The 72,089-nt window shown below is 41.3% G+C and overlaps 2 protein-coding genes across 2 annotated transcripts in view; one reads left to right on the top strand and one right to left on the bottom strand.

Moving 5' to 3' along the window:
* ACE2 (angiotensin converting enzyme 2) overlaps positions 1–21,137 on the top strand; it is a 26,651-nt gene extending 5,514 nt beyond the window's left edge. The window contains exons 5-18 of the mRNA XM_005151459.2: positions 648–760; positions 1,290–1,398; positions 2,130–2,227; positions 3,739–3,908; positions 4,918–5,144; positions 5,992–6,136; positions 11,342–11,440; positions 12,079–12,201; positions 12,556–12,728; positions 13,672–13,730; positions 17,804–17,904; positions 18,829–18,945; positions 20,184–20,378; positions 21,017–21,137. Coding sequence (XP_005151516.2) covers positions 648–760; positions 1,290–1,398; positions 2,130–2,227; positions 3,739–3,908; positions 4,918–5,144; positions 5,992–6,136; positions 11,342–11,440; positions 12,079–12,201; positions 12,556–12,728; positions 13,672–13,730; positions 17,804–17,904; positions 18,829–18,945; positions 20,184–20,378; positions 21,017–21,137 — 1,850 coding nt within the window. The remainder of the gene's footprint in view (positions 1–647; positions 761–1,289; positions 1,399–2,129; positions 2,228–3,738; positions 3,909–4,917; positions 5,145–5,991; positions 6,137–11,341; positions 11,441–12,078; positions 12,202–12,555; positions 12,729–13,671; positions 13,731–17,803; positions 17,905–18,828; positions 18,946–20,183; positions 20,379–21,016) is intronic.
* Positions 21,138–24,558: 3,421 nt separating this feature from the next.
* On the bottom strand, positions 24,559–50,302 carry BMX (BMX non-receptor tyrosine kinase; the record flags this gene model as incomplete). Its single annotated transcript, XM_031051120.2, is given in 21 exon segments — positions 24,559–24,594; positions 24,597–24,636; positions 25,632–25,770; positions 25,773–25,787; positions 27,940–28,058; positions 31,522–31,577; positions 31,859–31,984; positions 33,002–33,163; positions 33,317–33,435; positions 33,928–33,981; positions 34,576–34,623; positions 34,626–34,699; positions 35,060–35,139; positions 37,102–37,153; positions 37,914–37,934; positions 37,936–37,971; positions 38,915–38,979; positions 40,932–41,108; positions 46,627–46,688; positions 49,060–49,190; positions 50,172–50,302. Coding segments are annotated over 21 exon segments (1,743 nt in total), but the record flags the coding sequence as incomplete, so codon positions are not given.
* Between the last annotated feature and the right edge of the window lie 21,787 nt (positions 50,303–72,089).

Raw genomic sequence — 72,089 nt, 5'->3', positions numbered from 1 at the left:
ACCAAACTGCACCTATGTCACCTGCTTTCCTATATCCTTGTTTTGTGAAAATTGTCAAGCTGGAGCTAGACACAAGGAATAAGAAATTCTAGTCTGAATAGTTAGACATGAAAAAATCAAATATTAAGAAATGATCACAGAGAACTTTCTCCATATCACTAAGGAAGAGGCCTCAGCTATGAGACATTTCTGCTCCAGGCTTAATGGAGCCCAGTGGACTGGAAGAGCTGATGGAACTGGGAGCTGAATTCCAGTCCTGGTATCTACACCTGCCCTGGTGGTTTTGTTGCTAGAAGGGGGGGCCCATATTCAGTGTCCATCACCTTATATCTTCAGTGAGAACCCCTTAGTACACAGCCTGACAGAGGCTGCCCTCCCTCATAGCCACAGGAGCTCCAGTCAGGAGTGACAATTCACTTTGACCTCCAACTGGAATTACCTTAATTAGCCGATAACTGTGACTGCAATAACTGCATTTCTTGGAACACTATCATACCTGCATATTCATGGAACAGAGCCGTGGAGGAGCACCCTCCTTCTGCCTAGACCCATTGCAGGTCTGTTTGTGATCAGCAGGGAGCAGCACTTCTGCAGACCCACGTGGTTCCATGAGTGGTATCGTGATTTGATTCATCTGTGCTTTACAGGTTATTCTGACTATGGAGATTACTGGAGAGCAAATTATGAAGCAGACTATCCAGAAGAATACAAATACAGCCGTGACCAACTGGTCAGAGATGTGGAGAAGACATTTGAGCAGGTAGAGGCAGGAAAAAGCTCTCATCTGAGCCACAGGGCTGTGTTTTGTGATGGAGGTCTCATGTGTCGATGCTGCTAAGGAAGATAAGACCTGCTTTAAAATGGCTAATCCTAGTCTGCATGGGGTTAACAGATGTTGGGAAACATACACTTTTTAACCTCTGCAGACATTCTAAGACCAGCCAAAGGGCTGCACTGTGCCAAAGGCTGGGAAAGAATGGGCTCTGAAGAGCAGAGATGTCTCTCCTCCAGGAAGGGCCCATGGGGGAAAGTATGTTTCCCATGGGTAGATGGCATCTGTGATACGCCTCATGTAGCAATGCTCCCTCCCTCATACCTGAGCAGGACTTCTGGGGCTAGGACCTGGACTCAGCACTTGAGCCCTGAGGCAAAGCTTGGCTGCAGGTTTGGGGTACATTTACCTGCCAGGAGAACTTTGTCAGACACCTTTGAGGCTCTCTGTTTAAGAGGGATGAGTGGTGTAGAGCAAAGAGAAAATAATTTGTTTCCTTCTTCTCCTCTGCCTCCAGATAAAACCTCTGTACCAGCAGCTGCATGCTTATGTGAGGCACCAGCTGGAGCAGGTCTACGGCCCCGAGCTCATCAGCTCCACGGGATGCCTGCCTGCTCACTTGCTGGGTACGTCAATGCAGCCGTGTCACTCAAGCCTGACTTTGTACAAAAGGCAGACCCCTTCAAGGCATAAGGGAAGAGAGTAATCTGCCTATTTAATCAGGATATTATCAAACAGGTTACAGATAAGAGAAAGGGAGAAGAGAAAGGGAGTAAAGTCCCTGGCAGAGATGACCCAGGTGCTTAGCAGCAGTGGCAGGTAGGGAAGGCAGGTGTCCTTATCCTTGCTGGAGCTGGTAACTCTCAGCTCAAAACTCCTGCACTGATCTGGGACATTTCCCTCTCCTCTGCAGTGCTTGTCTTCCTTAGAAATGAGAGTTTCAGAGAGACCCATTTTCCCTTTTAAATCGTATTTTAAGGACCCACATTTCCACAACTTTGCTTCCAAAGCACAAAGCATCAAGTTTCTGTAACTGCAATGTACCTGAACACGACATCAATAATCATGTGGACTAACAACATGAAGTTCAGCTGTGATCAGACCTTTAGGAGGGTGACCTGTCCTGAAACTATATTTTAAAAGAATAGCTGATCTTGTGGACTAAAAGGATCTTTGATCTGACTTTGACCTATGCATGACTTCCTAGAACTTCTGCCTTCCACAGCTGGATCAGACCTGTTTAGATGTGTAGGACACCTATTTATGACACTGCACAATCTCTAGAACTGTCTGACACTTTTGAACAATATATAATCAATCATTTAAATTATTTCTATGTTTCTTTCTTATTTTGAAGGTGATATGTGGGGTAGATTTTGGACAAATCTGTATGCCTTGACAGTTCCCTACCCAGCCAAACCCAACATTGATGTAACTTCTACAATGGTTCAAAAGGTAAGGCAAGCTTTTATTCAATATGAATTATGCAAGAAATCTAGATGGAATAACAAATATACAGCAGATCTCAGCTGCTTTTTTAGAAAGCCATAGCTCCCCTAAGGCAAAACATTGCTTTCAGCATCCTTTTTTGTTTGCTCTTCACCTTAATGTGTTCATGCACTGTACCTTTTCCCTTAGCTGTTCTCCTCTTTCTTCTCCACTCTCTTTGATCGGCTTAATCTTGGCTCCACATCTATTTTCCTCAGAGACCTCCATCCATTAAGAGATGTATTTTGTACACATAAATATTTCAGAACTCATGGAGTTGGCTGGCATCAAATATGACCTTTGCCAGCCATTACCATAATCAAATAGTTTGTGTATTGCAGTTTGGGTTCTTATTTGGTTTTTGTTTTTTTTTTTTCCAGTCTTGTTTATTTGAATACAGCTAGGAAACTGCAGTGCTGCCTGTTGTCTCTTGGCAGCTGCATAGTACCATAAGGTCTGTGTTTGAGATCTGTAGTGCTAACAGCTGTGATGGCACCTTTACCAGAACGGGAACATGGATGAAGATAAATCTCTGTAGTCTTGACTAAGATTCACTCCTTTTACAAGATAAAAGAAGTGAAGCTCTGGTGGAATTCGATTTCTAAAAAGTTATTATTCACCTGAAATCTACCTCCCTTTCAATAGCAGCACTCCATGCAAAAGTTATGCTGGCAAGAGAAGGAATGGAGAAATTTGATTCATAAGCAGTTTGACGAAGTCTGCATCAATCTCACCTCTATTTTACAGTACTGGCCCCCTTGTAGTCATAAATTTATGTATATTACAGTACCACTGTGAGGAGGAAAGTATTATTTACAGAGCCTTGAGGCAAAGGCTGAACTCATCCTTGTTAGTGGATGTACCCAATTTAGGATTCTTATCCAAATGATCTGTCTGCCACCTAAATCACTCTGAAAACTCAGCCCAGTACATGCAGAGGTCCTGCTATGTAGAATAATAAAACTGCTGAATGACAAAAATGTTTTATATATTACCATGCAGTTATAATCTGATAAACAAGTCTTCTAGATGCATTTGCCAGGTTTTATGGTTCTGGCTGAGATCTCCTCTAATGCTCATCTTCTGGGAGTGCTGCTTCGCTCTCTCAAATCAGTAGTTCTCAGTTGAAATGGCCAAAGGGTTACATCCCAGATCTGACATGTTATTGAGAAGAGTGCCTTTGTTATGTGCACTGCCTTATCTTTGGCTGAGGGCTTCTCTGGTCTGGGTCAGGTGCTATTTTCTGAACCTCTGAATGAAGAAACCTGTTTTGTTTGTGGAGAAAACACTTAATTCCAGTTACCAGCAGGATTTACAGAAATACCAAAGGCAAACACTACCACCTTACTCCCAGAAAATGAGGTGCTGATCTGAAGTTCATGGGAGATAAATATGAAGTCAGCTGTCCTGTGTTAAGCCAACCGCAGGGAACAGGCTCTGTGGGAAGCAATGATTAATGGTGGCATTGTCTCCCTCAGCAGTGGGATGCGATGAGAATATTTAAAGCTGCTGAGGCTTTCTTCACTTCCATTGGCCTCAACGCAATGACTGAAGGCTTCTGGAATAACTCTATGCTCACAGAGCCAGCAGACAACAGGAAGGTTGTCTGCCATCCTACAGCGTGGGATCTGGGGAAAAATGACTACAGGTACTGCAATTACTATAATCCCTTTTTATACCATCTCATAAGACATTAATATTTTCACTAATGGTATACCGTACTGGTATAAGTTATATTTTTGCATTATTAATAATTTTCTTCTAGCTGATAAGATGGGAAAGGAAGACAAAAGAGCAGGCATTCCTGTGGGACTGTAAACCTTTCTGTGTAACTTTTTCTATGAAGATCTAATGGCTATTCTCAAATTTATATAAATTACAGAAATGGCTATGTTCTAGAGCTTAAGGAATAAGCATAAATACTGGTGTTTTGTGGATACCAGATCTGGGGACTCTTGCCCACTCAGCAACAATGGGACAGGGTTCCTAAACAGCAAGTGAAAACCTGAAAGCCCACCATCTTCTTTAGCAGATATATCCAGTTTTGTGAAAATCCAACAATCTCTTCCATATTTGGGAAAGGAGAGGGACAGCAAATTCCCACACAGAGAAGTCTCCTGGGGCAAATTCTGTACCCTCTTGCAGTCCCCACAGTTACCTGGGGAAAGGGGTTGGTACCCATCAGAGCCTTAGTGAAAGCTGCCAGCCTCACACCTCACCAGTTGAGGAAACTGAAAGGAAACATTATTTGGAAGAAATTCCATTATTAAATAGTGCTAATGGGAGACTAAAGTAGCCAGAATCAGTGCCACACAGGTTTTTTTACACTACTCTCTTCCTAAGCTTGATGGTGGGTACTTGCTCTAACACAATGAGTTTATCACCAAGATTCAGAGTGCATCTGCTTCTCACAAAACAACAATTTTCTCTTACCCCCAGCACAATTTCAAGGTGGGTGAAAGTGTTCTGCTGAATTCCCCATCCAAATATAGCTCTTGCAGGAGAAACTGCATCCCATGCTAAGATGTGTCTGCCCGGGCTTTGCAAGGGGAAAAGGGTGTTTGCAAGCTCTGGAGGCTGCTTTGTAGACAGGGCTTGGGCAGCAGCTGGCTGGACCACTGTCTCTCTAATCACAAACATGTTGCTCTGGTGCGCAGGATCAAGATGTGCACCAAAGTGACCATGGACGACTTTTTGACCGCGCACCATGAGATGGGCCACATTGAGTATGACATGGCGTACTCTGTGCAGCCCTACCTGCTAAGAGATGGTGCCAATGAGGGCTTCCACGAAGCAGTGGGTGAAATTATGTCACTTTCTGCAGCCACCCCTCAGCACTTGAAATCTCTTGACCTCCTAGAGCAAACTTTCCAAGAGGATGAAGGTAAACATGTACATAAATATTATATATTTATGTGAAAACACTTGCAGGTCTTATTTTATATTTTTATATATATTTTTATATATATTTTATAGCAGAAGATTGTTTCTGCAAACTGAGTGAGCAGCTGAGAGCCTTCTGAAAGTCTTACACCACTAACTTATCAGAAATACCTTATTTTTTTCCCCCAGTTCACATCATGAAGCAAGGGTCACTACTTTATAATGCTGCTACATAATTTATAAACGAATAGCTAGCACTTCATTATCTTCAGTACTGAACAACTTATTCCCAAATCTTCATTGTTCATTTAGATGAAACTCCAATAGTCTTTTCAATTTCTGTTGCATGAATCTGTACATATTTCTACCAAGTATGTATTTAGCAGTTCAAATGAAACTGAAACCTTGAGATTTCCATCTCCTACTTAAGTGAATATTGAGCGGACAATGTAGGTAAGCCTTCATTACAATGCATTTTGTCTGGCATCTCTGAGTATTACCTTATAAAGATTGAGATGTACATTCTGAGATGTACATTCTGAGATGTCTTCAACTTCATATTCCCCAGAGCCTGGGAAAATTTCCAGTGGCATATAATGAAATGTAAATGCCAAAGTACTAGGTTCTTTAATGGCGGGGGGGGGGGGGGAAGAAGGAGACAAAACTGTATACAATACCTAAGTGATCTTTTCTAATGTTGCTTTTTTCAGTAGTATTCACTTTTTCTTTAGTGAAAATTTGTAATTCAAACCAGATGTAAGCATTAGCTGTAAAAGGAAGCAACTTTAGCTGTCTAATCAGATACTAATTGCTACCATAACCATTACCGTAACTACTTCTCTCTTCAGAAACTGAAATCAACTTTCTGCTCAAACAAGCACTAACAATTGTTGGAACAATGCCTTTTACTTACATGCTGGAGAAGTGGAGGTGGATGGTGTTTAGTGGTGAGATTACAAAGCAGGAATGGACGAAGCGGTGGTGGGAGATGAAGTAAGTTTGAGAAACAAAAGTGATTTTTTGCAAATTAACCTGCAAAACTAGCCCTTCATACTTAGTGCAGTGAAGTGCCTGTGCCCCGATAGGGCAGGATCTGTCTCTCAGGCTGTTTCTACATTGCCGGGTAGAATACCAGCTACAAATGCTCAGTGTGGTACAGACCACATCTCACAAGCAATGTGTCCACATTAGCACTGTGTATAGCCCCCAGCAGTGTACCCTGCCTCTCAACAGATTTTCCCCTCATTTCTAATGTCAGCTCCTCTGATAAAGACAGCCCTTGGCCTTCACACAAGATATTCCAGATCCCAGGATTGACCCTGATATTTCTGTGACACACATCCCAAGACATTTTCATCACTTAGGTATAGCCCTCCCCTAAGTCTCATCAGCCATAAACTCTGATTTGCTTCCCACTGCCTTAAGGACAAGTGGAAAGTGAAGTTCATCATGCTTGCCAGCCTGAGAAGCATAGGGACCTCAGTTTACCAAATATCTGTGCACTCTTATCTCCCCCTTCTCATGTGGTTTTGGAGGCAAATTGTCTGAAAGACTGCAGACTGATCCTTTACTTTCCTATTGACATACCACTTTTCTCAATCAAGGAAATACAGCTCCATTGGCAAGTAGTGTCCAGAGGTGTCTTTTCAGATAATGCCCACGAGCCAACCTATTTTCAGCACCCTGGAGCTCAAGATTGAAAAGCAGTTTGATTCAAAATGGAGACTGAATTTCCTAGGTTTAACATGGGGGCAGAAAAATGGGAAGAAACCTAACAAGCTCACACTGAAAATGGAGTCTGAACTTTTAACATGACCACAAACAAAAATAATCCATCAGCAGACAAAATCTATAACAAAATTTGATATAAGCAAACCTCCTGACCCACTGTAAAAATCAATAAGCTTCAATTTATTCAAAAGTAGTAGAGATGTCAGAAAACTGACAAATTGTTCAAAAGCTTATGACATTTGTTGTAGCAGCTGCAAAGCTCTCTGCTGCAGCAAGACCTTGAAGTGCAGGTTTATGGAAAATATTTCCATGGGAGCTTATTCCCATTTTCAGAATTTAGGGAATGGGCTTGTTTCCATAAATCACACTCTCAGGAGAGGAAAATAAAGAGAAATTTCATCTCCAGCCCAGTGGTACAACAGAACATACAGCACAAAAAGCGCAAGTGTTAGTCTTCAAACTGGGGATGGCCCAGGGCTTGAGGTGTACACATGAAGCTTATGTCTTGTAGATTATTTCATTCCACCAATTACTCCCTTCACACTCTGCTGTCACACAAATCCCTTCCTTGCACTATCAGTTTCAAAGCAGCTTCCTCTCTGTGGTCTCCAGCTGAGGAGCAGTACTCATCTGGAGTTACTGCAAGCTGTATGGACTTAGAATCATAGAATAGTTAGGGCTGGAAAGGACCTTAAGATCATCTACTTCCAACCCCCTTGCCATGGGCAGGGACACCTCACACTAAACCATGTCACCCAAGGCTCTATCCAACCTGGGCTTGAACAATGCCAGGGATGGAGCATTCATAGCTTCCTTGGAAAACACACTCCAGTACCTCATCACTCTCACAGTAAAGAACTTCCTCCTTATATCTAAACTAAACTTCCCCTGTTTAAGTTTTAACCTATTACCCCTTGTCCTATCACTACAGTCCCTAATGAATAGTCCATCCGCAGCATCCCTATAGGCCTTTCAGATACTGGAAGGCTGCAATGAGGTCTCCATGCAGCCTTCTCTTCTCCAGGCTGAACAGCCACAACTTTCTCAGCCTATCTTCATACAGGAGGTGCTCCAGCCAACTGATCATCCTTGTGGCCCTCCTCTGGACTTGTTCCAACCGTTCCATGTCCTTTATATGTTGAGGACACCAGAACTGTACACAATACCTCAAGTGAGGTCTCACAAGAGCAGAGGACCACCTCCTTCAACCTGCTGGTCATGTTCCTTTTGATGCAGCCCAGGATACAGTTGGCTTTCTGGGCTGTGAGTGCACACTGGAGCTGGCTCATGTCATCGACCAAAACCCCCAAGTCCTCCTCTGCAGGGCTGCTCTGAATCTCTTCTCTGCCCAAACTGTAGCTATGCCTGGGATTGATCCGACCTAGGTGCAGGACCTTGCACTTGGCATGGTTAAACTTCATGAGGCTGGCATCAGCCCACCTTAGAAGCTTGTCGAGATCCCTCTGGATGGAATTCCTTCCCTCCAGCATTATCAACTGAACCACACAGCTTGGTGTCATCAGCAAACTTGCTGAGGGCGCACTCAATCCCACTGTCCATGTCAATGACAAAGATGTTGAACAAGACCGGTCCCAACACCGATCCCGGAGGTACATCACTCATTACCAACCTCCAACTGGACATTGAGCCATTGACCACAACTCTTTGAGTGCAACCATCCAGCCAGTTCTTTATCCACCGAGTGGTCCATCCATCAAATTGATGTCTCTCCAATTTAGAGACAAGGATGTCATGTGGGACATTGTCGAACGTTTTGCACAAGTCCAGGTAGATGACGTCAACTGCTCTGCCCCTGTCCTTTAGTTCCGTAGCCCCATCATAGAAGGCCACCAAATTGATGAGGCATGATTTCCCCTTAGTGAAGCCATGCTGGATGTCACCAAGCACCTTGTTGTTTTTCATGTGCCCTAGCATGCCTTCCAGGAGCACCTGTTCCCAGGTTTTGCCAGGCACAGAGGTGAGAGTGACTGGTCTGTAATTCTCTGTGTCATCCATTTTCCCCTTCTTGAAAATGGGGGTTATATTTCCCTTTTTCCAGTTGTTGGGAGCTTCACCTGACTGCCATGATTTTTCAAACATGATGGCCACTGGCTTAGCAACTTCATTTGCCTCAACCTCCAGGACCCACAGATGGATTTCATCAGGTCCCATGGATTTGTGCACATTCAGGTTCTTAAGATGGTCTTGAACGAGATCCTCTCCTACAGTGGGCCTAAGGTCTTCATTCTCACAGTCCCCGTGTCTGCTTTCCAAGACTTGGGTAGTGTGGTCAGAGCCTTTGCCAGTGAAGACTGAGGCAAAGAAGTCATTAAGAACCTCAGCCTTCTCCATATCCAGGGTAGCCAGTTCTCCTGATAGCTTCCAGAGGGGACCTGTGTTGTCCTTATTCTGTCTTTTATTCACAATGTACCTATAGAATCCCTTCCTGTTATCCTTAGCATCCCTAGCCAAGTCTAATTCTAACTGGGCCTTAGCTTTCCTAACCTGGTCCCTAGCTTCCCAGACAACATCCCTGTATTCTTCCCAGGCTGCCCATCTTTGCTTCCACCTTTTATAAGCCTCTTTTTTCCCCCTAAGTTTCCTCAGCAGCTCCTTATCCATCCAAGGAGGTCTCCTGGCCTCCCTGCTGCACTTCCTTCTAGATGGGATTCAACACTCCTGAGGTTGTAGCAGGTGATCCTTGAATATCACCCAAGAGTCTTGGGCTCCCCTGCCCTCTAGGGCTGTATCCCATGGAACCTTACTCAGCAGGTTCCTGAAGAGGCCAAAGTCTGCTCTCTTGAAGTCCAGGGCAGTGAGCTGACTGCACACTCTTCTCACTGTCCTGAGGATCTCAAACTCAACCATCTCATGATCACTGCAACCAAGGCTGCCCTGGAGCATCACATTTCCAATGAGCCCTTCCCTCTTGGTGAGCACAAGGCCAAGCCTGGCACCTCTCCTTGTTGGCTCCTCTATTACTTGCAGAAGGAAGCTGTCTTCCACACCACAGAGGAACCTCCTGGATTGCTTATGCCTGGCTGTTACTGTCCCTCCAACAGATACCCGGATGGTTGAAGTCCCCCATGAGAGCAAGGTCCTGTGAGCGTGAGGCTGTTCCTATCTGTCTGTAGAGTGCTTCATCCACACATTCCTCTTGATCAGGCTGTCTGTAACAGATCCCCACAATAATGTTCCCCATCACTGTTCTTTCTTTAACCCTGACCCACAAGCTCTCTTTTGACTGCTCACCTGCCCCCAGACAGAGTTCCATACTCTCCAGCCTATCCCTAACATAAACAGCAACTCCCCCTCCCCGTCTGCCTGGCCTGTCTTTTCTAAAGAGCCTGTAACCTGCCATTCCAACACTCCAGTCATAGGAGCCATCCCACCATGTTTCTTTGATGCCTATTATATCATACTCCCCTAGGTGTGCACACATCCCTAGTTCCTCTTGTTTGTTCCCCATGCTATGGGCACTTGTATAGAGGCATCTGAGCCAAGCTCCAAATGAAGCTGGCTCATTGGCTGGAGCAGCTGGAATAGCTCTGCATTGCTGTGAGCATTCATTATAAGTGCTGGCAAATGACTCTGTGTGTTGGGATGGAACGACATCCCCCTCCCCCAGCATATCTAGTTTAAATCTTTCTTGACCAGCCTGGCAAGCCTCCTACCAAAACCACTCTCCCCATTTGTTGTCAGACCAGCTCCACCAGCCTACAGTAGACTTGGCATCTCAAATCAAGTCCCATGTTCTAAATACCCAAACCCCTGACTATGGCACCACTGTTCTAACCATTTATTAACCTGCCAAATCCGCCTACCCTTCTTAATGTCCTCCCATTTGACCTGGAGGATTGAGGGAAAACCTATCTGATCCCCAGAGCCCTTAACCACCTTTCCCAGGGCTCTGTAGTCCTTAATGTTCTCTGGGCTAGTGCTATCTATATCACTAGCACTAACATGGATGACTAGAAGTGGGTAATAGTCAGTGGGACTTACTGGAGCAGGCAGCCTCTCTGCAACACCCCTGATCCAAGCCCCCGGTAGGCAACACACATCCTTTGAGACTGGATCAGGCTGACAGATGGGTGCTTCTGTGCCTGTCCAAAGCAGAGTCCCCTACTACTATGACCCACGGCTTTTTCTGGGTGGCACCAGTAGTGATTCTCTTTACTGGTGCATCAGCTGGTTGCTCATGTCATGGATTCTCTTTACTGGTGCATCAGCTGGTTGTTCATGTGGTGAGGTGTGCGTTTCATCGTTAGCCCCCTGCAGAACTGTGAAGCAGTTCTGGGTGGGGACATAATTGTTCTCTTCCTCTTTTTTTGTTGGCTTTTTTTGACTTCTGTTTGGAAGTGAAAGAGGTGCCCATATGTATCAGAAAATACAGAGGAAGAGCAGAGTCAGGTTCCCCCCTCCCTTATTATCTACTAACAGGAATTCTGTGTTTTTTCTTCATCCCAGGAGAGAAATAGTTGGTGTTGTTGAACCAGTCCCTCATGATGAAACCTATTGTGACCCTGCAGTGCTGTTTCATGTGGCTAACGATTACTCATTCATAAGGTAGCTCAGTGTTTAATTTATGCCTTACATTTTGGGTACAGAACATCTGGTAGGGAGAACATCTGACTAGCTGAAACATCTGGTGGGGAGTCTCAGGACACAATATTACTTGGTTTAAAGTCCTGATCAGGTCACTGATTTCAGTGGTAGTTTTTCCGTGAACACCAGGGGCTGCTGCATAGCAATGTCTAGCAGTGAGGAGGCTGCTGAGCTTCTTGTGGAGCAGAGAAGCTTTGTGCTGTCATCAAACCATTGGGAGCACATCTGTAGGAGGTGCATGCCTTCTGAGGAAACGGCATGCCCTGTACCACTGTCACTTGGGTTATGCACATGCAGCCCTGCTAACTCTGGATGTCCCTCTATGCCCCAGCCATTTCATTTCAGAATGCTCAGCTGGAGCAGAGAGTTGGGCCTTAAAAACTTTACTTGCTCCTGATTTATGTGGGAACAAACAGATCTGTGACTCTTCTGCTGCATCTGATCTTGGCATTTTGTTAAATCTGAGTTAGCATGGCCTATAAATATCAGCAGGAGCACCAGCAGACACAGCACAGCTCTCCAAAGGCAAAGGGCTTATAGGTTTTCTTGACAGATGACTAACAAAAACTGTGCTTTCCTTATCCTTTCCCTTCCTTTAGGTATTACACCCGGACCATCTATCAGTTCCAGTTTCAGGAGGCACTTTGCAAAGCAGCTAACCATACTGGCCCTCTTCACACATGTGACATTACCAACTCCAGAGCAGCTGGTCAGAAGCTGAGGTAACAAAACAAATTTCTTGCACATAATAAATCAGAATATAACGAAGCCTGATTCATCCTTGAAAGCTTCTGGAGTCAATGAACCTAGAATGAACCTAGCTTAAAAATTTAGCATTTATCTACTCAGTTTATTTTGATAAGTTGACTAAGTTTTTATCCACTGAGGATCTAAACATCAAAGGTTTAATTGCCCATTAATGGGAAAATAATTTATTTTTATTAATAGGAGTGACGGGACGAAAGGGGGAATTCAGAAGCAAAAAGAAAATTTTGATACTGCTTGCAGATTGTTTTGCTAGATGTCTAGATGGAACATAGCAATAACGTATACTACCTTTCCTTCCATGTACACAGACAATTGCTTGAATTAGGCAGATCCAAGCCCTGGACTCAGGCACTGGAAAGCGTAACAGGAGAGAAATACATGAATGCATCACCTTTGCTCCAGTACTTTGAACCTTTATATAATTGGCTGAAAAAAACCAACGCTGGCAGATACATTGGTTGGAAAACAGACTGGGCTCCATGTATGTATGGCTTGTGGGTGGATTTAGGGCCACGCAGTAGTCCTCACAACTCTTGATCAGCAAATTCCCTCTCTCTCAGCTATTGAAGGCTCTTCTTCCTAGGGAAGCAGGGTTTTAGGAAATACACACTGAGCAGTAGGTTTCACTCATGGGAAGGCAATCCAGCTTCCTCATGGCCAAAGCTGAGAAACTGGCGTACATGAGGTTTGTCACAGCTTCATCAGTTTTCAGAAATAGTTTATGTTATTCAATAGTGGTAGCACTAAGAATATGGAATGGCTGTGCAGAGGGAAGAAAGACCAGAGGCTTGAACTTGTTTGATGCTTTCCTGGGAGTAGTGTGGCTGTTCTGCAGGTCTGGGAGCCACCAGTCCTGGGAAACAGAGACCCTGAGCTGGGGGCACAAGGGAAAAACAGTGCAAAAATATTACCACTATTTTTTTTATTTGCTGTTACGTGCTAGTCAAAGAAGAGAGTTGAAGGGGAAGAATTGCATATTTCAGCCTATTGTGATGACACTGAGCATTGAAGCACTCAGGTTATATATGTGTAACCACTGTCAGTACTGGAGCATACCATAGCACAGTGATGTATTTAATGGTGGGATTTGTCTAACCAGACAAACAGAAACTGATATTTGCATCTGAGCTGCTCATTCCATTGGTGGGAAAGAGGCACTTCCTTTGGGAGATGTTTAAAGAAGACCAGAGGACTGCACTCTAGATGTGCTCGCTTTGTCTACTACAAAGCCAAACTTGGGTGACTGACTGCTCAGATGTGGATGTTGCAGTAAAAGTGGCTGAAGGGAAACAAGATCAATCCCATCAAGCTGGCCATTTAGAGCAGGAGAACCTATAAGGAAACTCTAGTCCCCCCAGCATTTCCCAGGGACAGACTTTCTGTCACTACAGCTGTGACACAGCTCTTGTTTCTCTTTAAACCAGATTCCGACAATGCCATCAAAGTACGCATCAGCCTGAAGTCAGCACTGGGAGACCGGGCAGTAAGTGTATTTGTGCTGTGGCACTCTTTGCATTGTCTGGGCAACGGAGATGTGCTGATGGTTCTCAGAAAATAAAGCAGGGTATAGCTGGTCTTTGCATCTGAAGAGTGGCATCAGCTCAGGTGAAGGGTTATCACATAAAAGATGTCTTCTGAGTTTGTGCTCAAGACTCCCACTACAGTCAGTGGAGACACCTCTACAGGGAGTGATCTTACCCATTTTAGACAAACATCTCAGCTAGATGAGTTGAGTTATTCTGTGGAAATACTGATCCCCTTTTACCTGTTACAGGACATGCCTGGAGGGTAGTGTAGGGGAAGCTATGTACCTGAAAATTACTATATTTTTCCGAGCTATGCTGGTCTAAACAACAAAGTCTCTATCTAATTTCCTCTAATTTCCTTTATGAATGCTACAGTGGCTGTCTTCAGAAATCGCTATCAGAGCAGCTACTTCACATTTGAATGTGGGGCTTAACGCAGAGGAATTGAATTCCACTAGCTAATCTCAAATGCTCTTGATTTCATGCTGAAACCCTTCTGTCAGCATTCCTTTGTAGATTTTTATTTGCCTGTTTGCTGTAATCTTTCCAGATCCTGATATATTTATATTTGGCTGCCTCCCTGCCCTCCAACTCTTATGCAGAGACAGCTTTATTATTAAGATTGTGGGGGGCAGCACAGCTGCTTCTGTTTCAGACAAGAAGGGCTTTCATTCCCAAGAGCTTGTCTGCTTTCCCTGATTATACCAGCTGGTCTAATAAAATGTATTACAGCAACTGGAAAAACTCATCAAAGCCAAAGATGGCTTTTATGATTTTAAACAGAGCATTGTCTTAGCCCAGCTGCTAAACCCAGGCTGAAAATTTGCTCCCTACTCTAGTTGTGCCTCTTTATGTTAATCTCACAAAGGCGACATAGAAGGCTTAAGTGCAGACACTTCACTCCTGTCAATAGCCATTTTCACCTTGCAGAACATTAGTGATTTTCCAGGAATGAGTATGTCATCAGGCAGGTCATTTAGACTGGCATGTTGGAACCTATTGGACTAGCAAGGACACAATACCATGGACTAATTTTTCATATGAATGGATGCTCTTGCTTCTATTGCTGTCTCACATGCAAACCCCACTGGAGTTTTATTGCTTCCTAGACCACTGAGTCAAGTTAGGTACAATTCAAAACTGATATCAGGAGCATGAAAAGGTTCCATATTACAACACATTTATTAGTCATTACGGTTAATGTTTAGCTTAATACCATTTTTATGCTTGCTTTTTGCCATCATGGTCTTTTGTTATACAATTGAGCGGCTGTAAAATAATCTCATACAGATTACTCAATTTGAATTATTGTATGGACAGTAGGTTCCTAAGCTCCAAAGAGCAAGCCATGCATTTTCCTCTTAAAACCAGTCCACATTACCAACTTTCAAGAAACCTTTTTTGTACAGCAGCTTTCTGCCTCCCCACAAATTTCTCTTATGCTGAGCTCCCAGGCACATCACTCTGTATATCTATATGCCAGCAGTGGGTAATGGTACACACAAGAACTGGCATAGGGAAAAGGCAGGGAGAACCTCAGGCAGGAATCTCAGCCCAGCTACACAAAGCAATATGTTTTGACTGCTTTATGCACCTCAGAGCATACAGAAGCCGAGAACCTGATGCAACTGTTTTTTAAGATGTATTTCGAGCTGCTTTGCACCATTATGACAGCAGAAAATAGTCTGAGTATGCCACCAAATCTTTCAATATTTCTGCGGTTTAGCACTGAGTTGAGCAGAAAGGGAAAGATCCCCCCTCCCAGCAGAGGGAGAGCTACACTGGGGCGGCTGCAGCTCATGCAGGCAGTCCTGCACCCCGCAACTACATACCCTGGCTGTTACCAGCAGAGATGTTTCAGTAGACGAGAGTTCTGCAAATTAAGCTCCCAGATTGATGGATGGGTTTACACCAGCTGTACCAGAGTGTGTCCTACTGCAATTACCCTGCTAATTGTTTTCAGGTTGATGGGATTAAAGCTGCAGCGTAGCCTTGCTGCATCATCAGTGAGGCTGAAATACCTACAGCTTTTGCTTCAGCTGGGGCTTTATGAAAAGTGCCCTCCCACGGGAAACTGCTACAAGACCCCTGCTGAATCACATGGGGTCTGTCTTATTTAAATTAAAGGGCTCCAGAGTGTCAGTCCTCTGAGCACAACTTGAAAACAGAACCCCTCTTCAAACATTGATTCAAGATTCCCCACTGGGTCAATATCATACGTCTGATTACACTGTAAAAAGCTGTCACACAAGATAGCGTTAGGGAATGGGGAGCTGTCAGCCTGTGGGCATTTGGACATATTTTACAACCAAAAATGCTTTTTGAATCAGAGGCCAGGCTTACACTGTCTTTCAAGTCACACATGGGATCTTGGAGGGAACATGCTATAATAGAGGCACTTAGCAAAGTTCATTTTGTTCTGAAAGCAAAGCAGCCTCTGTAGCATATAGCAAGCACCAAGGTAGGTTTCTGAGATGCCTAGGGAAGGTGTGTGGATAGTCATTACTCAAACACAGATCAGAAGCCAGCCAGGTACTTCCCATCCACAAAACCAGTAATGGTATTTATAAAGGCACTTGAGAGGCATAGTGGCAATTAAAATACATTAGAGTAAAAAAAAAAAAACAACAAAATATATATTATGGAAATGAATACATAATAAAAAAGCTAAAATGCTAAGTACAGAAAGCAGCAAGAAAGCAGCAGTAGAGGAATCAAGCTCAATTAGTCCCTGGTTTGAAAAAAAAAAAATAAAAATGCACTGCAGAGTCTAAAGCTGTTGGGGATAAATGAAAAACTGAGAAACTCCCACAGCAGCATCCTAGGCTGTGATGGTGAACACTGCCAGCTGCTGGAGATAACCGGTAACAAGAAGAAGCGCTTCAGCACAGGGATTTGCCTGCCCCTCAGCAAACAAAAGAAAGCCACAGACATTAGCCAAGGCGATTCACAGCTTCAGCCCTTGCTGATGAGAACATCCACAGCTGGCACAGCCAATCTCTAATGAGGCTGCTCTGCTAGCAGTGGCTTTGAGACACCGGTGTATTCCCGGGGCCTGATCCTGCACAAATTAACAACAGCAGGCTCTTTCTGTTTTTTCCTCCCTTGTATGTCTCCGTCTTCATTTTATATCATTGTCAAGAGGAGGACAAGGTTGAAATATGTGTTTTATAAAACCTGTTACAACAGAGCTGCCTTCAACCACACCTTCCAGAATGATAATTGAGAAAGTCAGGAGCTGTGTAAAATTATCGCTGACAACATTTATAGGCATTCCTGCTCAGGTACCATAAACACAATCAACTCTAGGCAAATCTAGGGGGATAAAAAAATGCTACAGAGTTCAGACAGGAATTTTCCCTTTGTGCACACAGTGTTGCACAAAAGAGCAGTTTGCATTATCAGCTCCTGTGATGGTTTTTGTCCTGTGTACAGCTCTCAGTTCCTGGCCCTGAGAAGCTGTTTTTGACTGCCACTGCAAATAACTTTGGACTCATAAGGCAGGTCAGGATGAGTCTACACAGGCAGTGCATTTTTTTATATTCCCTCTCTATTCTTCAGGGAAAACTAGCAATTACATGCCTGTTTCAGAAATACTGATGAAAAGAGCTTTTATTGAAATAAACCAAATCCCAAACAAAAATCCCAGCTCATCAGGCAAATAAATAAGCCACCTTCACATAACAATCCCACCCCAAAGTTTCCCCCTCAAAAGACTAGATCTGCAAATAAAATGATCAGCTGGGACTGCAGCACCTTCAGCAACCTCATGTGAGGGTACCAGAAATCGCAGCAGGACAGCCTGATGCAATATTTGGCAGCAGGGCTGCCTGCATGTTTATTCTCCTGCAAAGCACTCAAATTAACGGAGCTAAAAGGTTTGAGTAGGTTCCTGAAGTGCTATCATGGTGCAAATAAATAATACTGAAGTGCATACCAAGCATTACAATTGCCATTTCTTTTTAGAATGATCTCTTGGTGTCAGGTAACTTGCCATCTCTGATGAATTTTGCTTGTGCTGTTTCTGCAGTATGAATGGGATGAAAGCGAGCTCTTCCTGTTCAAGTCATCCATTGCCTATGCCATGAGAAAATACTTTGCAGAGGTGAAGCAACAGGAAGTTAACTTCCAGTGAGTGACTTTCTTAATTGTGCCACCTATGTCTATATTGCTTCTGGTTCACTAGCAGCATGAATTGGTGGAATTAATTGTGCCTTCTGTCAAATGTAAGGTGATAACAAACAGTGTTAAACATCAGCTGGTTTCAAAAGGTAAAATGCCAGTTTGGTTACATGCTGTCTTTTCACTCAAGAGTCTGAAGTTTAGGAATGATGTGTGAAGGTTAGGTCATTTCAGCAGATACAGAAGGCTTTGCCTCCCACAGGTTGAAGCGAGCCTTGAGAATTTGACACCTATGTGGGAATATCAGGGAAGATGCAATTTTGAAAATGTATGTGTATGATACTGAATATACAAGAGGTTTTGGGCCAAGGAAAAATTTGTTGATTACAAAACACTAGAATTCTGTGCAGACTTCCTACTTTTATCTAGGTTCACTTACACATAAAATCTATCATCTGAAATTGATTCTGGCAGGAAAACAACCCTTTTTATTAGGTCTCTCAAAAATTTTTTGGGCTATCTACTTAAGCTGTTTGATGCTACTTTATAGAATATCAGCCATGTAATGTCTATGACCTATGTCCAGCAGGATATAAGGAAAATTGGTTAGGTACTCCATACATCACCTCATTCACAAGACTTGCCTTGAACACTTTTTCTTCTGCAGCTGATTATGTGCTTTGGAAAAGGTACGGGTAGAATTTCTCCACCTGAGTAAAGAAATAGCACATAGAAAAAGAAGTTCTGTGAGGAAATTTATTTCAGTTCTCAGTTGAGGTCACTAGGAAGCATTCACTTAAATAACTGAAATTCACCTAAATAAAATAACCCCCTGCCATTGCCCATCACATCTGTTCACTTGCCCAAATTTAAAGCTAATTTTGTCTCAGAAATTAAAAAAAAAAACAACTTTTTCTTCTGTTTCTTATTCAGAACTACAGACATTCATGTTGGGGAACAGACACAAAGGATCTCCTTCTACCTTACTGTCAGCATGCCAGCCAATATCAGCAATATTGTGCCCAAAGCTGATGTGGAAAATGCCATCAGGTGAGATTTTGCTCTCTGGAGAAATAAAAAAAACTCATCAGCCAAACAACCAGGTGAAAGGGTGGAAAGGAAAGCAATGCTCAAGCCAGCTGAGGCAGAAGGGATGATAAGAAAGTCAGTTATGCAGTTAGCATAAATAGTGGGATGTGAGAAACTGTTATGACAGAAAGAAAACAGTCCATCTATCTGATGGTGTCTTGGACAACAGCCAATGTAAAATGCTTCAGCATGCTTGTAAAACTGCTGTAGCACACCTAATTGCATCATACTTTGCCAGAAAATACAATTGCTTGAACTTTAACAAGATCTTATATTGTGAAATACAGAGCACAGTAACTGTGTGTGAAGGCACGTGTGTTTTCTCCTCTCATAAGTGAAAATTCAGTGAAAGATTTATTGTCAGTAAGGACTCCAGAACAATGATGTGTTAGAAAGATAGCCATGTGTAATCAATTACACAGAAAAGAAGAGGTCAGAACAGGAGATTGTTCTTACTTATGGATCAATGAAGAGCTCCTTATAGCACAGTATGACACTACTGTAAGTCACTGCTGTAAAAACGATAAGTAAAACTGCAATTCCGCAGTTGGTCACAGATAACGTACAGTGGGAAATGAAAAGGGCACAAATCTAAAAGCAGCAGCAGTATGAGATGGGGTTAAAAAAGTGGTGAGATAAGTTGGTGAACCAAGGGAGAAGAGTATGGCTATGATAGTCACTGTATGGTTAGCACACAATAGCAGAAGTTCAGGGAGAAACAAAGCACAGAAAAGGGTTTTCAGGGCTGTGAAAAAACACAGGAATAAAAACTATGGAACACTGTAGGAGGGAACCAGGTCTTCTGTGGTTTTCTTCAAAGCTGTGGTTTTCTATCACACATTGAAGAAACTTATGGATAGCTAAGACACTTAAGGTAAAGAGAATCATGGAAGAAATGCAAATAGAGAGGGAGATTAGAAGGTTGTTTGCCTCATTTTTATAAATGTTAAGACTGAGGTTAAGAGTTCATTCAGTGTCTGAACATGCCAGTTAAGCTGCAACACATTAAGAGCTTGTTACTGTGGTTGTCACTCACTGCACCATGCCAGAAGTAACATGGGCTTAGCAGTACCTCTGTTGCAGCCTTTCCAACTGAGCAGTCCAGGGGAAGCTGACACTGAAGATCTTAAAACAATTGAAAACTGTTTGTATGCTTCCAATAAACATGCAGAACTCTTTGAATTTGCTCTCAATGGCAGGATGTCTCGGGGACGAATCAATGAGGCTTTCAGACTGGATGATAACACGCTGGAGTTTGTGGGCATACTTCCAACCTTGGCCACGCCTTATGAACCACCAGTCACCATCTGGTTAATAATATTTGGGGTGGTCATTAGCCTGGTTGTCATTGGAGTTATTGTCTTGATAATCACTGGTCAGAGAGATCGCAAAAAGTGAGTAATATTTTTGATACTACGATCATGACCACTGGAAGATGTCCTGATGACTGAATCGCCAGGGTGCTCACAAATAGGCTGCCAAATATAACTGAAGCAAGTTAAGGAATTAATGCTTATAATTCGCCTCCCACCAACAGTGATAGCTAAATATTCAGCTCACTGCTTTTCAGTGCACAGCAGATTTGGCAGCTTAGTACAATTTCCCCATCATCATCACAGCTGGACGCTGTGGCTGCAGGGAGCTGTGAGGGGCTAGGTTTCTGCCAGCCTCACTGCAAGATTGATGGAGTGGCCTGCTGGGAACACAGTGCCTTCTCCAGCAGCAGAGTTGCCCATATTCATCAGCACCAGCAGTTTTCAGTAATCTTGTTGGAGGCTGTCCAGTAATGTAATGTTCCTTAAATATTACTGCATTAACAGCAATTTGGCTGGGTTGCTTTTCTATGTGTCTCCATTAATGGTGTTTCTAAGAATGTAGTAGGTTTGCTACAGTTCCCTTAAAACCAACACAATTCCTTTTATATAAAGATTCCTTTTTAAACACAGTATTATTTACAGTAGGGGATTCTGGGGATCCAGAAGGACTTGAACATAACAGAGGCTTCTAATAAAAAAATGCATTTTCATCACAGGAAGGAGAGAGAAAGGAGAGGTGAAGCAGCAACAAACTGTCAAGAGGTGAACCCTTATGCTGAAGAAGGAAAAAGCAACATGGGTTTTGAGCCATCTGAAGAGACACAAACGTCATTCTAGAAGATGTGGGTACACTAAGGATTTGTGGGATTTTTCATCTCAGTTTTAACAGTAGTGCCTAACAAGGACCAAAACACTATGGATGTCATAGTGTTTTGTATAGTATCTTCTGGTTGACCATTAACTTACTGGTTCATAGACAACATCAGCTACATCTGTTGTTTATGTGGTAACTAGAAAACATGCAAAAATTGAAAAGATATATTCCTGTGGCTTTTCTATGAATTATGTGCATAATATTATACACTGCTGCTTTCCATAAGTGTGCTGTATCCAACTTCTTTTTGCTTCTTCTATAATGAGATGCAAAAACTTGGAAGTATACAGTTGTATACAGGTCAAGCCAGACATAACAATAGTTCACAAACTCCTAATGCCTGTGAGGAAAATCTTGATCAATCAAGAGAGAGACCTTAAAAGGGTATCTAATAGACAGTGAGAAAAAAACCTCACTGACCACCAGAAGAACCTTAGGGATGAAGAGCTGAAATTGTTATGAAACTGCAATTTTTGCACCTTCAGGAAATCTATATCAATGTGAAATGGATACTAGATGAAGGATAACAAGCACTGGAACTTTGTTAGGAAGTTGTAACATAAGTTATTCTTCTAGCTGCTTGCTTGATAAGTATTGTAGAGACAAATAGTCCATGCCCCCTAAAAAAAAATTAGAAGTTCTCTGTGTTATGTTATCATCAAAAAAATGGAATAAACTTTCTTAAAAACACATTATTAAAGTTGTTTTGTTTTTCAGTACCTCACCACCACTATTACAAATACTGCATTGCAAATACCGCATACTACAAATTCAAATTGCACTATTATATGCAGGGGGCAGGAGAGTGGGGCTTGAGAGGTTCAAGTTGCACCTGAAAAAGAAATGCTCTTCATCAGGACAGTAGTGCAATACTGTTCCTGATGGAACCTGTTCCATGCTCTGGGAGAGACTGTGTCATCTTCACCTTTAGAAGTGTCCAGAACTCAGGTAGACAAAGGAATGACTGATTGAGCAGTGGGGACAGTCCCACTCTGACTGAAAAGTTTGCCTAGATGACCTCCAGACTTCCCTTCCAGCCAGCATTTCTATGATTCTGTCTCTTGTAGGACCTATGCCATACCTGCCACCATGCCAGTGCAGTTGTTCTGTCACACCAGGGTCACTGAAAGGCACAAGGTATCTACCCAATCATGCATTCTGGCAAAAAAGCTGGTAGCAAACACAAGCCTCCATGAAAGCATTCAACAAATACATAGGCTTTTAAAATAACATGCCTCCAAAATGATCAGAAACTGCAGAAAGCTGGCAAACAAATCTGAAAGCATATAGTTGGACTCTGTGGACTCATAAAACACTATCCTAATGTTTCACTCTCACTTCATATTAAGAGACAAAACCCTTAAATGAGACAATTCAGATGGTAGGCAGATGATACTGATTAACTGCGAACTAGACACGAATGTAAAGCAATAAAAAAATTTTTCTCTAAGTTGCCTACCTACATCACATATCCCATTGTCATAACATCCCCAAACCTTAGTACTTCAGCTGAACTTCTAAGATAAATAATTCAACTATATGTGGTCTTCCCACTTAATGTGTGGTAATGGAAAAGGGGAATGGCAAAGCTGGAAACAATCAAGTAACATAATTAGTCATGCCAGCCATCTTCAGATCTGTTGTTAAGACTAACATTTCCATTAAGGCAAAGCTTTCATTTCAAGCAATTAATTTTAAAAGCTGTGCTATGAATCAAAAAACACCGTTCAGAATTGTCAACACATAAAGCCACTAAAAAATACAGCAGGGTGCTAGAAGAACAGAAATAAAACATTAATATTGAAAAAATCAACCACATGCATTAGCCCCAACAATACCTCATATCCTCTGTGCTGCAAGGGCACACTCCTTTAAAATTTTGTCTGTGTCAGCACTCTTTCCTATCCCTTTCTCTGGGCCAGCACTCCTTGGCCCAACTTGATGCATAGGCAGCATCATACCATGCCACTACTTCTCCACCAAATGCAGCCTCCCATGGCCTTCCAGGCCTATGTAGATCCCCACAGTCATTTGAATGACCCCAAATGCTGCTTTCCCTCAGACTTGCTCACAGCTCCCAGTGCAGACAGGGATGTGCTCTGCCAGCCACCTTACAGTGCTGGGACCAGGCAACACCAGTGAGCACAGGTGCTGGAACCTCTGTTTTAGTTTCCTTCTCCTCTCTCCCCACCTGTCTGCACCCTGCATTTCTTACTCTTTACATTCAGGTCAGCTCAAACTGGAGCTGTAGATGTGTCCCTGATAGGGTAGAGCCAGCTCCATCACGGTAAGGGCAAGCAGATGTGACTTGGACTCTTAGAGGCATCACACACTGAACTAGCTTGAATATAAGGAGGGGAGAGTGGTTTTTTAGACTTTATTTTAAAACCTCTTTATTTTATACATACTAGATCAGCATTTTGTAAATGCCAGTGTCTAATTTTAGATGCCTCAGTTATGTAGCTTCAGATGTATCTGATATCTCTAGACTTACTGAAGTTAGCACTAATATGTGCAGTGCTGTGCATATTTGAAAGTCGGGTGCTCTTATTTCAGTGTTAAAGTCAGGAGCCAAATTTCACCTCCTCAGTAGTAAAGTATTTGGCAAAGTAATTATGTTAATAGCATTTTTAGTTCTCTTCGGGTTTTATAGAGATCAGCAAATTTACCATTTGCTATTGCAATGACTAAGGAATTCTGCATAAAACTTTTTTTTTCTCTATTTTTACCTGTAGCAGGAAGCAATAACACTCTAGTAAATACCTCATATATTGCTAAGTTGCATATATCTTGGATACGTAGCTTAGAATAAATTAGAAATCAAATGTACACCTTGAGGACTGAAACTTAAGTCAATAGTGCTTGTAAGTAAACATATTATATTTTACCAGTAGTAATTTCTTAGTAATTGAAAGCAAGACTATAACTAACTGTGTTTCTGTCACTTGCAGCAGTCCTAAATTTGACTTACTTCAGGTATCAGTTTCAAGTGATTACAGAGAAAAAATATATTCCGGTGAGTTACGATAATCAGAAAACCTAACAAGCATATATTTCCCTGTTTACATTTCCAGTTAAGGCCAAATAATGACTGCTTGAAGCACTGAAGGAGTGACAAATGGAATATATATCTCAGTGTCTGAGAAGCCTTTTGTGCCAATGTTAACAAAATAAATTATATTCTACCTCAGTATCCTTGCAAATTCTGTTAGCTACAGAGTGTCACAAAAGCTTTCTCCATATGCTTCTTTCCTCAGTATGCTGATTAAATGAGAAGAATGCTAACACACAGAATAATAGGGATAGCTAATGTCAGGCAGATTTCAGATTTAGGTCTCATACAGAAGGCAGGTGATATGGAACCAGTATGCAGAGTCTTCCTTTTCAAGTTCTGTTGTCTTCTCTCAGTGCCTCAAAAAAAAAGATAAAAGCTGATAAAAGGCAGGGCACTTTTCTGGTAGCCAAATGAAGCAAAGATGATGAATAAGGTTATTTAATTTTGAAATCGTTCAGGAACTGTAATTTGCATTAGTTTTTCCTGATTTTAGAATGCAGAAATTTGCAGAGACAGTGATGACTACGCAATAAGAAAAATTAAAATACTTTTTATGTATGTCTTATGTTGTGATAGTTTAAAATTCTTTCTTTGTATTAACATTTCCTCAAATGTAAGTTATTTTTCTTATTTTTCTGACAATTATATTAAAAAACCACCAAACATCACTGTCGTTTCATGGTATCACTACTAATGTGCGAAACAGTTCTTTGTTGCTGGTGAGAAAGTCATGATCCACAGGTAGCTGAATAATTTTTTTCTGAAGAAGAACAACAAACCAGGATAATTCTTGGTAGAGAAAATGGAGGTGTCAAATTAAAATGAGCATGATCAGCATCTGACTTACACCTCCTGGAATACTCACTGATAGGGTATCACATCCTTCTCATCCTAAGGGTGGGGTTGCTTCACAGAACTTTAGCTATCTAAAGAGGCAGAGGTCTCATCTACATTTGCTGTTTAAGATCACTGTATAAGAAAACAGATGTATTTTATTCTGTCGTGTCTGAAATAGGAAAGATAAATGACCATGGACAGGTACCAGTAATGGTCCTGTAACCATGAAGGAATTAAGGCAGTTAGCTAGCTCAGCATCCAAATTTTGAACTATTAAATTAGATGAGAAGAATCTCATTCTGTATACCATGTTGATGTTGAAGCACACTTATTGTTATTTGCTAAATACATGGTTGTGATAAAAGGGAGCCAATCTTCCTTCATGGCCTGTTTCCTGTACTAACAATGTCCTGAATTAGACTGATATATAGAATGTACTATGTATAAGCAATGGCTTTTATAAGGTATATTTTCCACTATGAACAATAGTTCAGCTATCAAGAGGGGTTCCTAGTGACCTTTATTATTTAGTTTTCTCCAGTTTGTATGTGGAGATTTACATACCTCATGCCAGCAGTTGTACATTATCTGGTAGATGATGTCCGGAACCAGTTGCAGTCTATAAATTTTGTATCCTTGAAAAACTTTCTCGATCACCTTCCTGTTATCACAAACCTTGCAGGGGTGCTTTCCCAAAGTGATGCCTCCCACATTAAGATACCTGCAAAAATTTTCATGGCAATGGAAGACAAAATTTAAAGTCAAGACATGGAAATTAGTCCTTTTTCCCAGAACAAGACACACATGTAACATATGACTGATCAGACCCTACAGAGAATACAATCCAAAGAAAAGTACATATATGACTGACAAATGTGATTCTGTACACAAATATAAAACAACTTCTACTACAGAAGAAGGTAAAGTTAAATGATAAAAACAGTTCTAAAATACATCTAATGTAATCAATGATGGATAAAGTAGACAATGATGGAGAAATCCCAAGACATAGCTATCCATGGATTTTCACAAAATCCATTCAAACATCCCTTTTTGTATGTGAATGTACACAGAGAGAGGGGAAAAAACCCAAAATGACAGCTACAGGTATCTATGTTTTTATAGAATAATAGGAAAGATCATTACTGATTTTTTTTATTTTTTTTCCCCGTGGGACATATCAGAAAGATAGCCAAATACTTTATAGTGTCAGCTACACATACCTGTACAAAGAGGATTATACTGAAGCAACAGAAACACTGGATAACATCATAATCATTAATTCATAATGATAGCTTTTACAAGAAACAATTTTTGGTGTAACTGAACAAATGTGATAATCATGCCAACCCTAAAATGAAAAAAGTGAAATATTTATGTAACAGTGATATGTAATGCTGTCAGCAATGATTGCAGCATCTGTAAAGAAAGAGGCTAAACACATGCATGCACACACACACTGCTTTCATAACTAGTTCTTCTTTATTTACTCAAGCATGGCAATATATACATTACAGATATAGGTCTGAGCTATGAAACCAAACAGCAACTACATCATTCCCAGTGACTGTTTTCAGTCACTATAAATTCTCTTCTATAAACAATCATTCCCCAGGCTGCTTCTCAGCCCAACCTTGCACCCAAACACTCCCTGGCTTACTCAAGACCCAGGTGAGCTAACAGCAATTATTCTGTAGACTGGAGCATTGTAATATCACAGTGGGATCAGAATAAAATGATATCTGAATCCCAGCTTTTCCTGATGAGAAAATTTAAACAACAAGGTTATTTTTTCTCTGGCATCTGTTTTTGGGATATGAATACATCAGCTCTTTAGCCCTTAAAGACTCAAGAACTGATGGATTCTTCTCTCCCCTTGCTTCCACTGCATCAATGGATAGTGTTTAAAAGCTGAAAGATCTTCCAAATAAAATTAATGTTTCTCACTGAAATTAATGGTAATATTGAAGTTAACAACAATATAGCCTGGAGCCAGGATTTCATCGATAAGAACAAAAAGAAAATGTATTTCCAGAAAATCCAACTTCTGATTCAATCAGCTATATTATAAATAACCTGTAAAGGGCATGAATGAGCTGTTTGTCTTGCAGCTGTTAATACTGGGAGACTAGCTGAAGTTAAAGATAAGAAGAAGCCCAGTATTTGGAAATAGTTTAATCTGCTTAATTCATCATTGTTCAATGTCAAGAAAAGCTGATTGCCAATCTTTCATCAACTTGACAGCTGCAAAAAAAATATCCTGTTATAGAAGCAAACCCATGTAAGTGGAATTTGAGCACATTCACAAAAGTCTTCTTCTGATACCTTTTGCAGACTTTTAGAAATACTGAACAGACTCCAGGGATTGGCAAATCATAGCTTGAAAAGCACTGAAGTAGAAGTTCAAATGTTTGAAATTCCTGGGTAGGAAGAGATCTGCAAACACATTTTATTTTTCCTGAGATACACAGTCCTAGCTCATCCACTCTCTTCCACAGCTGGCTTATGCACACAGCCCACTCTGACCTCTGTGACTAACAGAAAGGCTTTTTTGAGTTGAGCGGCATTGATTTGTGGTTTAGATAAACCAAAGATACTGTTTGATCTCCACTGCTATCAGTTTTTTTACCATATTAAACACATAAATGGCAAATGGGGAGTAGGCAGTTTTTATGTGCCTAGAAGAAAAACAGTATAGTTAGAAAAAGTTGAAGAGGATAGGGCTTGGATGCATAAAACAAGAATATAAGCTGTAAATGCTTTTTACACTCCTTAAGTGTGTAAATGTCTAGCATTTCTGCTTAGTAAGCTGAGGAAATCCAAACATAGTGGCATATATGCATATATATTTATATGTCAAATTCCATACATACCGAAGGCCCATACATCTGAATTGCTGCTAAATTTGATGCAATGAAAAACTTCCGGTGCTGATCACTTTACTGGAAACTTGGTTCCTAGTGAGCTTATATACTGGTCATCCAGAACATACCTACAAGGCAAGAACCAAACTTGGTTGTGACTGACTTGATGAGAAATTGGCTGGATGGTTGCACTCAGAGAGTGGTCAATGGCTCAAATGTCCAAGTGGAGATTTTAATCCTGCAAATAGTTGTGTTCGTGTCTGCTTGAGTTTTAGCACAAGCAGCATAGCTGAAATCAGACTACCATCACACCTGGAGTTCAGATTACAGAACCTTTAGAGCTGGGCATTCTTGCTCCCTGTGCCTTTTAAGTGAGCCAGTATATAACAGGGGTGACAAGAGGGAAGACATGGGGCACTGGCAGCAGCAGAGGCTGCAAGTAATAAAAAGTGCTTTTCTAATTGGCTGCAATAATGTTTAAATTTTCTAATAAATCATATTCACACATGTCACAAATAGGCCCCACGTGAATGTTCCAATAGAGGTATTTATTTGATGTGCTGAACAGATTACATTTACAGAGTTCTACTGCATAGCAGGGAAATCACTCTACATGGAGTGACAAGGCAATGGCCTTATGGCCATTCAGTTGCTTTCACAGCAAAGCAGTTAGGCACATGAGTATTGATTTCAGTGCAGCAGCTTAAGCTTACTGTGTATTGCTGAACTGGGTTGTGGAGTGGTGCAGAAACCCAGCAACCTTTAGAAAAATATTTATAGGATTTAGGTAGGGTGGGAGAAGGTCATCTGGGAGTCTAACTAGAAAAAAAGATGTCTTAGGCGTGGGAAAGGAAGAAGTGAGCCCTTCATCATCATTAATGGGATTTTTTTCTATGTCAATGGGCATCTTAGAGGTTCAAAAAGGAAGCCAAACCCAGTTAACATTCGTAGTGGTCTGGATGGGAAAGACAAAATGGTCTCAAGACATCTTATAGCCAAGACTGGCTTCTCAGAGAACTAATCTATTGGTTTTCTGGCAGTTTCAAAACCTGGTAGATTTTCCATCAGCAGAGTAGATGATACTTCATTTGTTATGAATTTACACCTTCAGGCTCCCATGTGAATTGTCTGTAGTGTCAGCGCTTGCATAACAGCCTTTCTCTCCTCTGGGGCAGGAATAGGAACTCCCTACCTATGTCTATAATGACTTAATTCTTCAGCACTTCTAAAAATGTAGAACCTTATGAAATGGAGTTAAAATTGGGTAAAATATTTGAAATTATTATGGTGAGAATGGAAAATACATATGCACACGTGTGACATACATACACAGATGGTCATAGTGCACTATAGTGAGTTTCATATCTTTGGGAAATCAGATAAATTGCAGCACTTCAGGCTGAAGGAAATAATTATTGTCTTTCATTGATCTGAAAGGTTGAGAGTTTGAGTTGTTTGAGGAGTACCAATAATATTATATTAAATCAAGAATTTTAATTAATTAATTTAATTTAATTAATTTAATTAGATATTCTAATCTTTTCAGGCTTTCTTTGTCTCAAAGTATTTGCAAGACTATCATGGTATTGCCAACTTTGTGTTTTTCAGTCCATCCTGAAACTTCAGTGGAAATTACCTCTAAACATGAAAAAACACACCCTAAACCTTCCTCTAAAAAGAACAGAAGACCTTGAACCATGGATTCAGGTTTTGAGTCAGTTTTTCCTCTCTCCCATGCCATTCTGTAGCAGTTGTCACTCAGTCCTATTACAAACAAATTGCTCTCTTGGTACTCAGGTTTGAGACAGCTTTGTTTGCAGATGGCTAGGATGCCTAATGTAATTTCCCAATGGCATTTAAATATTCTTCTCTTTATAAAGTATCACTATATACACTGGATATCTATGGTAGATCCCACAGATCTTGAAAGCTGATGTTCCTCCCTTTTGAGTGCAGAGGGATCTAAGGATTTTTTTTATTATTATTTTCAAAAAAGAATTAGGGTTTATTTTTTGTTTCTTTTTTGTGCATCTTTTCAGGGGTTTTTTTGAGGGATTTTTTGAGGGTTTTTTGTCAGTTTTTGGGGTTTTGTTCATTTGGTTTTTTGTTTGTTAGATGTTTTGTCTGTGTGTTTTTGGGGTTTTTTGTTCAGCATCTCTCTGCTTAGAATGAATCTTTTGAAACTTGTCAACGTGTAGTGGCTTGTTCCTGTACCAAAAGGCAGTGTAGGTCTGCTGGCATTATCCACTTTCTTAACACCCACTCAGAAGTGTCAAGTCTGATATGTGATAAGTTACCATTCTTCCGCTTTCATAAATATCTTTCTGTCATTTCTTTCCTAATCCATAGACACTCTCAGTATACTTTCTTTTCCATTTTGTTTTCTACAAGATGCAGATGGCAAGATAAATGTATGACTTTTGTAATTCTTTCTGCTTTTTTACTAATATAGCTGAAAAATCACTCTAAGAGTAGTCTTGTGACATAACATGAAATTACTAGAAGTCCTTTCCAACCCTAAGTACCCTATTCTAACCCTAACTATTCTATGATCCCGTGAAGTGTGCACTCAAACAATATGAAATAAATACTATCCTATAACATGTTTCCTACTACACTCTAAATATATTCTATATCCTATGACATCTTTCCTAAAATATATTCTAAAGAATATCCTAAAATTTGTTTCTGAAACATTGTAGGAGTAATAAACACAGTAATAAAAAACAGTAATATATAATAATAACAAATGTAGTAATAAACATAATAATAAGCATAGTAATGAACCCAGTAATAAACACAGTAGCAAACACAGTAGCAAATGTAGTAATAAACAAGTGGCCCAGCATAAGGGCTGTTCCCTCCGTCTCACTCAGATGATCTCCATAGCCATGTGTGAGATGGAGTTCAGAGGCCAGCTCCCCACTTGGGGAGCTGGGCCAGTGGGTGGGCATTTGCTGGCAGAGCCGACAAGTGAGCCAGCAAATCTTCCTGCAAGGTCTAGGATGGGTCTAAGGGCACTGCTCTGACTCTGAGGTGAGCTGGTGGAACTTTCCAAACAGACCAGAAGGACAGGGTGACACTGTCCTTGCTGCTGACAAGGTGGTGCTGAGGCTGCAGGGCAGAACTGCAAGCCCAGGTGGCAGAGTTCATCAGGGGAATCCAAGCAGCACAAGAATCTTGACTCTTGGTTTGTTTTGGAAGTATGCTGTAAAGGGGGTCATGCCTAGCACAGGAGAGAGGCACGTGACATCCATGTTCCCCCAGGGGTATGTACATGCTCCCTGTCTAGGACCATCCTATTCACCTCGTAATGTTTCTTATATTCAGAGCTTTGAAAGATGGAAAACAGGACCTACTATATACCCGGGGCCTTGTTCTTTTTCCAGTTTAGATTTACTCAGTTGCCCATCCCTGTCAGTTCAGTTGCCAGCCTTCTCTTCTTAATGACCAGTTGCCTGTCATTCCCCTCTTCACAGGTTGCTCTTTGCTTGCTGGTGTCCCATGAAGACCCAGGCAACCTTTCCGTTCAATAGTATAGTTAGACAGGTGAAGCCATGATTACCTTGAACCCAACAAAGGTAGTTTTACTTTCTCTCTCTGGAAGAGCTCTTCAGGTGTTCACTTTTGGGAGTGATGGGAGGCACCTGCAACATCAATGTGTAAGTTAGCAGGGGGCAAAGACCTCCCTATCCAGTTGTTGCCCTAGATCTGAAAGGCACATCCTTTGTCTGGGTTTGCTCAGCTGAGGTGAGCCAACTGTGGTGGGATCACTGCACAAAGAGGGATGGCCAACCTGCATCCGCCTTGCTTTGCACTTTGGCAGAGCTGCAGGCTGGTGGATGACCATACTTGTCCCTGCAGCAGCAGCCCCATCTTTTGAGGTGGGGGGGCTTTTATTGTCATGCTATTTGTGCACTTTACTTACCTCTGCTGTTTCTGGTGCCATCTGCAGTGCTGATGGCTCCTCATCCCCCTGGCTGGCCAGCCCAGCCACCTCCTCCACAAGGAGTTCTTCCTGGTGTTCAATGACAAACTGAATGAGCTGCACCATCTGCACACAGCAAAGCTCTGGTTTCACCGAGGAGGCTGGTAAGGGCTCAAACAACCTTTCCCAGCCTGATTGGTGCTTCTGTGCAGGAAGGTGCAGCCTTGGGCTGTTCAACCCACCTGCTGATATGAGGAGGCAGCCAGGGCCCTTTGAGCAGCAAGGCTGAGGTCATCTGGGGAAGCTGTAGCCAGGAGGTGAACACAGTGTACCTTTCCTGTTTCCTGCCAGGACATCCAGCAGGAGCTCATGGTGGGGGCTGATGAGGTTTAGCCCCAGGCAGATGGCCAGGTTCCTAGCTGTCAACTTGCTCATGGCCAGGTTCCTGGTGATGTTATGGAGTATGGACAGCAAGTGTTGAAGCAGGAGCATGTCGGCCTCAGGTAACTTGCTGGCCACCCAGAAGGAATAGCAGCACAGTGTTAATGGAATTGGTGTTGACAACACAGGTCTCCCAGGCTGATTTCACCCAAGGCCACTGCCTTCCCTGAGATACAGCCACCTCCCTGCCTCCCTGCCGTTCTGAAAGAGGCCCTTGCTGGAGCAAGCCCCAATGCCTGCAGAAGGTGATTCCCAGGGAGAAATGTTTTTCTGTCACCTTTTCTCCCCAGATCCAAACCCCAGAGCAGTAGGAGGTGGCTTGCATAAAACATGGCTATTTCAGGCAGGCCATTGCTTTGCAGGCGAGTTTTGGCCTGTGCCAGTCCCTGCAGAGCAAGGAGGCTGCTGCCACGCTTATTCTTTCAGTGCTGCCAGCCTCCCCTGCCTGCTGGTCTTCTGAAGGGCACTTGTCCACTCCTCATATAGCTGGATGTCAAGGAGCTTGAAGGGGATCTTGCAGAGGAGGTCCTGCAGTGCCAAGGGCTCCGTGTGAGGCTTTGGCCACTGCTCCCAGGAGCACCCACAGCATCCCCAGCCCTCTGGCTCTTGAGCAGGTGACTGGGTTTCTGCTTGTGCTCCTGCAGGTGCCCATCAGCACCAAGGGAGCCAGAGGCTGCTGGGGTCCAGGTCAGCAGGGCTCACTTTGAAGTTGGCAGCCAGCAGCAGCACAGGCCAGCTCCCAAGGTGGACTTCAACCCCACTGTTGAGGGCCTCCTTGATCTCACAGGAGGCATGCTCGCTGGCTGCCCACCGGAAGATCTCGTCTCTGGATGTCCCATGCTTTTTCAGCAGAACCAGCAGGTCCTGAGGGCACAGAGGAGGAGAGTTGCTGGGCTGGAGACAGACGCTGAGGTAGGTGCTGGGGACAGCCCCTCTCTGGAGGAGCCAGGGGGATGGAATGAGATGGGATGGCATGGGATGGGATAAGATGGGGACCACCTTCCCAGGCTGGCTTACCTGGATGGGCTGGGGCAGTATGCCATCCTGTCTGCAGAGAGCTGCCAGGGGCCAGTCAAAATAGGCCTCTGCGCCAGCAGGGCCCAACGGCCCCAGTGTCTCTACTTCAGCTGAGGTCCCTGGCCACACAAATGGCCAAGGCAGCTGCATCCTGCTCCTACGGGTCCCACTGCTGCCAAGGGAATCAAAGCAAAGGGCCGTGGAAGAGAAGCACTAGGAGAGTGCTCCCAGACTTGGGAGCTGTTGTCCCCCCACCCAGGGCATGGGAGAGGTGGTGGCACTTGGGAATGAGGGGCCCTGGGGCTCAGCTCCTCCCTGTTGCAGAGCAATGGGGATGGATGTGCACTGTGGGAAGGGCAGCAGCAGCCCTGTCACAGCACATATGCCCACCTGCAAGAGCAGGAGAGAAGGGCCATCCTGCTCCTGTCTTCTCCAAACTCACCATCCACGTGGCCACGTCCACCTTGATTTCCAGAGGTGATGGGAGGTGGCTCCCACTTGGCACCAGCCTGCAAGAAATGCACTGTGCTCACCAAGAAGCCCCGCAGCAGACCAGGCTCCTGGTGAGCTGCATCAGGCCCTGGCTGTGTGTGAGAAGCTGTGACCCTGACCTGAGCCTGGTTCTGGAGCAGCTTCTCCAGGCTGCCGGCACCCAGTGTCGAATCCTGGGCAATTGGAAAAGAGCAGAAGGTGAGGAGCAATGCAGCTGCTGCTGGGCTGGGGCAGCCCCTGGGGCAGAGCAGAGGCAGGAGGGACACTTACAGAATTGTGGCCACTCAGCTCCTTAATCACCAGCTTGATGGAGGGCAGCTGGGTGACCCAGGCTCCCTGCACTCCTTCAGGTGGTCTGCTCGTCGGGAAGGGACAGAGAAAGAGCTGTATGAGACCCAAGCCAGTTCTTTCCTCTGCTGCCAGCCTGGGGAGTGCTTCCATACTGCCCAGAACAGCTGGTACCACCCGGCAGTGGGGCGGGAGCAGCAGCAGTGGTGAGGATGTTGGCTGGATACAGCTGGATGAAGCAGCTTTGCCAGCTGTGTCCACTCAGCAGTGGGGGCACCTCTGCCTGCAGCTGTGCAATTTTTCAATACAGCAAAGGAAAGCAACTATATTGATTGTGAATATGTTAGATCAAGTTCCACCCAAACTTTCCTAAAATGTCTTTCAATATTTAGAGTATTCAGTATTGGAAGAGAATCACCATAATGCTGAGAAATACCATAAGCCAAAGCAAATTAAGTAGAAAAAGCATATGGGATTACCATCTGAGTTGTGCTGATGGTAGTGTACAAGCTTGGGAATTGATTCAAACAGTAATTTTTAGCAAGGTAATACTTGTTCTCAGGAGTTTTGTGCATATGGTAATGTCTGACTGTTCCCTTTTTACTTCAGAAAAGCATAGAATCATAGAATAGTTTGGGTTAGAAGGGACCTTCAAAAGTCATCTAGTCCAACTCCCCAAAGTGTAGCACATATCAGAGCCTTGGGAAGTGCCCTCCAGCCCATGTGCTAATAGATCAGTTGGTGACTAGATGAACTGTCACATTCCAGCTGCCCAAATGACAGTGTAGTAGATGTTACCAGGAAGACGGTTGCATTTGCCTTGATCTGATTACTTCACAGTCCACCCCCCACCCCCCCCAGCTGGCTATGTAATACAGGCTTCCAGAGTGTTGGAGAATTCTGCTGCATGCTGTGATATATGCCTATAGCACACTCAATAGTACACATTCTTCGGATACTCACTTTGGAAGCTTGTTGTACACAGACGCAGTATACATGCTTGCTTGGCTAGATTTCCGAACCATAAAAGTGCCTTCTTTTTCCTAATTCAAATAAAAAAAGGGGAAAAAAAAGAAGTTACAAGGAACAGTGAGGTTGGGATTTCAATTTAGAGACAAGGATGTCGTGTGGGACAGTGTCGAATGCTTTGCACAAGTCCAGGTAGATGACGTCAACTGCTCTGCCCCTGTCCATCAGTTCTGTACCCCTATCACAGAAGGCCACCAAATTGGTGAGGCAGGATTTCCCCTTAGTGAAGCCATGCTGGCTGTCACCAATCACCTTGTTGTTTTTCATGTGCCCTAGCATGCCTTCCAGGAGAATCTGCTCCAAGATTTTGCCAGGCACAGAGGTGAGACTGACTGGTCTGTCGTTCCCTGGCTCATCCATTTTCCCCTTCTTGAAAATAAGGGTTATATTTCCCTTTTTCCAGTTGCTGGGAGCTTCACCTGACTGCCATGATTTTTCAAACATGATGGCCACTGACTTAGCAACTTCATTTGCCTCCTCCTCCAGGACCCACAGATGGATTTCATCAGGTCCCATGGACTTGTGCACATTCAGGTTCTTAAGATGGTCTTGAACGAGATCCTCTCCTACAGTGGGCCTAAGGTCTTCATTCTCACAGTCCCCGTGTCTGCTTTCCAAGACTTGGGTAGTGTGGTCAGAGCCTTTGCCAGTGAAGACTGAGGCAAAGAAGTCATTAAGAACCTCAGCCTTCTCCATATCCAGGGTAGCCAGTTCTCCTGATAGCTTCCAGAGGGGACCTGTGTTGTCCTTATTCTGTCTTTTATTCACAATGTACCTATAGAATCCCTTCCTGTTATCCTTAGCATCCCTAGCCAAGTCTAATTCTAACTGGGCCTTAGCTTTCCTAACCTGGTCCCTAGCTTCCCGGACAACATCCCTGTATTCTTCCCAGGCTGCCCATCTTTGCTTCCACCTTTTATAAGCCTCTTTTTTCCCCCTAAGTTTCCTCAGCAGCTCCTTATCCATCCAAGGAGGTCTCCTGGCCCACCTGCTGCACTTCCTTCTAGATGGGATTCAACACTCCTGAGGTTGTAGCAGGTGATCCTTGAATATCACCCAAGAGTCTTGGGCTCCCCTGCCCTCTAGGGCTGTATCCCATGGAACCTTACTCAGCAGGTTCCTGAAGAGGCCAAAGTCTGCTCTCTTGAAGTCCAGGGCAGTGAGCTTGCTGCACACTCTTCTCACTGTCCTGAGGATCTCAAACTCAACCATCTCAGGATCACTGCAACCAAGGCTGCCCTGGAGCATCACATTTCCAATGAGCCCTTCCCTCTTGGTGAGCACAAGGCCAAGCCTGGCACCTCTCCTTGTTGGCTCCTCTATTACTTGCAGAAGGAAGCTGTCTTCCACACCATAGAGGAACCTCCTGGATTGCTTATGCCTGGCTGTTACTGTCCCTCCAACAGATACCCGGATGGTTGAAGTCCCCCATGAGCACAAGGTCCTGTGAGCGTGAGGCTGTTCCTATCTGTCTGTAGAGTGCTTCATCCACACATTCCTCTTGATCAGGCTGTCTGTAACAGATCCCCACAATAATGTTCCCCATCGCTGTTCTCTCTTTAACCCTGACCCACAAGCTCTCTTTTGACTGCTCACCTGCCCCCAGACAGAGTTCCATACTCTCCAGTCTATCCCTAACATAAGCAGCAACTCCCCCTCCCCGTCTGCCTGGCCTGTCTTTTCTAAAGAGCCTGTAACCTGCCATTCCAACACTCCAGTCATAGGAGCCATCCCACCATGTTTCTCTGATGCCTATTATATCATACTCCCCTAGGTGTGCACACATCCCTAGTTCCTCTTGTTTGTTCCCCATGCTATGGGCACTTGTATAGAGGCATCTGAGCCAAGCTCCAAATGAAGCTGGCTCATTGGCTGGAGCTACTGTTGTTCAGTGTTATTCAATGTTCATTGTTCATTGTTGTTCAAGAAACATTTCCATGGTTGTTCAGATATAAAGAATAAAGGATATGTATGACCTTATGGAGCAGCTGCTCAGGCTGGCCACAGGAGTTACTATCAGCATACCAACTGAGAAGAAGAACATTGGGCTTATTATCCACAAGCTCATTTCTGAAAAAGCCCAGCAGGCACATGAAAAATGTCAGTCATTGTAAGTATTTTCAAAACTGCTTTCAAAAGACAGAGGGTAGAGTTGGGACTTGTCCTGCATATGTGGCTTTAGGACATTAAAGAGAAATTGCTAGTTCCCATCTGCTTCCTCTTTTCCAGTGAGTGGCTTTCCTCACCCTGAAATACCTGGACTCTGTGACTCTGACTTACAGTAGCTCCTTAGAGGAGGATACTGCTGCCCTAAAGTTCTGCTAGGAGCCCTACGAGAAGTAATTTCCTGTCTCTTGCAGACCATGATATTGGTGTCTCCCTAAAAGCTGGGAGGTGCATAATTCTTCCCTAATCTTGAACCTTCTAGTCATCATAATATTTGAATAAAAGGAGAGATCCCAAATGGAGGAAACAAGCCAAACATGCTATGTCAGATCAGTTCTGGAAGTTTCAATGAAACCTTTTTAATAGCAGTTCACTTTCATGAAGCAGCCCTTCAGCATACAAGACTGATGTGTCTAATGACTTCTTTGTCTGAAAGCAAATACGTTCATGCCTTTGAATGGCTGTTATGTTGCTGATAACAATATCTGCAATTATGATAATTATTATGACAGCCATATGTAGGATACCATTGTTCTAAGTATAGCAGACATTAAAAGTGGAAAGACAATCTCTTCCCAAGGAATCCTTTGGATTCTTATGAAGACATATTCTATATACTCACTCATGCTTAACGATATTCTGCTTCTGCCAGTGCTTGTTCACTGACCCTGGAGTTTTCCCTGCAAAACCAAAACAACATGCTGAAATTACAAAAAATCAGTTATGAAAAATAACTATGGTGAAAAGCCATACTACGTATGTTTTTTGAGTGGTTATGCCATGGTCTAAAGTGAATATTTTGAAAAGTTGAGACGTATTCAGTTGTGTGGATTTTTCTGTGACTTGGTAAACACACAGACTTTCCCCTCCTCTGTGCAATGTGTCAGAAAGCCAAATACTCTCTCTGCATGCTGTAACAGGCAGTGAAACTACACATCGCTTTAGTGACCTTATGAAGAGATTGCATCTACCTTTTCAAAATTTACATGGCAGATATATGAAGCCCTAGACTTTCCAAAAAGTGTTCTTAGTATGGCTGAAAACAGCAGCAGAAAAAGAGATGCCTAAAATAACCTCTTATGCAAAAATAATAATGATTTATGCTTGCCTTTTATAGGATACTGTAAAAGTAGGATTTTTTTAAGGAAACCTCTGAATCTTGCGCAGTATGGTTTATGGTGAGATAATCTGTCATACATTTATGGCATACCTTTAATGCTTGTAACATCATGTCATCTTACTAGAAAGGGAAAGATGAATCTGATACATCACCCTGACAGACCTGGACTCCCTTTATCCTGTACTGGACTACTCACATACATACAAAGGCATGGAAGTGCTAGCAAGGCTGATTTAGTGTCTTGCTAGCACTTCCATGAATAAAAAGATTGAAATGTCAGCATCACTGAGGTCAGTGGCAAAACTGTATTGATTTAAATAAAATTAGGATTTTCAACAGATTTTTTTTTTTGCATGAATCAGGAGCACAAATTGTATCTGATTCTATACACTTCAGGAAACTCAGTGTTATTTAAAAAGACAAATATTCCAGAAATATTGCCTGTTCTTTACTGGAGTGGGGAGGAAAACATTTAAGCAGCGAATGACTGTATATTTATTCACATTGGCTCATCATCACTCAGAGATATCTTCCTCAAGTAAGTGCTCAGTACAAAACCTTAATTTCCACAAAATAAACAGTTCACAGCATCTTAAATCTGGTCACTTAAAATAAGTAAAGGGATTCGGAAAGTAAATCAGAAAGTCAGTTTTTAGAATGCCACTAGCTGAAATGATCATGGTGAAAACATTTCTGCTTTTACTCACCATATAGCAAAATACAGAAGTAATTTGTTACATTTCAAAGAAATAGTCTTTTCATTAGTCGCAGAAATGGCTTCCTCTGTGATTGGTTTAATCATATGGAAGATGGGAGCAGCTGTTCAACAATATCATTACATGTCATCTCAGTTGCTGTGATGAAGGATGCCAGTGATTAATGGGTGCCAGCAGAGAATCCAAGGTCAAATGCAGAAAGTCAATAGGTAGGTTCAGCACTCTTTCTGACACAATGCCAGATGCAATTGAGAAGCTAAGCTAAGTGAAGATGGACAGCTGAGCTAGCACTTAAAGCATCTGGCAGCATGGCATGATAGACCTAAGTTATGGGGCCCAACAGGCATCTGTAGTAGTAAGGGGTGGGCTGTATGCTGTGCCCAAGAGGAAAATAAGTAGGGGGAACAAACAGTACCTTTGAATATAGGTAGACATAGAAAGAGTTTCTTTATCACAGATCTCAGTGAAGTAAAAACTGAAAATGCATGAAAACAGATGAAACAGGTAAATTCTGATGTTTGTTCCTATCACATTCAACAAAACATTTTTTTCCAGCAGAATTTAAAGGTTTTGCAATGATGTATGTGTGATTTGTCCTTACAGAATCAATACGGCAAAACTCTCAAGTTTCTCAAGCCAAAGAAAAAACTGTAAATGTCCTCCCTTTCTTTTGATCTTTCCCTGCTCCTTCATTGATCTTAGAGCCCTCTATTCAGGCTTTATAAGCAGAGCTCCCTTTATCATATGCATTTGCATAGCCATAAACAGTCCATTGAAGACACCTAAGAGTGTATCTCAGCTTACTTATTTATTATTGTGTCTGAGTTGCTGGCATTGTGTGCTGCTTTCTTCATCCAGAACAGTATGCCAAGCTTGTGAGTTATAAAATGCAGACACTTTAGCTTAAATTAAAGTTGCTGATTTTCCTGCAGTTGTAAACTCAAATAAAAGAATTATGAGTGGATTAAATAATTTTATTCTGTTCCAAACTAGTTTGGGTGTCCCCTAGCTCAGAAATTCTTCCTTTCCACATTTCTATCAAGTATATAAAATCAAACTCAGCTAGCATCCACCATGAGACAGACATTATCTCTTCCAGGCAGCTCCTCTTTGTTGCCTTGCCTTTGTCTCCAGTGTACTTCTAAAGCTGTTTCTTATTTAATAACTTGGGAAGAGACACTCTTTTCTGCCTCAGCTGGATTTTAATGAAAAATACTTTTTTTTTTTCTTTTCTGTTGCTAAAGGGGATTCCTCATTTTGTGAACCTCAAAGAGAATAATTAAACCCTGTGTGGTATTGGGTGTCCTGTCTTCATGAATAAGTATTGCTAACACTGGGGAGAGACTGGAGTGATAAGTAATTTGTGCCTCAGCAGATCTCACTGGTCTCCCCTACTGCTACTGCAATAGTAATGGTGTTGGTCTAGATGGTTTGTGTGTACGATAGAGGCAAAGCCTCTGAGATTTTATCTTAATTCATTTAAACTAAATAATTGGGAAGAAAATGATAGTTTCTGTGTACATAAGCCCTTCTTCAGGCACATGTCAAAATGAAGACCACCTTTGCTAGTGTACTAGGCAGTGACAGTTGTAAATCTTACTCAACCTGGCAGCCAAGGATGGTAATGAAAATGGAGTTGTACAGAAGACAATGAGGCTTCTAAATCAACATTTTAAAGCTACTAAGGTAATTCTAACATACATCCTGAAAGGTACTAGGACTGCCTGCAGTGTTTTTTGTGAAGATGAGGTACGTGGAAGGCCATGGTCATGAAACAAAAGTATTCTGCAGGGCACACTTCCCTTTCTAAATCCCTTGCATTCCATGAGTCAGAATCTTCCTCTTGCAATACATAGCATTTTTTGCTTCTGACAAGGTGGATAGCTGAATTTCCTTTGGGTTCATAGTTGCACTTTGCCACAGCCATATTAAGGACTGACTTGTCTGGTGATGGCACTTGAGGCACGCTTCTATGCTTCCACTTCTGAAGACAGAGGAAATAAAATTACAAAGGGATACAGCACAGGGTACAGTAATAAACAGCATGTCATGTACATGATCACTTACATATTCAACATGTAGAATGATATTAGTCAAATTAATTAAAGCTAAAAAGATGGGCACAGACAAGAAATTTTTTCCTCATCCATGCAGAAGCACACCCCAGATATCATTGTCCATACTTGTGAGGCAGGTGAGAACAGAACCAAGTTTTGTGATAGTGACAACAGAAGCAATTAACTTCATGTGAAATATGTCATCCTACCGAAATGTCTCACTCATCACTGATTGCTGAAGAGGCCTACACAAATTACTTGAATGAGGATCCTGGCATTAAAGTTATGTGACATCAGCCAAACCATAGGCAAAAGGCAATGAAATGCACTTAGAAATATGGGAAATGACATAACTGAGAAAATTCAGGCATCACAGTTCTTTAAGAGCAGAGACAGCTACACTGACAGCAAAGGATGAGGTAAAATGGATGACCCGGGGAATTACAGACCAGTAAGTCTCACCTCCGTGCCTGGCAAAATCTGGGAGCAGATTCTCTTGGAAGGCATGCTAGGGCACATGAAAAACAACTAGGTGATTGGTGACAGCCAGCATGGCTTTACTAGGGGAAAATCCTGCCTGACCAATTTGGTGGCCTTCTATGACGGGGCTACAAAAGTGATGGACAGGGGTAGAGCAGTTGACATCATCTACCTGGACTTGTGCAAAGCGTTCGACACTGTCCCACATGACATCCTTGTCTCTAAATTGGAGTGTCATCAATTTGATAGGTGGACCACTCGGTGGATAAAGAACTGGCTGGACGGTCGCACTCAAAAAGTTGTGGTCAATGGTTCAATGTCCAGCTGGAGCTGAGTAACGAGTGGTGTCCCTCAGGGATCGGTGTTGGGACTGGTCTTGTTTAATATTTTTGTCGCTGACATAGACAATGGAATTGAGTGTGCCCTCAGCAAGTTTGCTGATGACACCAAGCTGTGTGGTTTGGTTGATACACTGAAGGGAAGGAATGCCGTCCAGAGGGACCTTGACACACTTGTGAGGTGGGCTGATGCCAACCTCATGAAAGTTTAACCATGACAAGTGCAAGGTCCTACACCTGGGTGGGAGCAATCCCAGGCACAGGTACAGGTTGGGCAAAAAGGAAATTCAGTGCAGCCCTGCAGAGAAGGACTTGGGGGTGTTAGTCAATGAGAAAATGAACATGAGCCAGCAGTGTGTGCTCACAGCCCAGAAAGCCAACCAGATCCTGGGCTGCATCAAGAGGAGTGTGACCAGCAGGTCAAAGGAGGTGATCCTGCCCCTCTACTCTGCTCTCGTGAGACCTCACTTGGAGTATTGTGTGCAGTTCTGGTGTCCTCAACATAAAAAGGACATGGTACTGTTAGAACAAGTCCAGAGGAGGGCCACAAGGATGATCATGGGACTGGAGCACCTCCCATATGAAGACAGGCTGAGAAAGTTGGGGCTGTTCAGTCTGGAGAAGAGAAGGCTGCGTGGAGACCTCATAGCAACCTTCCAGTATCTGAAGGGGGCCTGTAAGGGTGCTGGGGAAGGACTATTCATTAGGGACTGTAGTGACAGGAAAAGGGGTAATGGGTTGAAACTTAAACAGCAGAGGTTCAGACTGGATATAAGGAAGAAATTCTTTACTGTTGGGGTGGTGAGGTACTGGAATGGGTTGCCCAGGGAGGTTGTGAATGCTCCATCCCTGACAGTGTTCAAGACCAGGTTGGATGAAGCCTTGGGTGATATGGTTTAGTGTGAGGTGTCCCTGCCCATGGCAGGGGGTTTGGAACTAGATGATCTTGAGGTTCTTTCTGATCCTAACTATTCTATGATTCTATAAATAAGAAAGGCTTAGGAGAAAAAGTTCCAAATGACACCTATTTATTATTCAAAACCACTACTATGAAACACCATAGAAGAACACCAAGTGTGTTGAATCAGGCTGTGATTTCTTTAAATCAAGTCCAAGTGAACATAGCATTATATGTTTGTTTTCTCTTCATTGACATTTATTTATTTTATTTAAACAAGGAGAAACCAAAGAGCCAAGTGAATGCCTGATTGAATCCGCTGAGCCAGAAGACACACATGATCTCTTCCTGCAAACACACAAAGTCTCATCTTATCCCACTAAACACCAGTGGAGATACTCATTCTTTAAATAGATATCACTCACAGCAGAGTCATCTTCATTTGACTAGAAGCAGATCTGTTACTCATCAGCTACTACTTGAACCCAGTAAGAGTAGTTCCTTTTTTGTCATATTTGACTTTGATGAAAAGATGCTTATAGCTTGAGGGTATGTGTTAGGCAGCATTCAGCTTTTAGATTGGTTATTTATTTTGTAGAATAATGACAGAACTAGAGTTTCCTGCAGTTTTCAGAAAGATGGAGAAAATTATAATGCAGAGATTAAACTGTTCTCTCTTTAAAGCATCTAATGATGTTAGAGCAAGCTGATGATCAATACATGCTTTTATGAGCTGATGTGCCCCTCCTACATTTGGCTTTAGTAATTTTTGAGATTAAATTGTTCTTTCTTAATTTCCTGTGTTTCACTTGTGGAATGACCAGAGTGTCACTCTGTGATGGATCTTTCATCTTTTTGTGTGAACAGAAGCAATTGAAAAGCACTGGCCAAGTAATTCGTATAAAGAATTATTATCACATAAATACGTTTTGCTTTGTCCAACCAGGGACAGGGAAAAGAAACAGCCAAAGATGAGCCCATCACATCTGTGTCCCTCTGAACATGTCTGTTTGCAATAGTTTGTTGCAATAGTTTGTTGCAATAGTTTGTTACAATAATCTGGATAGACTTCATCTGTAACGTGGTAGAGATTAACGTCCTAATTTGTGTCCATATATGCAGCTTTCCATTTCCAGCACTAGCAGAAAGGTAGATAGCATTTCCTGATAGTAACCGGGTGAATCTTATTATTTCCTTTTTGCTGGCAGTGATATTTTTGTGGTTTTCATATTGATGGCTGTGCTGCTATTACTTAGAGAGAGATGCAGGTGACAGTCTGAGATTCAGCTGTGATGTGCATATAGACAATGGTTACTTTTTGCAGAACTGCACCCTTGCCATAAAACTGGAAGCATGTGCTGGAGCACTTCAGCTTCCATAAAACCTGTCCAATACATAATCATAAGAAGATGTTTGTGTGCACTCAATGAACTTCTATCTGATCTACTGCAGTATTGGTCTGTCCACCATGAACCATTTCCTATTGCAAAGACAGTGGATGCCAAGCACCAGTAGAGGTGAAAGTGTTTCTCAGGCAAGAAGCTGTTATCAAAGCACAGGCGATGAACCTGTGGGCTCCCATGGAGAGACCTTTGTGCCCACTATTCTTTGTAATGGCATCTCTCTTTAGGAACCAGCTCCTCTGTGGGAGACTTTCAGGTATAACTGGACTGGTGAAAGGGACAGAGGCATTAAAGGTGCAGGATGTAAGCATACAAAAGTAATGACTCATGCAAAAGGCAGTACCTCTAGTCAGTTCTGCTCACATGCAGAAGTGATGCCTCTGTTCAGCTGGGAAGAAAGCAAGGAGCAAAATTTGCAGAGGCTGGATAGGTGAGAAACATGAATTGAAAGGTAGGAAGAAGGAAGGCTGGGGATAATGGTAGTACTTCTGATGACCGAACTGAGTAGATGAAAGGGCAAAATGAAAATGTGCTGAGAGCTTATAGAAGTAGCTCTGTGACTAAATATAGACTGTTTCTCACCATAAGAAGTCAGTATTAGCTTTCTTAAACTGATTATAATGTACTACTTAGGAAAATGATGTCAAGTTTTTCTAACTAGATGTGGTAGTTATTATACCTACATTTACTAAACCTGACTTAGAAGTACCCATCTGAAACCTGTCATGTTCCTGCCTTTTAAATTTCTCTTTTAAAATATCATCTCTGAACTCAAGCAGATAATAAAAATAAATCAAAAAGGCCTAGCAAAATGCAGCATGCTGAGAAACAGATTTGCACGACTGGTGATCTCTCCAGATAGAAAAAGCATCTCCTGATGGAAATCAGGCAAAACAGACCTCAGTATTCAAAACAAGTTATGCTGCTGCCTGTTCATAATACTATTACTTTAAAAGCTCATTATCAGAAACAATGTAAAAAGCTTCTTGCTTCTTTACAAGGCTTTAGTATTATTTTTTGTAAAGCTCAATTTTACAGCTTCTGTGATTTTATCGTCTATCTCTTGATAATCTATGTGTTTCTTAAAGCCCTGGCTTTCAGAAAAAGCTAGAATATAGACCTAGATCTAAAGATACAGAACAGAAGACAAATTAAAATAAAGCAGGAAATACAGATTTTAAAATCTCATTATTTGAGACGCAATCTGGGTTAATTTGGAGGAGGCTGTGTAACAGTGTGTGAATACACAGTCCAACCATACTATTAGACTTTTCTTTAAGAGACAAAAACATTGTAACTGAAGCCACTTTGGTCTCTTCTATTCTCTTATCATTGTTACCTCCTTCCCACCTACAAATATCAGCAATTAAGCTGGGCAGTAAAATCAAGGTCAAATATTCCACTATTGCTCTTGTATTTTACAGGAGGAGATAGATGAGGAAATAAGCATAGAAGCCAATCTTCCAGTTTACTTTTTTTTAACTCTGCTAACTGCTGACCTTTTTCATCAAGCAACTGCTGTGCTACGGGACTCATGATGAATCGAGCACAAGTATTACCTTTTGGCATCTTAGTGTCATGTTTGTCTCTTTGGGTCTGTGAAAGCCTGCCTTTCTCAGATGGACAGTAAGGCCCAGTGGGTGCTGGTGGGACACCACACCCTTGGGCTTTTGTCTGATACAAAGTCAAGATAAAGGCAAGAGCGCATAAAAAGCTCTGATGAACTTCACAATTTCTTAACTTAAAGGCTGCCTCTGTAAAGTTGGACCAAAAAGGCATCTGTACTCCTGACCCAGCCTCAGAGGAGCACTGTTTGGGAGTTGCCTGAGATAATGTAGTTTGTCCACCATTTATCACCCCCACAAAGAAGGTATATTTGTTGACATCTTCAGTCACAATGTTTTCTCGAAGTACTGTGAGCACCATTTTTACTGGGGAGTGTGGTGGAGGGAAGTTTTTGGCATCTGTAGGAATGGGACCACCTACAAACTAGAGAACTAAGTTTGATGTCATTCCCTGATCCCACTGGAAATAAGTATATAAAGTAAAAGATATATACAATACAAGGGCTGTAGCCAGTACTGCCACCAGCATATTAAACTGAATGTGGTTGATACTTTCCCAGTTTGCCACATGGAGGAGATGAGTCTTTCTGTTTGACAAACTGCTGGACACAAAGATTCTGAAGCTTCACTGCAGATTAGAGGTTTACACCAACTTCCAGTGAGTGCTGTTTCAATTCTCCATTCCATCTTACAGCCCTTCCTACCACCTGGACACCAGGTCTTTCCCTCCAGCCAGATATTCAAATGTTTTTACCTACCAGCATTTGAGGGACTGGAGGCAGTGGTTTTAGAGACACAGTTGTACAATGAAGAATCACATCTAGAAGAGAGGGAGAATTAAAATAAAACCCACGAATTTAAGTGGGTTTTCATCTCCTGGGGCTTTCTCACTTGCAGATCTCAACATCCTTAATAACTTCATAAATCACTGTTTTAATCTATGGTAAGATGTGAATTTAGAGAAATTTGTTGTTGTATTTAGCTCTGTGTTTTTCCCAGTTGTCATGGTTTAAACCCAGTCAGCCATAACCAGCCACACAGTCTGTCAATCCTCCCCTTTTCATCCCCCTGATCCCAGAGGGATGGGAAGGAGAATCGAAAGAATGTAACTCCCACAGGTTGAGATAAGAACAGTCCAGTAACTAGGGAATAACACAAATCACTACTGCTACCACCAATAATAATAATGATAAGGGAAATAACAAAGGAATAGAATACAATACTACCCAACGACTGATAATACCCAGCCCAACCAAGCACTGACTGATATCTACTCCAACCTGAGCAGTGAACTAGCCCTTCCAGGTAACTCTCAGTTACATCCTGGGCATGACGTGCTGTGATATGGAGTACTTTGGTCAGTGTGGGTCAGGTGTCCTGTCTCTGCTTCCTCTCGGCCTCCCCTCCTCCCTGGCAGAGCATGAGACTCACAAAGTCCTTGGTCAGACTAAACATTTGAGCAGTAACTAAAAACATTGGTGTTATCAGCGCTGTTCCCAGGCTGAAAGTCAAAAAACACAGCACTGCACCAGCTAAGAAGGAGAAAAAATGACTGCTACTGCTGAACCCAGGACACCAGCTCTGTTATCTTATTTGGAATAATAGAATCACTTTGGTTAGAAAAGACCTTTAAGATCATTGAGTCTACTCTCTAACCTAGCACTGCCAAATCCAGCACTAAACCATGTTCCTAAGAACGATGTCTGCACATCCTTTAAATACCCCCAGGGATGGTGACCCAACCATTTCCCTGGACAGCTTGTTCCAATGCTCAACAACCCTTTGAAGGTGAAGAAATTTTTCCTAATAGCAAATCAAAACCTCACCTGGTGCAACTTGAGGCCATCTCCTCTCATCCTGTTGCTTGTTACTTGGGACAACAGATCAACATCCACATCACAAAGTAGGCATTGAGAACCTCAGCTGCTTGCTCATCCTTTGTCATTATGTTTCCCCTCGCATCCAATAAAGGACAGAGATTCTCCTTAGCCTCCTTTTGTTCCTAATGTATTTATAGAAACTTTTTTTTTGTCCTTTTTGTCAGTAGCCAGTTTAAGTTCTATTAGGCTTTTCCTCTTCTAATTTTCTTCCTGCATAACCTCATTACATCATTGTTGTCCTCCTGAGTGGCCCTCTCCTTCTTCCAAACATCATAAACACTCATTTTTTTCCTGATTTCAAGCCAAAGCTCTCTGTTCAGCCAGGCTGGTCTTCTTTCCACTGGCTTGTCGTTTGGCACATAGGGACATCCTATTCCTGCACCTTTAAGATTTACTTCTTAAAGAATTTCCAACTTTCCTAGAGTTCTTTGCCCTTCAGGACTGCTTCCCAAGGAACTATCAACCAGGCTTCTAAACAGGACAAATTCAGTATGTCCAAAATAGAAGTTTTGCTGCCCCCCCTTTTTATTTCTCCAAGAACTGAAAAGTCATTTTGTGATTGATTTGATTGCATTCAGAAGGCAACACATGTATGCTTTATTTTTATTCTGGTTCTTTGAAATTGCTTCACTGACGTTTTTAGTCTATGAAGCAACGATAAAAACTGCTTTCAATTTCTCAGTGGTTACAATACTGAGTCTATCTGGAGCATTCTCTACATAGACAGTCTTCCTATGCTCTGCACACTTCTGTTGACAACCTTAGGAACTTATTTCGGAACAAATTTAGAGTAGATACAGCACATTATCCTGCATGTTTTATTATCTCAGACATAAACGAAGCATTCAATATAAAAAAATTCTCTTTATCATTCTTGTCTTGGCTAAGTCATCCATGACTGGTAATGAGGTATTTCCTTGTCCTTGTAATTGATGGAGGTTTCATGGCCTCCTTATTTGCTTTTGAAACAAGTGATTTTGAAGCTAGATGAAGCTATTAACATTACTGATATAAATCAGCTGACCACTCTTTACATTATTCAGACTAAACATTACTGAGAAACAACTAAAAACATTGGTGTTATCAGCACTGTTCCCAGACTGAAAGTCAAAACCACAGCACTGTACCAGCTACTAAGGAGAAAAATTACTGCTACTGCTGAACCCAGGACACCATGAAATCAGGTTGGAAGAGACGTTTTGAATTATCAAGTCCAATCATTAAGTATCACTAGCACTCAGCAATGTCAGGTATCTCCATGTAGGACAGGAACACTAAGTGCAACCGCTTAGGATGACTGTCATCTTGCACATGAAATGTAAATGAAACAGATTTCATGGCTAACCTGAAAAGGATATTGTCTTGCAGGAGGTGGTGCTTCCTCAAGATTCACTGTTTCAACACATTGTATTTTCTCTATCTCAATTGATCCTTTTTTTCTAAGAGAGAAAAAACACAGCAGACTGTAAACTAATATTAACACAGTATAAATTGTTCTACTTTGATGATTTCACTCAATTTCATACTTCAAGCTGTATAAGCCACAGCTTTGGGTTTGTTAAACTTTAAAATAAAGGTAGTAAAAACCCTCCCTTGTACCCTAATATAATCTGTTAATCAAATTCCTTTTTAAGTCAGTTAGAAGAATTGCAGAACACAGCCACACATCTGTGAAAGCATCTGCTGCAGCTGCAGGAGTACTGGGCAGAAGGAGGGACTAGGAGGAAAAGAAGAAGGAGAAATTAGGAGGAAAACACTTTAATTGCAAACCAGAAGCCTAGCAGCAGCATTCATATTTTTGTTAAGGTAAATGAGCTTATTCTCACTGAGCTTCCCTGCAGCTTTGTAGTGGGATGTATCTCATAGGAGTAGTCCAAATGTGTTTAAAGGAGCAAAAACTTTCAAATAAGCTGCCTGGGATATATATTTGCCTTCCTCATGGGAGATCTTCTGAGTAAAAAACCACTCTTCTGCAATATACAGTCACTCCTTAGGAAAAAAGGGACAACCATTTGCTTTGTGCAGCTGATGGATGAGATTCTAAATTAATTATTCCTTATACATGTAACTTCTGAAGCCCATTATTTACATCAGTTCAGAGGGAAGCCTGAAAAAGGAAACATCCCTACTCAAGGCAACATAAGCATATGCCAGTGTTAATTACTTGCTTACATTCTCTTTGGAAGGACACAAACAGACGCTCAATGGTAATCACAACTGTAAGATTTGTTTTGCAGGACAACATGCTCAAGCCTGCAGCTAAGTGTTTTCCTGAAGTGAAACTAGGATCTGATACCCTATAATTCTACTCAGAAAAGAGTACACCTGTTGTTCCAACACATAATGTCTAATTAGGTTTCACAGAAGAAAAATAGAGGAATAAGGTGACACTGGAAAATCTTAGAAGTTTACATAAAAAAATGTTTCTTATCCTTTTGTCATATTCATAATAAGAAAGTTTTGCTCTCATCTGAACAAACAAGCTTTTCTTGTAATTAATTAGTGATAATTTTTTCTTCTGTTGTGACTTCTTTAAAAGCTCTCCTAGAATTGTTTTTTCCCCATTGTATTACTACTACAAATAAACATTACAAAATCAACTATAGAAACTATAATGAATATATTGAGTCATTGTATTCTATACGTTTTATAAAATTTTATGTAATATCTGGTTACAAAGCATGTGTTTAATACCGCTTAAATGAATTTACTGAGTGAATAAACTAAATATCCTTATTTGTTTAATCAGTATTGATAGTATGCAAATAACAGTATACAAAAATATACTTTTATTATATTTGTATAATACAATAATACTATACAAAAATTAAGCTACAGATCTAATGTAGTTCTAAACAATGGATCTCTGTTATTTCATTGTCTTGAGGATCTCTGCTCTTAATGCCATGTACCCTTTCTGGCAAAGAGCATAGTCTGCTTTATCCACAAATGTATTACATCTGCAGCACAACATGCAAGTCATTACAGCAGGAAAGAGAATGACGAGAAAGAAAACCATTCTATTTACAGACCAGAAAAACATATCTAGTGCTGACAAGTGTGTTTCCTGCACTAGAAATTACTCCTTTCTTTCAACTGAAATAAATGCGTGTTTATAGAATGGTGACATAGAAAGACCAAAAAGTAAAAATGTTCTTGCAAGGTATGTATATGTGTATATATTTTTAGCTATGTATTTTTTCTTAGCCTCGATAAGCATACAATAGAAAATGCCAAGAAGGATGAGATCCATCATATTTATACAAGTTTAATAAAATTTCAGGTTATCTTACTGAAATGTGAAGAATGTAGGTCACATCTTTTGCCCTCTATGCTGTGGAGCTCCAAGGGGAAGTACTGAGCTAAGCAACCCACTTAATTTTGTCCCTGTTCACTTCAGAAAGCCCAGCAGGAAGGGAAAATTTGCATGATGCTTATCACACTCACTTGATCTCTCCGCTGAATCCCACACAACACCAGAAAGTACCAAATATCTAGTAGAAAGTCTGAAGAGGAAAAGAGGGGGCTTTACTAACCTACTGGTGGCTAAGAGAAAGGATAGGTGAGGTGGAATTTTAGCTACCATATTTTAAAGCATTATTTGCAGATCTTTTTTCCAGGGTTGTCACTCTGTGATCTTTACAAAATTTCTTAAATAACTGCTGCTTGAATTACTCTGAGCAATTACCTGAACTGCCAGGACTGATAACATCGTTCATGTGAGATTAAGTTTCTAATCCTCTATATCTGGTAGACCTTTGAGCATAAATAAACAAGATTTGATCTACATTCTATCACAATTAATTGAAAACATTTCAGCGAAGTCAGACTTTCAGTAGTACGGACTCTAACACTGTAATGACTGAGAGCTCAGAGAATATCAGCTGAAGCCACATGGGGTGATTGCAGTCTATACTTGGTGAGGCTTAGAAAAAAGAACAAGTGGTTCCATTACTACTTGTAGAAGCACTAACAAAACAACCTCTGGGTTTGACAAAGTTGTGCCATGAGTGTATACCAAGAAACGAGTAAAGACAAAAGGATTTATCATAGAATCATAGAATAGTTAGGGTTGGAAAGCACCTTAAGATCATCTAGTTCCAACCCCCCTGCCATGGGCAGGGACACCTCACACTAGACCATATCACCCAAGGCTTCATCTAACCTGGTCTTGAACACTTCCAGGGATGGAGCATTCACTACCTCTCTGGGCACCCCATTCCAGTGCCTCACCACCCTAACAGTAAAGAATTTCTTCCTTAATCACAATATATAATTTTATTTAAGTATTAGAACCTTACGTTCTATAAATCATAATTTGTAACACCTATTTGTTAATAAATGTTATTACAAATACAGGAACATTACATATATCAAATACAAAATATGAAATAAATATTAAACTCCTGCAAGATTTATTAAACATATTTCTTAAAAAAAAATTTAAATACTTGTAATATATATATATTTTTTTTTTAAAATTTTGGCAAACCCACATACTCTTCCTTCTGAAACAATCAGCTGAAAACAATAGTCTGTTCTACTTAGGAATACGATATTTGTACATATGTCCTTGCATAGTATGTCATCCTGGATTGTCTTGTGATCTAATAATATACATTCTACCTTGTTTTCTGTGTATCTGTGGCAAGCACATGACCTATTTCTAAGGGTGCAATAGATGGTTAAATGTACAGATTAAAAGAAAAATGTAAAATAGCCTGTTAGTTTATTAAATCCCTTGGCTTCACTGAAACAGAATACTGTGTTTTTAGGCTTTGAGGGAGAAGCTGCTTATGTTGCATCTTATATAAGCCACTTTATTACTGGAGTGCTCTGGCTCAAGTTTAAAAAAAACGTTTTCCAGACTTTGACTTCTCATTACAATTTAAGATAGATAGAAAACAATTTCAAACTCAAAAAAAAAAATTGACATTAAAACTAATCCATGTGCAGATCCAATGCTTACTCTTCTTTGTCTGCTTGTGGAAAAGAAATTGTGATAGCTGAAATTACGTCAAATTAATCACTCAACATTTTGGGTTTTGTTTTGTTTTTTGTTTTCTTTTTTCTTTTTTAAAAAGGTTACAGTTCCAGGAATAAAACATACTCATTTTGCACTGCCTTTTCACTGCCCAGGCTGCCCTTCCTCTGTAACCAGACTCTTCTGAGCGAGTCAGAATATGCTTGCTCTAACCACTCAGTTGTGCTGAAGTGATAACCCTTCAGTGGAGAAAGTGCAGAGTGGCCTGTGCTGTGAACAAAATTCTGCCTACTTAGAGAATTGCAGGGTATGGTATCCTCCCTGTTTGCTGCGTGGAGCTCAATTGCTTCAACTGTGAAAGCTAATTTCTCTCTGGAATAAAATAAAAAGCCATATGGAATTCCATATGGAATTAACTGCAAACATTTGTTCCATATAATTTGAAGAGACATAAAGGATCAAGGGATCTTTGATTACTTTTGCATGCTTGAAAAGTGTGTTTTGTGTTCTGAACAGTTGCGTTTGTACTGAGGATATTAGAATTTTTTGGCTTACGTAAGACAGTGTTTCAGGAAGCAGTCTAGTGATCTCATATCATATGAGTGCTACTCTACTAGTCTACTAGTGACCTTAGCTTTCTCTGAAAAAAAGGATGGACTTAATATACTTAAAAAGCACAGTCTGTTACCCTGATAAAGTGTCTTTTTGATTGTTGACTTTTTCCAGTATTTCTTAAGCAGTGATCACTTACCCAGACAAATAAAGCTAACAACATAAATTTGATATACATTTGTAATTTGCCCATGAAATTAAAAAAAACACAATAGAATTAAAGGGGGGGGGTTTATCACCTTCAGGTCACTTTAATTTCTTTTACACAAACTTGGAATCTAGTTTTGTTGTCAGTGAGAATTGTTTGTTTTCACATACATGCCTGATTTCAGTAGCCAAAGATTTAAGCAAATCACGAAATGCTTTGCCATTGTTCTACACAGGTTTTAAATAAGGCTTTCATAACAGACTTATGTGTGCATGTAGCCACCACCATTTCCTCTGTGCCAAAGAGCAAGGCTGAGATGACACACCACCAACAGTAGTATTGACTGGGGACTGTCTGTACAAACTGGAGACAAATATATTTTAAAAAGTCTGTAGCACATGTGGGGGTGTATTTGAGGAGTCTAAGAGAGCTAGCTGATGTAATTGCAAAGCCACTCTATCATTTCTGAAAGGTCACAGAAACCAAAGGAAGGTTGTGGACAACAGGAAGAGGACAAAGTACTACTCCCAACTGTGAAAAGAAAGAGCTACACAGAAAGAAACTGCACTGGTAAGCACACCCCGGGAACAGTATGTAACATGTCCTCGTGGAAGCTGTTTGCTTACTTGTGAAGGGCAAGAAGGCTGCTGGAACAAGCTAAGTCAGATTTACCAAGAGTAAGCAGTGCATAACCAACCTCATTGCCTCCTGAGATAGAGGGAAGGGAAGGGGAGGGAACTAGCTACATTCTTCAAATATTAATTTAATCAAATACTAAAAATAAAATAATGAAAGGTATGTATGGAGAAGATTGAGACATTCTTCACAAAGATGCATAATGATGGGGCAAGAAGCAACAGGTCTCAGAAAACTCTCTCTGTATGTAAGGAAAAAATACTTCTCTGTGAGAAGATTTAATATTGAAATCATGGTGGATCTTCTTTGCCAGAAAAAGCCAAGACTCAGTCTGACATAAGCAAGGCCATCATTTCCCACAGGAATTTGGGCAGCAGGCTCTCTGGAAGTCCCTTTCAGCCTAGGGAGCATCCTGTGGTTTTGAACTCTCACCAGTCTTTCTTTCTCAAGAGAGCCAGCAGATGGCACGGTTCAACAGCATTAGTGCAATTTAATCTGCAAGCAGCAGTAAATTGTGCTACACACTGAAGAGAAAAAAAAAAAAACATGTTTATTTAGAAAAAGGACTCAGGAAGAACCACTTCTACTTCAGAAAGGGGTATTCAGCATAGTTTTTTTTTTTTTTAAAGTTTATTTTATGGTCAATTTTGCATTGAGGGTGTGTTGTGTGCCCAAGCCATGTATCACTACACTATATTGACAGGCCTTCCTGGTAGCATATCATTAGCTCCATAGGTTAAAGGCGATCTTCCCTGACTCTCTATTTCTGACAGGAAGGCCATTTGACCTTTTAAGGAGCACCTTATAGGTGTCTTATCGCTAGGCAGCCTCATGACCTCATGTATGCTATGAGCTTGTTGAGTGAATGAAAGACATGGGACCTCCAATGCAGCAGAGGCATTGCAGGCTGGTCCTCAGAAAGATGCACTGCTACTCACCAATGGGACCAGGACATGGAACTTCAAAGACAGCAGGCATCTGAGACCAGAGGCAGGGAGCATGCTGCACTTTCTGTGTGATTCTTTTCATGCGAACAGAAATGATTGTTAGAGATGATTAGGGACTTTGTATAAGAACAAGTAGTGCTCTTTGTATAAGAGCAAGTTTTAAATGAGAAGAGAGTACATTTAGATTAGATATAAAGAAGAAGCTCTTTATTGTGAGGATGGTGAGACACCAGCACAGGTTGCCCAGGGAATTTGTCTATACCCCATCCCTGGAGATGTTCAAGGCCAGCTTGGGTGGGGCTTTGAGCAACCTGGTCTAGTGGAAGGTGTCCCTGCCCTTGGTAGGGTGGTTGGAATTAGATTATCTCTAATGTCCCTTCCAACCCAAACTATTCTATGATTCTGTGATTAGGCTCCATCTAAGTTTATTGTTGATTTATTATGCTGTTCATGTTATTGTGCTTTGATACAAGTCACGAATATATAAAACCAAATGTAACCAGATAAAAAATTTCCGGTGATACCAAAGACTTCTGAACAGATACAGATGAGAAAGTGAGTAATTACAGTGTACTATGGTCAGGTACATACGGCATAAGCTAATATCACAGCTGGAAGGTTTTCCCTAGCTCTTGTCAGCCTGTATGCATGCATTACCTTAATCTCTGCGAAAAGCTCACGGAAACGAGCAGACACATAGTATAAACAGTTTTTATAAGCTGATGACTACTTGCACCTGAAGTCTTTGTGATTACTGTCAGTTTAGAAATTTTAGCTGAGTGCTTGGAGTAAAGGCTTATTTATCTTTTATTGGTGTTGAAATGCTGCTGCTCCTAACTACAGGACAAAGATGCAGGTCCAGACTGAGCAGTTTGAAGGTGTTTAATACAATGAAGTAGCAACATACTTGTATGAATGTTAGAGGGGGACAAGCTGAGCTGTCCGAAGTAGCATTGAGTGAGTAATGGTAGTAGTGGGGTGAATTTGATGAAACTTGTTTTGACTAAATTCAGGAATAATATTCAATGGACTTAGTGCTAGCCCTGGAAGCCCACCCTCATAACACAGTGGTCAGAATACTCATTTTGAAGAGTGGGGGAAAAAGAGCTCCTTTCCTTAAGTCATTTCTTTGTCAGGTTTGGGAAAGGAATTTGAAACATGGTCCTTTATTTCCTGTGGAGTTTTTTTTTTTTTTTTGCCATAGGCTGCAGGGGATTCAGGGTGGTTTCTTCTGGTCTTTGAAGCTGCTTTTCTGAAATATGTACTGGATTAAGAGCTGAAACCAAAACCTCTCCAAAGAATTTGTTAATCACCACCACAGTGTCAGGCTCTTTCCCTGTGGCCAGTAGTTTTCTAGGTACTGGAACTGGTGTAAAAGGATGAATGTAATGGGTCTCTACTTTTGCTTGAGGCAGGAGACAAAGATTTAATTAAAACTTTTACTCACAGTGAAGAAGAGGCGTGAACTGCACCCTTCTGCAAAGGTGCCAAGACTGTGGAGGACATAAGAGAGATTTGAGGGCTGTTTCTCTGCCCTTACGAGTTTAGCATTATTCATTATAAAAAATGCAGACAATGAATAGCATAAAATTATTGGTGTTTCTAATGTTATTTTTGCCCAGGTACTATTTTTAAAAGTTTTGCATTAAAAGAAATGTGTTTTTCTTTTGATTTAACCACAAAACCAGGGATCTTGCATCTTGGAAACACTGTAACTGCATTAATGCAGTGCTTCTCGGCAGGTCTGGTTAGCCCACAGACAGTGCGGTTTTAATGTTGCTTGTGCTAGAGCTCATTTATTGCATGATCGTGTGAGGATCTCTGTGCCATATTCCACTGCACAGTGTACGTGTGCCCTCAGCCATTTTAATATCTTCCTTATGTCTCATTCACGCTTTCACTTTGAAGAAAGATTACTGCTCCCATTCTTCGTAATGTTCAACACTTACTGAATTTAGCAGACAAGGTGAGGCTTCAAAATTGAGACAGTTAAATGAGTTGGTGGAAATTTACAGCAGCAGAGGTTGTCTAGTGGCCAGAAAGGAAGGCCAAACAGAGAAGGACAGAACATTTCAGTCTAGCTTCATCAGGCTGTCAGGTCACTTACCACTATGTGATGAAGTAGGAAGCTCTTTGCCCTAGGAGTGTTGGAATTTCGTGAGCTTTGTTTGTCATCAGCCTAATAATGTCAGTGCTCTGACACCAGGATCCAGCCATAGCAAAGGGTCATGCAGAATAACATATGGTGATTATTAATCTAAATTCCCTTTAGTGTCAAAATAGTGCCATTGAATAAGGTCCAGAGTAAGCACAAAAAAGGGAGGAGAGGGGGAACAGGAAATAGGATGCATCCTCAGAAACGTGATGCAGTAGCAGGAAACACACTGTGGATACATACACTTTGTCTCATATCCCCCATGTAAGGATGGCAGTTCATGTGCACAGCAGTATCACATGCTTCTATAGGAAGAAAAAAAATTGATCTTTCCTTTCACTTATTTTTTTTTTAATTTAAAATGTGTGAAATGACAAAGTAATGGAAAGGGCTTGGTTGTACTGAACCAAACCTTTGTATCTCAGTTTAGTGTGGAATGTTGACTTCTGAGTAAAAGTACCCAAAATGCTCAGAGTTGGGCTCAGGGTTCTTCATTGCTAAGCAGGGTATAACCACAGAGATAAGCAGAGCTCTTACTCCTAAAAGCACAAGCAAGGAACTCCATTATTGCTCCATTATTGCTTTGCAAAATGCACTGCCTTGTTCCTGGAGTGATAACTGCTGGTTTTGCTCTATTCTTTTATGAAACACCATTCTAAGAGTTTAAAAGCTTACATTTCACTTTATGGTATTCATGCTTTTCCAGACTTTCTGTGCATGTTAACCATCAAATTTTATCATTCTTGTTGACTCTTTCCAGACTACGTCAATGTTCTTTCTCTAAAAGGCTGCCAAATAATTCACAGAGCATTATAAATGCTTTAAAAGAGCTAGATTTAATTCTTCCTTCTTGTTTATTTGTAGCCATTTGCTGGTGTTGATGGTTTCATGAGTCTTCCTCACAGCCAAGGCCCTTGTTATGTGTTTGTGTAATATATGGGATTCAACTTTCATGACCTGTGAGCAAATTTAGGAAGCAATTTTGCAGTTAGGCTCAAATTCTAAATAAGATTCATTAGGTACAAACACATATAAAGCTCAGACAAGAAAATGTGCTGAATCTCACACAAATTAAAACTATCTAGTGCTGCACATTGTTGTGGATGTGGTTCAAATGAAAGTGCAACATTGTATTAGCTGGCTGATTTGAGCTTGAATTGTGTTTGTGAGTTTAGACTAAGTTGCATAATGGTTTTGTTAACTCAGAATGTTTTAATTTGTAAGCTCACCCTCAGAAAGGACTCCTGCCATCTTCAGCATTACAGATGTTTCAATCAAAGTTCTGAAATACATGGAAATAATGCTTAAGATAATAAAGACCTTTATGACCTAATATGGTTCAAATCTAACCCTTGATGGTTCAGGGTAGTGAAACTTTGAGCAGCCATACTGAAGAAGGGAACAATTACTAATGTATCAGGCCATGCATTCTTCATATCTGAGAGAATCTTTGTTATTTAAATATGTCTTCTTTTTGTGAAGGGCTCTAGGAAGGGGAATGGTTAAATTTCAAGATTCAAAAGTAATAGCAAGAAAATAGTCTGGAAAGGATTGCATTGATTTATTTTTAACTGTCAGAAATTGTACTGTATAGACTTTGGTGTTCTCTTCTTGTCATAAGAATAACTTATTGATGAGTGCTGAAATTGCAATTCTTACAAAACAAAAATATTAGCTGTCTGATATCTTTTTTTCTGATGCTTACAGATTTCACTTAAAAGGAAATTTTTCATTTAGTATATGAAAACAAGAGTCTATGGTGAGAGAAGCCTTTGTTATTGACTGATCTAAACACTTCCTGATGCTTATGCTTCCCAAAAACATTTATAGCATTGGAACTGAAGCCAGCTCTTCTGAAGCTGATATGTCCCCAGAGTTACATGACTATGCTATACTAGATAGAGCCTTGCATAATGGAGTAGCTCACTGCTAATCACAGACAGTGGGCAAACTGCTAGCAAGAGACCAATTGCCTCTTTTTGTTTAGCCTCCATTTTCCATGTAATAGCCTTCTGGTTAACTACAGGAAACTCAGAATTTGTGAAAACAGAAGCAAGTCTAGCCAAAACAACTGTGCGAAGTTCATGAACATTCAGAAGAAAAACACCATTTCTAATAGCATGCCTTTTTCTGCATGAGCCTCATTTACAAAAAGGAAGCTGAGGTAAAGGAGAAAATTATCTATGCAAGATCACTCAGATTGCTTTCTCCTTGGCAGAGGTTGTTGGTTAGTGGTTCACCTTCTGCTGAACTGATTTGACTCACTATAACAGCAGAAATGTCTTCATTATTTGCCAGGTTGTTTCTGTGCATTGCATGAGTTACACTGGTTCATGGAGAAATATGATCAACATGAAAGCTGGCACAACTAAGGCAACTGGAAGTGTGTAGCTGGCAAGAGCAAGCTCTTATGGTAGCTCACCAGGTGTCACAAAACTGCTTCTGCCATAATACTGGTGGCAGAGCATGTCAAAGAAAAACAGGTGTTCTCAAACTTCATTTATATGGTCAATCTGTTTATTCCATCTGGGACTGGATAAAGCCAATGGCCTTCTTCCTAATTTTGCAATCTTTTGCTTTATTGTGGGCATATCTGTATATATAAGGAAAAGCAGGCAGGTAAGGCCTCACTATCATTAGATCTTATTATCTTAGTTACTGATAGATAGTAGGTTAATCTAATAGGTTAGATACTAGGAAAAAAATCTTCCCTGTGAGGGTGGTGAGGCACTGGCACAGGTTGATTTTTTTAGGGTGAAACCCTGGACAAACTGAAGGAAAGCAACCCTCTGTCCTAGTGAAAGGCAGATGGAGTGTTGCAGGTACTGAGCGTTACGCTCATAAGTCAGCCCACAAAGAAATGAAATCAAGCCATTAAAAAATTACTAGTTTCATGCGGCTTTTTTCCTTCTAGATGTGTTGAGTCATCAGGGTTCACATTATCAAACTTGTCTTTCAAATCACAAATGCTTTTCTTTGTTTGTTTCTTAAGGTAAGTTGATTTTTTCTCTTTATTCCAGAGCAGAAGGGCTACTGGAAAACAGCTAGTATTGTGAAATTCACCTTACTATGGCAAATACAGCTGCTGCTGAGAGGGAGCAGATGTGCTGGGCCAAGGCTTGGGGAATAGTTCTGGAGAGCCAGGAGCCTGGCTGAAGCTGGCTGAGCTCTCAGGAGGATGCTCTGCAGTGTGTTTTCTTTGGAGACAAGAAGTTCTTGCCCTTTGTCATCTGCTGGCTGCTCTTTCATATTTCTGCAACCCTCTCAGTTGTACTAACATAACTGTTTTCAGTTGTACTAACAAACTGTTTGTGGTCTTTGCCATAAACTCATTGCTATGTGCTAAAAAAAAGGTATTTTCATGATGAGAACTGGGAATTGTGATCCAGGGTTAGAAATAAGGAACTGAAAAGGGAAGATGTAGGAATGAGGCAGGACCTTCATATGTCTGGATTCACACTAAGGAAAGCAAATAATTCAACTACAGCCACCAGACATTTAGAGGGAGAAAAAAAGTTTGTTGAGAGAACTGAAATGCAATTAACTGTCTAGCTGCTGTCTGCTTGCCTGCCTCTTCCCTGTTGCTTAAAGGAAGCATAGGAACTGGAGGGCTGGGAGAGCAAGGAACAGAGGTGCTAGAATGCTAGAAACCCATCTCTGCTGAGTGCCAGCCAACTCCATTGCCCTAGTTCAATTGCTGATTCAAGTCCCTCTTCTCAGTGAAAATCTTGATTATTTTAAATCAACAATTTTCATAGAATCATAGAATCACAGACTGGTTTGGGTTGGAAGGGACATTAGAAATCATATAATTCCAAACCCCCTCCCATGGGCAGTGACACTTTCCTCTAGACAGATTGCTCAGGGCTCCATCCAGCCTGGCCTTGAACATTGCCAGATATGGGGCAGCCACAGCTTCTCTGGGCAACCTGTGCCAGTGTCTGGTCAACCTGTGCCAGCATCTGGGCAGTGCCTCATCACGCTCATAGTGAAGAGCTTCTTCCTAATGTCTAATCTAAATCTACCCTCTTTCAGTTTAAAGCCATTCCCCTTGTCCTATCACTACACGCCCTTGTAAAATGTCCCTCTCCAGGTTTCTTGCCAACTGCTCTAAGGTCTTGCTGGAGCCTTCTCTTCTCCAGGCTGAACAATCCCAGCCCTAAGACTGTTCTCATATGAGAGGTGCTCCAGCCTTCTAATCATCTTCATGGCCCTGCTCTGGACTCACTATTTTGTTAAAATATTCCCCTGAAAACATTTATTTAGTACATCCTTTTCAGTTGAGCTTCATGTTCACCTCTTTCTCCTGCTCACCAGCTGAGGTGATGGAGCCTTCCTGCTGTTAACTATCAGAATAGTCTCTCATACTATTGGCTCCTGCTCTGCTCCCACCTGCCAGCCATTCTCTCTAAAAGGAAATACTTTCAAAGGAGTATTAGTGTTAGACACATTGATTGGATTCTCCCACGGGAAAATAAATCTAATAAATAGTCCCACTTCATTTTTACCATCAGCATTGTGTTGCTTCAATGCAGAAGTATGTGTCTATAGGAGTATGCTTATGGGGGCAGCGACATTTAGTTAGGGTTATTGCAGAGTGCCTTCCTGCCCAGCCTCAGGACAACAGCTTTTTCTTTTCTTTTTTCTTTTCCCTTTTTCCATTCCTCAGAGCAGGATCTGGTTTCAAATTACGTTAAAAGACTTGGGTTTTCTCTTTTTCTTGACACTGTCCCAAACGAATATGTTCCATTGGCAAAACCACTCTTCATTCTTCAGTTACTATTAAAGCGGTTTTTATTCCTCCTTCCCCACCTTTTTTAATCTGGCAGAATCTCCTAGACAGAAAATAATGATCTAGTTAAAATCTACAAATGCTATCGTGGGCAGAGCACTCTGAGTTGATGAGACACTATTACCATATGTGTGTGTCTGATTTGGCTATTATGAAACAGAATTTGTGTGTAAAACTTTCTTCAACTATTTAATGAATGGTAGTCTCCCTTTGGAAATTAAGCTCTCCTTCATTGCAGCAAATGCTACGAATAAAATCATGCACTGTTTCACGATGAAAATTGGCTCTATCAGATGAACTTTACATGGCACTTGTCTTAAAGTTGGAAGATGCTTCATACATTCTTTGCTAACAAGAGTAATTAGTGATTAACACATCTGCAAATTGTTCTACTGGTGCATTACATCTTGAATTACCTGAGCACAGCCAGCAGTAAAACTGCTGCAGATTTAATAATTGTGGAACAGCAATGCATCCTTGGAAAACATTCTGGTGTCTCTGGTAATTTTTACCTCTTATTGTTGGTTCTCTTCTTTATTGCTTTATCTCAGCAGTATTTCCTTTCAACAAGAGATCCAGAGTCACCTGTATAGCAGAATGAAACTTCTCTTTTTCTGGGCTTCTACAATTGGATGAACAGCCTTTCTACCATTGGCAGCTCTCTGAAACTCACCTTAAAGAGGTGATCCAAGGGTAACTGCATTACCTGTTCCCATAGCTCAGACACCTGGCAGTTTTTTCTTTTGAATTTATGTACTTCAGATTGTTAGGTTTAGAAAAAAAAAAACAACAAGTTAGGTCTTTTAGACAAAAAGCTGTGTAAAGATGTGGTAACAAAATTTAAAGCAGCTTTAACTTTTCTGGACCTATTCATAGTATAACAGAATGAAAGGTGAAACATAATCTATAAAAAAGTATTCAGCACAGATTAATCCATACAGTTTTTCTCTTCTAGATCTCCATTTAAGGGCCTGATACAATTTCAGTTTTGTAATGGTGTAACACTGGTGACTTTTTCTCACTGTGAAATTTCAGTGGCATAAATCTAAGTGTGGTAGTAGTAAATTAACCCTCCTTTTTAAAAGAATAGCTCTCCTCGTGCCTTGGGGGAAATAATAAAATGCAGGTTTTAGTTGATAAGTGATGATTAAACCATTTGAACATCACAGGGAACATATTAACTAAATGTCTAAATAAATTTAAGAGAAAATAAGTTTTTTTTTTCAGAATGGACAAGGCATTCAAAGTTTAGTGAGCAAAGAGGTGGAAAATCAGTGGAGAAATATTGCTGTTAGTTTACTAGGGTGGTATTGAATAAAGATGCAATATCACAGATTAAAATTCATATTGAAAATCGCTGGGAGATAATAACCACAACTTTTTGTTTTGAAACACTGCTTGTAACACCGGAAGTTCAAAGTAAAGGAGTGGGATGTACAGAAAACAGCAGACTAGATGGAAATCACCAGATTGTATTGTAAAATAATAAATATCCTGCATATTGCATTTCACTTGATGCATGGTGTACTACAAACAGCATAAACTATAAAAATCTAAGTTTAAAGAGCTAAAATTATTAGCAATACCCCTGCAGTTGAGTCATACATTGAAGTAACTTGTTATATATCCAGGATAAATGTTAAAAATTATTCTGGTTGAAGCTTTTTGATAAAAAGGGGAGAGGGCTTTATTGTAACCTCCTACATGAGTTGAGTAAGAATATTGATGTGGGTATAATCCCAGAGATGAATTAGCTGTCCTTAAAATTTGGTTTTCAGCAACCTTTTTATGCAAATGCTGAAACAAAGTCATAACTGTATAAAATACTGTGTTACTATAACTCATAAATAAATCCATGGCTGCAAAAAGATACAGATGTTTTTGTTGAGTTTGTGATAATTTGTGCAGACACCCTGCAAAAACTGCTTTCTAATATTTTGACAAAGTTTTTCTTCATCTTTATAAACATGAAAATTGTTCTGGACCAAATTCACCCATGGCATAAGTGAGCACATCACTATTGCTCTCTGTGACATGTATCTGTGAATTTAGTCTCCTGATACTGAGATGTGTCCCGAATTTACATTTCCTTATTCCTGCCTTCCATCTTCTGGAATTTTATTTCCTCATTCATAAAAATAAAGATTCCCATCACTTTCGATGGAGTCATGGTGGATCAGAATGGCTGCCATTCTTTATTTACTCATTTAAAGACACTTTCAACTTATTAAAAAAAAAAAAATCAAAATCCAAACAAAAACAAAAAGGAAAAGCTGCATTCTGCAAATATGATGGTCTTGGGTGGGTGGGATGCAGTGGGAGAGAGATAGGGTAATGTGAATATGTAGACAGATTGAGGAGATAAAGGAGATGTCCTGGGAGTGAGCTTGTGAAGGCTCATGAAATAGATAGTGCAGATGAGACTACAGGTTACAGGAGAGGCCAGTTGAAATAGCCATCTGCCTGGCACAGGGGATTTTGGTATGGTAGATGGACCTTCCCTCATGTGGATATTAAGGGACTGTTATTTGCTCCTTCCCTTTTGTAGTGACTATTGGATTTGAACTGTTTACTTGCATGCTGAAGTTAGGAGGCTTCCTGGAAAAATAAATGGACACAGTAGGCAATGTCTAAATAAATATATAACTATATATATATAGTAGAGCAGCATGATTTCTGAAGGCCTGACGTGGTTTATAAATGCTTAAGATGGGTTTTCACTTGGAGTAGGCAGACAGAGGCTTTTTGATAATCGCTTCTGCATCAGTCCCTACATGGGGGTTCATATTTGGTTTAATAGGTTATTTATTCTAGATGCCCACAAATGCTGCTTTATGTTTGACTTCTGACTCCTCTTCCATGTAATTAGACTCCTGTCCTTCCTCAGTTCTTGGTTTTATTGTCCCAGATCTGTAACTTGTTTGACCTAAGTTTTGCTCAAACTACAACATGTTTTGTGAAGCTGACCCGGGGAGGAAATAGCACAACACCATTTTACAGATTCAGATGTTGGGGCTCATCTGAGGTAAGCAAAAAGAGGTGGAGAAATGCATGAGCCTACATCCAGCTAGCAGCTGAAACTGAGGTCCAGAGATATTTGTCTAGTGGAAGGTACTTCTTCCTGCCTCAGCACAGCAGTTAACAGTTCAGCTAAGCAGGGAATTCGGCAGTTTAATTTGCAGTTCTTTGAAAACCTCACAGTGAGCATTATGTGCTTGTAGGAACAGCCAGACCTGCAGATGTCTCAGCAGTGCTTTCCTCAATACTGCAGGAAAAATGGCCATGGTTTTGTGCTGTGGTGCTTCTCTTCCTGCTTTCCTCAGGACAGTCTTCATAAGTCTTCATAAAATGTGGGGTTTTCTGTATCACCATTTTAACAAAACTGTGGTGTGCAGGTTTAATTTCTTAGTTTATTTCTTCTTCTCTTTCTCCTGTCCTACAAGCAATACAAACAAAACTAGACAGTGTATTTCTATAGTTAGCCTCAAGTGTCTGGGTTTGTTATTATTTTGAAAGCAGCTAGCATTTGTTGAATTAATCTGTATCCATTGTTCTTCAAGGTAATTTAACTATTGGAGGTTTTATGGCTTGTAAGTACTTCTGTGGACGTGTGACTAAACTGAAGCCAAGGTTCACAGGTAAGGAAATCTTGACAGAAAAGAGTACTTGATATTTACAAGGCTCCATCTGCCTTTGTATGTGAATTGATGAAGACTTTGCAGCCTAAAAGTATTGCATGCTTTTGTTACCGCATCCCTCTGGTATGTTGCAACCAGCTGGTGAAGTCAGCCAAATGTTGTATTTTCCCTCATGAATGTAGCACATTTACATTCCAGATGAATACTCAACATGTCATGCTTTACTGAGAATCTTTAGGTTTACGCTGATTAAATCTCCACCAGCAGTGAATTATGCTTTCTTGATCTGCAAATGCTGATTAACATTTTAGTGGTATTTTTCAGTGCACCATTTCAACACAAGAAAATCAACAGATAATAGATATGAAAGCTATTGTTTACCTAACTTATCTTCCAATCAGGTGAAAGCCTCAGCTGCATAAATTTGTCCCATAAAATGCAATTCTCGTATTTATTTTTCTCCATCCATACTTCCTCTAACCTGGTATCTCCTGTTGAAGGAGTATAGGGATATTTACGATGTCTTTAATACTGTGAGTTTTATACCTATGTCACCACACTGTACTTTGTCTTTTAGTATTTTGCTGTGTGTCTTTCTTACACTGGGAAATGCTTTGTGACATTGCTATGCCCCTGTGATCCTGTGTTCAAAAATTCAGTGTCTGACTTCTGGTTTTTGTTTGTCATCTGTTTGCTAGCCTCTTCTTCTTTAGTGGATGAGACAAACAGGTCTTCATGCAGAGATTTCTTACTCAGAGAAACTAGTCCATGGCCTGCAAATCTGAAAAAAAAATGAGCAGATCAGAGAAAATGGTAAGGCCTCACTATCATTAGATCTTATTATCTTAGTTAATGATAGATAGTAGACTAACCTAATAGGTTAAATACTAAAAAAAATTCTTCCCTGTGAGGGTGGTGAGGCACTGGCACAGGTTGCCCAGAAAAACTGTGGCTGCCCCATCCCTGGAAGTGCTCAAGGTTAGATTGAATGGGACTTTGAGCAACCTGGTCTACTGGAAGGTGTTCCTGCCCATGAGAGGGGGGTTGGAACTAATGAGCTTTAATGTCCCTTTCAACCCAAACCATTCTATGATCACGAAAGAAAAACGAAACAATTCCAAACCCCCGCAAGAATGAAATAATCCTACCCATCACTTCAGGAGAGATGCTGGGGGCAATGGTAAATTCTTTAGAACACTGTTACAATTGGTCAGTATATGCAAGTGATTTGTGTGCTGTAGAGCTTTATTTATCATACATCTGTAGGCAAATTTAAACCTAGCTTGTCTCAGCTTCCTTATACTTTAAGACTAAAGATTCTCTGTATTTTTTAAGTAAGTTTTGAGAGTTGCAGTTTTGTGGTAAATGTTCCATCTTGCAATTTCTAATTAGCAAGATCTATTTCTTGAATACTTCATTTTATTACAACCATTCCTTCATATGTTACAGTATAAAACATATTTATGATGCTGTTCTCCACTCAGAATGAAAAAGAGTCTTATGCATACGTGTTGTTAGGGGAAGAATATCATCAATGTCTCCCTGCACAGGGCTTATCTGTGCAACTGACTCCCATGTATAGTTTGAATCCACCCTAATTGCTTGTCTGAGAAGGGTTAGTTAACATCAGATTGCAGATACTTAAAAAATAATATTTAAAACAGGATAGCAGTATTTCTTTAAAATAACTCATGCAGGGGTCCAGTCACATTGATGATAGGTCCTGTTGTATAGCTTTTTATGGGGTGGGCTTAAGAGTTTCAAGCAAGAGTAGTAGGAACAGCTACATCAAGGTAAGTGGCATGAATAGGGCTTTATGCCCTCCTAGGATGCCTGTGCAGTAGGGACTGAGTGTCAAAAGAGGTTTACAAAGCTGGATGTTTACCTGCTCCTCCTGTCCCAGTGCAGTTATGTTCCTCTAGCATGGAGGAGCACACTACTCTTTGTAGGGTATCTGGGAATTGTGGTAAGCAGACTGCAAAAAGAGGCCTGGTTCTGCATGACATTACGTTTTCACTTAAACCCAAGCAAAAGGGGCAGAGAGGCAGCCTTTCAGTCTTTTTCCACTTGTGAGAACTGATAGCACAGGCTGTTAAAAAGCCTCAAGAGAGATTTTCTTTACATCTCAAGAGAGATGTATTAAAAAATACATAGTTGTAATGCATAGTAATGAAAGTTATGTGCACCAGAAAATCAGCTACCTTATTAGTCTCTTTTTAAAAATAGAAAAAAAAAAAGAAAAAAAGAACCCACTTTTTTTTTTTTTCTTACAAATGTCTGGTCAAACAGGAACTTTTTTTGGAAAAATATCTATGGAGTACTAGTGTAATATAAAATGGAAAAAATTAAGTAATGGCAAAAACCCCAATTTTTAACTTTACCTGCTTATGTAATTTCCTATCCTAGTTTTTTTTTTTGTTTGGTTTTTTTTTTTGGTGGCAAAATGTGCCTTGTGTTGGAAGAATGAGAGCACAATGAAAAGTGCTTTTGTTTCATGTTTTACTGCTTGTTTCTGCCATTAAAACAAAGAGTTCAATCTTTCTTGTATTTGGGATGAAAGACTTTGAATGTGCATGAGTCAAGCTGCTTATTTTCACTCATAGTTTTGGTATTAGAATGCAATGTGTTATTAGGATTTGTTTACACACAGATCTAGAATTAAATGGAGAGAGAGTCAGTTTCTTCAGATATAAGGTTCTGGAAAGAAAGAATGCCTCTGTGATCTACAGAAATGTGTCTTGTGAAAGAAAACTGAGTTGTCTTTGCTGTGAACCAGCAGGATGTTTGTTTATATCAGAGAAGGTTGGGAAAGAAAAACAAAGCTTGCAGAGCTGCTTCCCTGTGCCCACATAGGGAAGTGGTGCATGCAGCCTCCTACTCCGAGCTTTAACTCTGACGTAGTCCTCTGCATTTATCCCCTTCTTTTAACCTGGCATCCAGCTCTGTAGCAAGTCAAGAGCATGCAAGAGTTACTGTCAGATATACATGTCTATTCGTCAGTCCTCAGCTCAAAGGGAGTTCGATCCAGGTGCCCATTCAGCAGGGGCTTTAGGGGAGAGAGCCTGCATAATTAGAAAAAGGATATGTGCAAAATAAACAATATGTGCAAGGAGAAGTACTTATTGTTATACCCTCTGATGAACCCTTTTGCTTTCCTCTTTCCCACTGAATGAAGACAAAAAATTCTGTGATACTTCTTGATGCCCTAAATGATTGCCTGTATCTTACTGTTCTGCCTCCAACTCAGTGAGGATGAATAAGAGCTATTAGTCAGACCATAGAATCAAAGACTCATAGAATAGTTAGGGTTGGAAAGGACCTTAAGATCATTTAGTTCCAACCCACCTGCCATGGGCAAGGACACCCTGCAATAACTATGTCACCCAAGGCTTTGTCCAAACTGGCCTTGACCACCACCAGGGATGGAGCATTCACAACTTCCCTGGGCAACCCATTCCAGTGCCTCAGTACCCTCACAGTAAAGAACTTCTTCCTTATATCCAATCTAAACTTCCTCTTTTTAAGTTTCAACCCATTACCCCTTGCCCTATTACTACAGTCCCTAATGAAGAGTCCCTACCCAGCATCCTTATAGGCCCTCTTCAGATCTGGAAGGCTGCAATGAGGTCTCCACACAGCCTTCTCTTCTCCAGGCTGAACAGCCCCAACTTTCTCAGCCTGTCTTCATATGGGAGGTGCTCCAGTCCCATGATCATCCTTGTGGCCCTCCTCTGGACTTGTTCTAACAGTACCATGTCCTTTTTATGTTGAGGACACCAGAACTGCAAAAAATACCCCGGGTGAGGTCTCACAGGAGAAAAGTAGAGGGGCAGGATCACCTCCTTCGACCTGCTGGTCACGCTTCTTTTGATGCAGCCCAGGATCTGGTTGGCTTTCTGGGCTGTGAGTGCACACTGGAGCTGGCTCATGTTCATTTTCCCACTGACCAACACCCCCAAGTCCTTCTCTCCCCAACCTGTAGCTGTGCCTGGGATTGCTCCCACCCAGGTGTAGGACCTTGCACTTGGCATGGTTAAACTTCATGAGGTTGGCATCAGCCCACCTCACAAGTGTGTCAAGGTCCCTCTGAATGGCATTCCTTCCCTCCAGCGTATCAACCGAACCACACAGCTTGGTGTCACTGGCAAACTTGCTGAGGGCGCACTCAATTCCATTGTCCATGTCACCAACAAAGACGTTGGACAAGTCCAGTCCCAACACCGAACCCTGAGGGACACCACTCGTAACTGGTCTCCAGCCAGACATTGGGCCATTGACCACAACTCTTTGCGTGTGGCCATCCAGACAATTCTTTATCCACCAAGTGGTCCACCTATCAAATTGATGTCTCTCCAATTGAGAAACAAGGGTGTCGTGTGGGACAGTGTCAAATGCTTTGCACAAGTCCAGGTAGACAACATAAGCTGCTTTGCCCCTGTCCATCAGTTCTGTACCCCTATCACAGAAGGCCACCAAATGGGTGAGGCAGGATTTTCTCTTAGTGAAGCAATGCTGGCTGTCACCAACCACCTTGCTGTTTTTCATGTGCCTTAGCATGCCTTCCAAGAGAATCTGCTCCAAGATTTTGCCAGGCACAGAGGTGAGACTGACTGGTCTGTCGTTCCCTGGCTCATCCATTTTCCCCTTCTTGAAAATGGGGGTTATATTTCCCTTTTTCCAGTTGTTGGGAACTTCACCTGACTGCCATGATTTTTCAAACATGATGGCCACTGGCTTAGCAACTTCATTTGCCTCAACCTCCAGGACCCACAGATGGGTTTCATCAGGTCCCATGGACTTGTGCACATTCAGGTTCTTAAGATGGTCTCAGACTAGATCCTCTCCTACAGTGGGCCTAAGGTCTTCATTCTCACAGTCCCTGCATCTGCCTTCCAAGACTTGGGTGGTGTGGTCAATGCATTTGCCAGTGAAGACTGAGGCAAAGAAGTCATTAAGAACCTCAGGCTTCTCCAAATCCATGGTAGCCAGTTGTCTTGATAGCTTCCAGAGGGGGCCTGTGTTGTCCCTATTCTGTCTTTTATTCACAATGTATCTTTAGAATCCCTTCCTCTTATCCTTAACATCCCTAGCCAAGTTTAGTTCTAACTGGGCCTTAGCTTTCCTAACCTGGTCCCTAGCTTCCTGAACAACAACCCTGTATTCTTTCCAAGCCAAAAATGATATCTCCAAGCTGTAACTTTCTTCAGTCAGAAAGCTTGTCAGTTTTGTTTTTTCTGTAAAGTATGTAGGGCTCTACAGAAATTAGCTTAGCATCTGGAGATCATATGTAATTGATGAGAAAAGAAGATTCTATTTTACACATGTTCTGCTGACGAGATGAACTAACTATGCAGTGCTTCTCTTTCTTCACCTTTTTTACAGAAGGTTAGGCAGCAAAAACTCTTATGAAAAGATGTGGGTCTGATACAGTTTTTCTGGAGGCTGACTGTAAATAATGTATTGTTGAAAGAAATAAACTGTATGCATGTAAGTAACAGAGCACCATGACCAGCTTATCTAGCAAGTCTCTGATTACAAGCCACTTACAGAGAGACGCATCTGCACAGTGTTTTCAGACTGATTTGGGCTTCTCTATCTGTGGGATGTGTGAGCTGGTTCAGAGGGGCAAGGAGCTCTGCTGCACAGCTTGGTGAAATGCTCAGGCAATCCCAAATTTTTCATTGGGTTTATTTGCTGGTATCTTTGACTTTATCCATTAAACATCTGCTTCATAGCTTGCTTACACTTGATTCACTTGCAGTAGGGACAGAACTCACTCTTAACTATCTGGATAAATGCACTCAGAGCATCTGAGTAGATGTACAAAATGTACAGAGGAACCATTTCCTAACTGAAGAAGTTGGTGGTAATGTGTTCCATCTGTAATTGCAGACAGATAAATGAAGAGAAGAAATAGCATCAATAGTTTCAGGAATGTTTAGCTTTTTTTGGCTTTTCTAATTTGTTTCTGATAGGCTGATATGAACTAGTATACTAGGAACTGTGGATCAGAAGGGATCAAATTTTTCTATTGCAAACTGTAGCTTGGCACAGGAAACTTCTTCCTCTCTAAACAGTCTATGAAGCATAGTAAAAGTGAACACAGAGCACAAGTTTTTTTTTGCTGGATGTCAAGAGTGTTATGGATAATAGAAAGAATTTTTGTGGAGTAGCCTTAAAGGAAGTTCTAGGAATCCCATCAGAGGAGTTAATTTTGTAAATGAGGTGTCCTCTGGGGCATCTTTTATGAAGTGTTGCTGTATTTTATTATTTGTTCTGTAGACCTCTTTCTGTTACTAGTGGATGCTGTCCTAACACACACCTTTATCCTGAAGTCCAGTCGTTTCATACGAAGTCAATAACATGTAAATGCCATGACAGAAACAAGAAACTCAAAATTATCGAATATTGCTTCATAACACAGAACTC

This window comes from Melopsittacus undulatus, chromosome 2 (genome assembly GCF_012275295.1).
Source record: "Melopsittacus undulatus isolate bMelUnd1 chromosome 2, bMelUnd1.mat.Z, whole genome shotgun sequence".
In the NCBI taxonomy this organism is placed as follows: Eukaryota; Metazoa; Chordata; class Aves; order Psittaciformes; family Psittaculidae; genus Melopsittacus; species Melopsittacus undulatus.
Note: the sequence above shows the minus strand (reverse complement) of the source record. Positions and strands in the feature narration are given on the sequence as shown.